Source organism: Melospiza melodia, chromosome 31, assembly GCF_035770615.1.
Source record: "Melospiza melodia melodia isolate bMelMel2 chromosome 31, bMelMel2.pri, whole genome shotgun sequence".
NCBI lineage: Eukaryota > Metazoa > Chordata > Aves > Passeriformes > Passerellidae > Melospiza > Melospiza melodia.
The window spans coordinates 1,912,994-1,978,910 of record NC_086224.1 but is presented as its reverse complement, the minus strand read 5'-3'; the positions used below and the strand labels follow the sequence as shown (position 1 = coordinate 1,978,910).

The 65,917-nt window shown below is 60.2% G+C and overlaps 7 protein-coding genes across 8 annotated transcripts in view; 5 read left to right on the top strand and 2 right to left on the bottom strand.

The window, feature by feature from the left end:
- The first annotated feature begins 12,744 nt into the window (after positions 1 to 12,744).
- Positions 12,745 to 28,949, top strand: GLI1 (GLI family zinc finger 1). The gene is made up of 11 exons (XM_063179156.1): positions 12,745 to 12,841; positions 12,949 to 13,026; positions 13,548 to 13,743; positions 15,285 to 15,435; positions 18,427 to 18,528; positions 18,607 to 18,747; positions 20,413 to 20,562; positions 21,185 to 21,349; positions 22,657 to 22,905; positions 24,747 to 25,026; positions 26,316 to 28,949. Exons 1-11 carry the CDS (start codon positions 12,745 to 12,747, stop codon positions 28,478 to 28,480), a joined length of 3,774 nt encoding a protein of 1,257 aa, XP_063035226.1. The 3' UTR covers positions 28,481 to 28,949.
- A 2,458-nt stretch (positions 28,950 to 31,407) lies between these two features.
- LOC134431180 (peripherin-like) lies at positions 31,408 to 36,106 on the bottom strand. The gene is made up of 9 exons (XM_063179167.1): positions 35,763 to 36,106; positions 34,338 to 34,398; positions 33,613 to 33,708; positions 33,377 to 33,538; positions 33,177 to 33,302; positions 32,881 to 33,101; positions 31,959 to 32,008; positions 31,778 to 31,854; positions 31,408 to 31,703 (listed from the first exon to the last, which is right to left on the bottom strand). Exons 1-9 carry the CDS (start codon positions 36,104 to 36,106, stop codon positions 31,662 to 31,664), a joined length of 1,179 nt encoding a protein of 392 aa, XP_063035237.1. The 3' UTR covers positions 31,408 to 31,661.
- A 1,560-nt stretch (positions 36,107 to 37,666) lies between these two features.
- LOC134431176 (tubulin alpha-1C chain) lies at positions 37,667 to 41,673 on the bottom strand. Its single transcript, XM_063179164.1, has 4 exons — positions 41,655 to 41,673; positions 40,064 to 40,286; positions 39,824 to 39,972; positions 37,667 to 38,689 (listed from the first exon to the last, which is right to left on the bottom strand). Exons 1-4 carry the CDS (start codon positions 41,655 to 41,657, stop codon positions 37,718 to 37,720), a joined length of 1,347 nt encoding a protein of 448 aa, XP_063035234.1. The 5' UTR covers positions 41,658 to 41,673; the 3' UTR covers positions 37,667 to 37,717.
- On the top strand, positions 41,656 to 45,626 carry LOC134431236 (nascent polypeptide-associated complex subunit alpha, muscle-specific form-like). The gene is made up of 3 exons (XM_063179221.1): positions 41,656 to 41,869; positions 44,128 to 45,272; positions 45,426 to 45,626. Exons 1-3 carry the CDS (start codon positions 41,656 to 41,658, stop codon positions 45,624 to 45,626), a joined length of 1,560 nt encoding a protein of 519 aa, XP_063035291.1.
- Positions 45,627 to 49,515: 3,889 nt separating this feature from the next.
- LOC134431175 (tubulin alpha-1A chain) lies at positions 49,516 to 53,690 on the top strand. Its single transcript, XM_063179163.1, has 4 exons — positions 49,516 to 49,618; positions 51,360 to 51,582; positions 51,669 to 51,817; positions 52,530 to 53,690. Exons 1-4 carry the CDS (start codon positions 49,616 to 49,618, stop codon positions 53,508 to 53,510), a joined length of 1,356 nt encoding a protein of 451 aa, XP_063035233.1. The 5' UTR covers positions 49,516 to 49,615; the 3' UTR covers positions 53,511 to 53,690.
- A 3,125-nt stretch (positions 53,691 to 56,815) lies between these two features.
- Positions 56,816 to 60,926, top strand: LOC134431173 (tubulin alpha-1B chain-like). Its single transcript, XM_063179159.1, has 4 exons — positions 56,816 to 56,977; positions 58,476 to 58,698; positions 58,790 to 58,938; positions 59,755 to 60,926. The coding sequence occupies exons 1-4, from the start codon at positions 56,831 to 56,833 to the stop codon at positions 60,733 to 60,735; spliced, it is 1,500 nt and encodes a 499-aa protein (XP_063035229.1). The 5' UTR covers positions 56,816 to 56,830; the 3' UTR covers positions 60,736 to 60,926.
- A 661-nt stretch (positions 60,927 to 61,587) lies between these two features.
- The window catches only part of LMBR1L (limb development membrane protein 1 like), a 4,955-nt gene continuing 625 nt past the window's right edge, over positions 61,588 to 65,917 (top strand). Inside the window, exons 1-15 of one of the 2 annotated variants that reach the window (XM_063179162.1) lie at positions 61,588 to 61,705; positions 63,083 to 63,167; positions 63,446 to 63,482; positions 63,616 to 63,755; positions 63,843 to 63,946; positions 64,019 to 64,145; positions 64,230 to 64,298; positions 64,449 to 64,513; positions 64,625 to 64,700; positions 64,799 to 64,882; positions 65,056 to 65,132; positions 65,214 to 65,291; positions 65,410 to 65,483; positions 65,588 to 65,678; positions 65,837 to 65,903. In XM_063179162.1, coding sequence (XP_063035232.1) covers positions 61,634 to 61,705; positions 63,083 to 63,167; positions 63,446 to 63,482; positions 63,616 to 63,755; positions 63,843 to 63,946; positions 64,019 to 64,145; positions 64,230 to 64,298; positions 64,449 to 64,513; positions 64,625 to 64,700; positions 64,799 to 64,882; positions 65,056 to 65,132; positions 65,214 to 65,291; positions 65,410 to 65,483; positions 65,588 to 65,678; positions 65,837 to 65,903 — 1,246 coding nt within the window. In that variant the 5' untranslated portion in view covers positions 61,588 to 61,633. Of the gene's footprint in view, positions 61,706 to 63,082; positions 63,168 to 63,445; positions 63,483 to 63,615; positions 63,756 to 63,842; positions 63,947 to 64,018; positions 64,146 to 64,229; positions 64,299 to 64,448; positions 64,514 to 64,624; positions 64,701 to 64,795; positions 64,883 to 65,055; positions 65,133 to 65,213; positions 65,292 to 65,409; positions 65,484 to 65,587; positions 65,679 to 65,836; positions 65,904 to 65,917 lie in introns of both variants that reach the window. The other variant, XM_063179160.1, reaches the window with a different exon arrangement.

Below are 65,917 nucleotides of genomic sequence, written 5' to 3'. Positions count from 1 at the left end.
GGTCTCTTTGCTCCCACCACCCCTCGATTTTGGGGGTGTCTCTGCTCCAGTTTTGGGCTCTCTCTGCTCCCTCAATTTTTCCGTTTCTCTCCTCCCACCACCCCTCCCCTCAATTTTGCATTTCTCTCCTCCCACCCACCCCCCCTCACCCCAAACCCCCTCCTCTCACCCCAAACCCCCTCTCCCGGCACTCAGCCCCACTCAGCCACGTGTGTGTTCACCGAGCCCCCTCCCCGAGCCCCCCCGAGCCCCCCAGGCCCCCCACGCCGGGGGCTGTGCCTGTTGCTGATGGATCGTGCCACACACAGCTCGGCCTGGGGGGGCTAATCCAGCGCTGCCGCCGCATTCCTGCAGCTGGGGCTGTTAACCCTGCCGGGCCCGGGGGGTTCGGGGGGAGCTCGGGGGGCTCGGGGGGCTCGGGGACCCCCCCCGGGGGTGGGAGGGGTGGGAGAGGGGGGGATGCAGCCATTGGGGGGAATGGGGGTGTTCCCGGTGGGAGAGGGAGGGGGGGGGTTGTAGGGTTGGGGGTGTTCGAGGGGGGGTCTGTCCCCTCCAGGGTGCTGTGGTGGGGGTCTGCAGTGTCATGGGGTGCTCGACTGGGGGGGTCTGTCCCCTCCAGGGTGCTGTGGTGGGGGTCTGCAGTGTCATGGGGTGCTCGACTGGGGGGGTCTGTCCCCTCCAGGGTGCTGTGGTGGGGGTCTGCCCCATTTTAGGGTGCTCGAGGGTCGGGGGTGGGGGGTCGGGTCTGTGCCATCCAGGGTATGGTGGGGGTCTGCTGGGTGCTCAAGGGGGGGGATCTGCCCCATCCTGGGGTGCTGGAGGGGGTGTCTGTCCTGTCCAGGATGTGGTGGGGGTCTGTCCCATCTTGGGGTGCTCAAGATGGGGGTCTGTCCCGTCCAGGGGTGCTCGAGGGGGGAATATGTCCCCTCCAGGGTGCTGTGATGGGGGTCTGCCCCATTTTGGGGTGCTGTGGTGGGGGTCTGCCCCATTTTGGGGTGCTCGAGGAGAGGGTCTGTGCCATCTAGGGTGTGGTGGGGGTCTGCCCCATTTAGGGTTGCCCAGGGCGGGGGTCTGCAGGGTTAGGGGGTGCTCGGGGACGGGGGGGGGGGTCTGTGCCGTCTAGGGGTGCTGTGGTGGGGATCTGCCCCATCCTGGGGTGTTCAAGGTGGGGGTCTGCCCCATTTTGGGGTGCTCGAGGAGGGGTCTGTGCCATCCAGGATGTGGTGGGCGTCTGCAGGGTTTGGGGGTGCTCAGGGGGAGGGTCTGTCCCCTCAAGAGTGCTGCGAGGGGAGGTGTCTGCCCCATTTTGGGGTGTTCGAGGGGAGGTGTCTGCCCCATTTTGGGGTGTTCGAGGGGAGGTGTCTGCCCCATTTTGGGGTGTTCGAGGGGAGGGTCTGCCCCATTTTGGGGTGCTGCGGTGGGGGTCTGCCCCATTTTGGGGTGTTCAAGGCGGCGGTCTGTGCCATCTTGGGGTGCTGGGGAGGCAATTTCAGCCTCCTCCCTTTCCGGTGTCCCCGGTCTGTCCGTGCCCATGTCCGTCTGTCCCCCCCACCCCTCGCTGTCACCACCCCACAAACCCCCCCATTCCCATCCCCTTTTTCCCCTCTCCATCCCCTCCCCTCTCCCGGGTGTCCCGAGGAGGAGGAAACCGGAGCCAGATGCCAAAATCTCGCTGCGTTTGCAGGAAATCAAAGCCGAGGAGCCGTGAGGGGAATGGGGGGGGGGCGGCCATGCCTGACCCCCCCGCGTCCCGCTCCCTATTCCGCGTCTGGAGCCGTCCCCGCTCCTCTGGCCGCGCTCCTGGGTTGTTTTTGGCAGGGAAGCAGCAGGAATGTGTTTCGGTTTGAGTTTCTTGGCAAGGAGGAGGGAGGAGAGCGAGAGGAAGATTCATTCCCCCCCTCTTTCCATCCCCGCCTGCGCCTGGCTCTCAAATTTATGCCCGAAGGCCTCGACTTGGGTGGGCCGAGGCGGTGTGAGGCCGGCGGGGGAGGCCGCGCCGCGGTGGGCGAGGCTCGGGATGGTTCCCAGCGCTTCCCGAAGGCTCCCAGAGCTTCCCAAAGGCTCCCAGAGCTTCCCAAAGGATCCCAGAGAGCTCCCAGAGAGCCCCAAAGGCTCCCAGAGAGCCCCAAAGAGATCCCAAAGCTTCCCAAAGGCTTCCAGAGAGCCGCAGCCCCATCCAGACCCCTCAAATCGGGAAGGGAGGGGGGAGCACCGAGTTTTGGGGAGCCCCCGTGGAGCCCTGTGGGTCTGAGTGGGGGTTTTGGGGTGGGTTTGGGGTGATTTTGGGCCTTCCAGAGCTTCCTGAAGGTTCCCAGAGAGCCCCAAAGGCTTCCAGAGTTTCCCAAAGGCTCTCAGAGAGCACTAAAGAGGGCCCAGAGAGCCCCAAAGAGCTCCCGGAGAGCCCCAAAGGCTCCCAGAGAGACCCAAAGAGCTTGCAGAGAGACCCAAAGAGCTCCCGGAGAGACCCAAAGAGCTCTCAGAGATCCCCAGCCCCATCCAGACCCCTCAGATCAGGGGGGCACCGTGTTTTGGGGAGGCCCCGTGGAGCCCGGTGGGTCTGAGTGGGGGTTTTGGGGGTGGGTTTGGGGCTTCCAGAGCTTCCCAAAGGCTCCCAGAGAGCCCCAAAGAGTTCCAAGAGATCCCCAGCTCCATCCAGACCCCTCGAATCGGGGGGCACCGCATTTGGGGGAGCCCCCGTGGACCCCTGTGGGTCTGAGTGGGGGTTTTGGGGGTGGGTTTGCGGTGATTTTGGGGCTTCCAGAGCTTCCCAAAGGCTCCCAGAGAGCCCCAAAGAGCTCTCAGAGAGCCCCAAAGAGCTCGCAGAGAGCCCCAAAGAGCTCTCAGAGATCCCCAGCCCCATCCAGACCCCTCAGATCAGGGGGGCACCGTGTTTTGGGGAGGCCCCGTGGAGCCCGGTGGGTCTGAGCGGGGGATTTGGGGTGGGTTTGGGGCTTCCAGCGCTTCCCAAAGGCTCCCAGAGAGCCCTGAAGAGTTCCAAGAGGTCCCCAGCTCCATCCAGACCCCTCGAATCGGGGGGGCACCGCATTTGGGGGAGCCCCCGTGGAGCCCGGTGGGTCTGAGTGGGGGTTTTGGGGGTGGTTTGGGGTGATTTTGGGGCTTCCAGAGCTTCCCAAAGGCTCCCAGAGAGCCCTAGCCCCATCCAGACCCCTCAAATCATGGGGGCAAAGCGCTTTGGGGAGCCCCCGTTGAGCCCTGTGGGTCTGAGTGGGGGTTTTGGGGGGGTTTTGGGGCTCCCAGAGAGCCCCAGACCCTCGGCTCGGGGGGGGCAACGGGTTTTAGGGAGCCCCCGTGGACCCTGTGGGGTTGGGAGGAGCATCCCGTGGGTCGGAGTGGGGGTTTTGGGGTGGTTGGGGTAGTTTTAGGGTGGTTTGGGGTGGTTTTGGGGCTCCCAGAGAGCCCCAGCCCCATCCAGACCCCTCAAATCGGGGGGGGGGCAAAGGGTTTTGGGGAGCCCCTGTGGAGCCCTGTGGGTCTGAGTGGGGGTTTTGGGGTGGTTTGAGGTGGTTTTGGGGTGGTTTGAGGTGGTTTTGGGGTGGTTTGAGGTGGTTTTGGGGTGGTTTTGGGGTGTGCTGGTGCTCTGAGGATGTGGGGCGTTGGGGAAATGCTGCCTGGCACCCACCTGGCACACTGGAGGGTGTGGGCTGGCACAGGAGATGCTGGAAGGGGTAAAAAAGGGGGGGACACAGCCCTGGGAAGGGAAGTGGTGTGAAAATCCAGGCGTGGTGTGATCTGTGCTGTACCTGGGCACACCTGAGTGGGAGCCTGGAAATGTCCCAGCCCAGTTTGGAGCACCCTGGGCTGGAAAAGGATGAGCTCTGTGCTCTCTCCTCTCCCAAGCTGCGACTTTTGTGTGCTGTGGGTGTTTTACCTGTGCCTGCAGAGCTCTGTGTGTGTTCTGTGCCTGTACCTGTCACACAGGTGTGTGAATCTCTGCTCCAGGGCTGGCACACTTGTGCTGGAAGGGGCAAAAAAGCGGGGACACAGCCCTGGGGAGGGAAGTGGTGTGAAAATCTGGGGGTGCTGTGTGCTCTGTGCTGTACCTGTGTGCTCTGGGCACACCTGTGTGGGAGCCTGGAAATGTCCCAGCCCAGTTTGGAGCACCCAGGACCGATGAAAGGTGGGACAGGATGAGCTCTGAGCTCTCTCCTGTCCCAAGCTGTGATTTTTGTGTGAGTTCTCTGTGTGTTCTCTCACCTTTACCTGTCACACAGGTGTGTGAATCTCTGCTCCAGGGCTGGCACACTTGTGCTGGAAGGGGCAAAAAAGGGGGGACACAGCCCTGGGAAGGGAAGTGGTGTGAAAATCTGACGGTTCTGAGGTGGGGACAGTGTGAGCTGTGCTGTACCTGTGTGTCCCCACGTGCAGTGACACCCTGGGCACACCTTTGGGGAAGCCTGGAAATGTCCCAGCCCAGTTTGGAGCACCCTGGGCTGGAAAATGATGAGCTCTGAGCTCTCTCCTGTCCCAAGCTGTGACTTTTGTGTGCTGTGCGTGTTTTACCTGTGCCTGCAGAGCTCTGTGTGTGTTCTGTGCCTGTACCTGTCACACAGGTGTGTGAATCTCTGCTCCAGGGCTGGCACAGGAGGTCCTGGAAAGGGCAAAAAAGGGGGGACACAGCCCTGGGGAGGGAAGTGGTGTGAAAATCTGGGGGTGCTGTGTGCTCTGTGCTGTACCTGTGTGTTCTGGGCACACCTGAGTGGGAGCCTGGAAATGTCCCAGCCCAGTTTGGAGCACCCAGGACTGGTGAAAGGTGGGACAGGATGAGCTCTGTGCTCTCTCCTCTCCCAAGCTGTGATTTTTGTGTGAGCTCTGTGTGTGTTCTCTCACCTTTACCTGTCACACAGGTGTGTGAATCTCTGCTCCAGGGCTGGCACAGGAGGTCCTGGAAGGGGCAAAAAAGGGGGGACACAGCCCTGGGAAGGGAAGTGGTGTGAAAATCTGACAGTTCTGAGGTGGGGACAGTGTGAGCTGTGCTGTACCTGTGTGTCCCCACGTGCAGTGACACCCTGGGCACACCTTTGGGGAAGCCTGGAAATGTCCCAGCCCAGTTTGGAGCACCTTGGGCTGGAAAAGGATGAGTTCTGAGCTCTCCCCTGTCCCAAGCTGTGATTTTTGTGTGAGCTCTGTGTGTGTTCTCTCACCTTTACCTGTCACACCACGTGTGTGAATCTCTGCTCCAGGGCTGATGCTCGCCAGGTGTCTCAGGTGATGCTTGTGAGGAGGAGGAGGAGGAGGTGGAAAATTTGCCCCCCTCACCTCCCAGGTGCACATTTGTTGGGTTTTGCTCTTTTCTGACCCATAAATGAGGCGACTGAGAGGTGTTTTGAAAGCTTCTATTCCATTTTCAGTCCCATGTGAAGGGTGAGGCAATGCAGGTGTTATAATTCACACCGTCACAATCAGAATCTAATTATTTCTTAATTAAAATATAATAATTATGAACTTTTAAAAAACATTATTAAATTTTTACAATTAATTATAAATTAATTATAAATTTTATATCATTATAATTATATATAAAATTTTATATGCATGTAATTATAATTAATTAATTATAAACCTTTCTTGGCTTATAATGCATTTTCAAGCATTTGAAACTTATTTCTAGTTTTATTTCTCTTTTAACAACGTTTGTCTTGTTCTGTGCCATTTCAAAGTCACGTTTTTTTTTACCTTAAAATTTGTATATAAATGCAGATTACGTGAGTTTTTCGTCAGATTTTGAGAATTTTACACCTAAACACGTGCACCTCTCTGCTGAGCTGGGTCAGTGTGGGTTTGTGTGTGCACACACACCTGAGCTGGGGGGCTGGGGTCACCCCAAAACCCCAAAAACTTTAGCGGAAGGGTTTGCAAACCTCTTTAACTCAGGTGGGAACTTTTCCCAAGGTTAATCCCCAAATTCTCCTGCCAGGCTCAATCCCAGGTGAGATTCCCCCTTCTCTCCTCCCTGGTTCCTCCTCATCCCTTTTTTCCCCTTTTCCTCCCTATTTCCACCCCAAAACCCCACAAACTTTAGGAAAAGGGTTTGCAATCCTCCTTAGCCCTGGCAGGTGAGGAAAATTGGGAACTTTCCCTGAGGTTAATCCCCAAATTCCCCTGCCAGGCTCAATCCCAGGTGAGATCCCCCTTCTCCACCCTCTGCCCCATTTCCTCCTCATCTCTTTCCCCTGTTCCCCTCATTTCCACCCCAAAACCCCACAAACTTTAGGAGAAGGGTTTGCAAACCTCCTTAACCCTGGCAGGTGAGGGAAAGTGGGAGATTTTCCCGGGTTAATCCCCAAATTCCCCTCCAAGCTCCCAGCCCATGGGATAGGTGAGAGTCCCTTTCTCTCCCTGCTGTTTCCTCATCTCTTTTTTCCCATTTTCTCCCTCATTTCCACCCCAAAACCCCACAAACTTTAGGAGAAGGGTTTGCAAACCTCTTTAACCCAGGTGGGAGCTTTTCCCAAGGTTAATCCCCAAACTCTCCTGCCAGGCTCAATCCCAGGTGAGATTCCCCCTTCTCTCCTCCCTGTTTCCTCCTCATCCCTTTTTTCCCCTTTTCCCCCTCATTTCCACCCCAAAACCCCACAGACTTTAGGAGGAGGGTTTGCAAACCTCTTTAACCCTGGCAAGTGAGGAAATCTGGGAACTTTCCCTGAGGTTAATCCCCAAATTCCCCTGCCAGGCTCAATCCCAGGTGAGATCCCCCTTCTCCACCCTCTGCCCCATTTCCTCCTCATCTCTTTCCCCTTTTCCCCTCATTTCCACCCCAAAACCCCACAAACTTTAGGAGAAGGGTTTGCAAACCTCTTTAACTCAGGTGGGAGCTTTTCCCAAGGTTAATCCCCAAACTCTCCTGCCAGGCTCAATCCCAGGTGAGATACCTTTTCTCCCTGTTTCCTCCTTATCTCTTTTTCCCCCTATTTCCCCCACCTTCCTGGGCTGGGGTCACCCCAAAACCCCACAAACTTTAGGAGGAGGGTTTGCAAACCTCTTTAACCCTGGCAGGTGAGGAAAGTTGGGAACTTTTCCCGGGTTAATCCCCAAATTCCCCTCCAAACTCCCAGCCCAGGGGACAGGTGAGATCCCCCTTCTCTCCTCCCTGTTTCCTCATCTCTTTTTTCCCATTTTCCCCCCTATTTCCACCCCAAAACCCCACAAACTTTAGGAGAAGGGTTTGCAAACCTCTTTAACCCTGGCAGGTGAGGAAAGTTGGGAACTTTTCCCGGGTTAATCCCCAAATTCCCCTCCAAGCTCCCAGCCCATGGGACAGGTGAGAGCCCCTTTCTCTCCCTGCTGTTTCCTCATCTCTTTTTTCCCATTTTCCCCCTCATTTCCACCCCAAAACCCCACAAACTTTAGGAGAAGGGTTTGTAAACCTCTTTAACCCAGGTGGGAGCTTTTCCCAAGGTTGTGGGAGCTTTTCCCAAGGTTAATCCCCAAACTCTCCTGCCAGGCTCAATCCCAGGTGAGATCCCCCTTCTCTCCTCCCTGGTTCCTCCTCATCCCTTTTTTCCCCTTTTCCTCCCTATTTCCACCCCAAAACCCCACAAACTTTAGGAAAAGGGTTTGCAATCCTCCTTAGCCCTGGCAGGTGAGGAAAATTGGGAACTTTCCCTGAGGTTAATCCCCAAATTCCCCTGCCAGGCTCAATCCCAGGTGAGATCCCCCTTCTCCACCCTCTGCCCCATTTCCTCCTCATCTCTTTCCCCTTTTCCTCTCATTTCCACCCCAAAACCCCACAAACTTTAGGAGAAGGGTTTGCAAACCTCTTTAGCCCTGGCAGGTGAGGGAAAGTGGGAGATTTTCCCGGGTTAATCCCCAAATTCCCCTCCAAGCTCCCAGCCCATGGGACAGGTGAGAGCCCCTTTCTCTCCCTGCTGTTTCCTCATCTCTTTTTTCCCATTTTCTCCCTCATTTCCACCCCCAAAACCCCACAAACTTTAGGAGAAGGGTTTGCAAACCTCTTTAACCCTGGCAGGTGAGGAAAGTTGGGAACTTTTCCCGGGTTAATCCCCAAATTCCCCTCCAAGCTCCCAGCCCATGGGACAGGTGAGAGCCCCTTTCTCTGCCCCGTTTCCTCCTCATCCCTTTTTCCCCCTTTTCCCCCCCCATTTCCCCCACCCTCCCGAGCAGCCCCCTCCCCTGTGCGTGTCCCTCTGTCCCCCCCTGTCCATTCTTCCTGCCTGACACGCTCACAAAGCCCCGGGACGAGCTTTCAAAGGGGGAGCTCATGCGGAAGAATCGCTGCCCCCCGAGCCCCTCCCGGCTCCAAAGCCGACCCGGCGCTGTTCTCAGCGGGGTGAGGGGCTCCCCCTCCCCCAGACCCCCTTGTTTGGGGCGATTCCCCGCGGTTCTAAGGGGGAAGGAGCCCCTTGTTCCCAGCGCCACCCACCCAGTGTGGTGGCATCTCCTGGGAGGTGTCCGTGTCACCCTCGGGGATTTGGAGACCAGGGGGGGTGGGAGTGGATGGGTCCAGGATGGTGGAAATGGAGTTGGGGGGCAAGAAAAGCATCAGGAGTGGGAATGGAGTGGGGGGACAGGATGGTTGAGGTGGATTTGGGGACAGAATGGTGGCCCCAGGTCACCCAGGTGACCTGCCACCCAGGTGGCTTCTACTGCAAGGTGTCCGTGTCACCCTTGGGGTTTTGGGGATCAGGGGGGTGGGAATGGATGGAGATGGAGTTGGGGGGCAGGAAAAGCATCAGGAGTGGGAATGGAGTGGGGGGACAGGATGGTTGAGGTGGATTTGGGGACAGGATGGTTGAGGTGGATTTGGGGACACAAGGGTGACCCTGGACTGGCTCATGTCCGTGTGACCCTCAGGGTTTTGGGGACCGGGGGGGTGGGAATGGATGGAGATGAAGTTGGGGGGCAGGAAAAGCATCAGGAGTGGGAATGGAGTGGGGGGACAGGATGGTTGAGGTTGATTTGAGGACAAGATGGTGACTAGGGGGACCATTTGGGGACCATTTGGGGACAGAATGGTGGCCCTGAGTGAGGGCAGGACTCCTCCAGTGGTGGCTCCTGTCCGTGTCACCCTCATGATTTTGGGGAGCAGGGGAGTGGGAACGGATGGGCTCAGGATGGTGGAAATGGATGGAAATTGAGTTGGGGGGCAGGAAAAGCACCAGGGGTGGGAATGGAGTAGGGGGGACAGGATGGTTGAGGTGGATTTGGGGACAGAATGGTGGCCCCAGGTGGTGGCTCCTCCTGCAAGGTGTCCGTGTCACCCTTGGGGATTTGGGGACCAGGGGGGTGGGAGTAGATGGGTCCAGGATGGTGGAGATGGAGTTGGGGGGCAAGAAAAGCATCAGGAGTGGGGGGACAGGATGGTTGAGGTGGATTTGGGGACAGAATGGTGGCCCCAGGTCTCCCAGGTGACCAGCCACCCAGGTGGCTTCTACTGCAAGGTGTCCGTGTCACCCTCGGGGTTTTGGGGACCGGGGGGGTGGGAATGGATGGAGATGGAGTTGGGGGGCAGGAAAAGCATCAGGAGTGGGAATGGAGTGGGGGGACAGGATGGTTGAGGTGGATTTGGGGACAGGATGGTGACCAGGGGGTTGGGGACAGAAGGGTGACCCTGGACTGGCTCATGTCCGTGTGACCCTCAGGGTTTTGGGGATCAGGGGGGTGGGAATGGACGGGCTCAGGATGGTGGAAGTGGACTGGGGGGACAGGATGGTGGCCACGGGATTGGGGACAGAATGGTGGCCCCAGGTCTCCCAGGTGACCAGCCACCCAGGTGGCTTCTACTGCAAGGTGTCCATGTCACCCTTGGGGTTTTGGGGACCTGGGGAGTGGGAATGGATGGGCTCAGGATGGAAATGGAGTTGGTGAGCAGGACAAGGATCAGGGGGGTGGGAATGGAGTGGGGGGACAGGATGGTTGAGGTGGATTTGGGGACAGGATGGTTGAGGTGGATTTGGGGACACAAGGGTGACCCTGGACTGGCTCATGTCCGTGTGACCCTCAGGGTTTTGGGGACCGGGGGGGTGGGAATGGATGGAGATGAAGTTGGGGGGCAGGAAAAGCATCAGGAGTGGGAATGGAGTGGGGGGAGAGGATGGTTGAGGTTGATTTGAGGACAAGATGGTGACTAGGGGGACCATTTGGGGACAAGATGGGGACAGAATGGTGGCCCTGAGTGAGGGCAGGACTCCTCCAGTGGTGGCTCCTGTCCGTGTCACCCTCATGATTTTGGGGAGCAGGGGAGTGGGAACGGATGGGCTCGGGATGGTGGAAATGGATGGAAATTGAGTTGGGGGCAGGAAAAGCACCAGGGGTGGGAATGGAGTAGGGGGGACAGGATGGTTGAGGTGGATTTGGGGACAGAATGGTGGCCCCAGGTGGTGGCTCCTCCTGCAAGGTGTCCATGTCACCCTTGGGGATTTGGGGACCAGGGGGGTGGGAGTAGATGGTCCAGGATGGTGGAAATGGAGTTGGGGGGCAAGAAAAGCACCAGGAGTGGGGGGACAGGATGGTTGAGGTGGATTTGGGGACACAAGGGTGGCCCTGGACTGGCTCCTGTCCATGTCACCCTCGGGGTTTTGGGGACCAGGGGGGTGGGAATGGACGGGCTCAGGATGGTGGAGATGGATGGAAATGGGGTTGGGGGACAGGATTAGGACTGTGGGTGGGGGGACAGGATGGTGGCCATGGGGTTGGGGACAGAATGGTGGCCCCAGGTGGTGGCTCCTCCTGCGAGGTGTCCCTGTCACCCTCGGGGTTTTGGGGACCAGGGGGGTAGGAATGGGCGGGCTCAGGATGGTGGAGATGGAGCTGGGGAGCAGGACAAGGACCTGGAGTGGGGGGACAGGATGGTTGAGGTGGGTTTGGGGACAGGGTGGTTGAGGTGGATTTGGGGTGGTTGAGGTGGATTTGGGGACAGGGTGGTTGAGGTGGATTTGGGGACTGGATGGTTGAGGTGGATTTGGGGTGGTTGAGGTGGATTTGGGGACAGGGTGGTTGAGGTGGGTTTGGGGACAGGGTGGTTGAGGTGGGTTTGGGGACAGGGTGGTTGAGGTGGATTTGGGGACACGAGGGTTGAGGTGGATTTGGGGACAGGAGGGTTGAGGTGGATTTGGGATGGTTGAGGTGCATTTGGGGACAGGGTGGTTGAGGTGGATTTGGGGACAGGAGGGTTGAGGTGGATTTGGGGACAGGGTGGTTGAGGTGGATTTGGGGACAGGATGGTTGAGGTGGATTTGGGGACACGAGGGTTGAGGTGGATTTGGGGACAGGGTGGTTGAGGTGGGTTTGGGGACAGGGTGGTTGAGGTGGATTTGGGGACAGGGTGGTTGAGGTGGATTTGGGGACAGCATGGTGGCCCCGGTGGGGGCGGGACCCCACACGCGGCGATCGGGCTGGGCTGGGCTCACCCCCGTGGCTGCGTGGGTGGGACAGGGCAGGGTGGGGACCCGCGGGCAGGGCAGGGCTGGGTGGGACCTGCAAATGCTGGGGAATCCCTGGAAGGGCGGAGGGAGGCAGCCAGATCTTGTCCTTGGCCTGGGAATGGTTCTGGCTGTGCCTCGCTTTTCCAGTTCATGGAATCCCAGAATTCCAGAATTTGGGCTGGAAGGAACCTTAAAGTCACGTTCTGAGCCCTCACCATAGGCAGGGACATCTTCCACTATCCCAGGTTGCTCTAAGCCCTTGGACACTTCCAGAATTCCAGGGGCGCCTTGTGCCAGGCCATCCCCACCCTCACAGGGAGGAATTTCTTCCAAATATCCCCAAATCTCGCCGATTTTTGTTTAAATCCAGGTCCCAGAAGGAACCTTAATGTCACTTGCCAACTCCTCAGCAGGCAGGGACACCCTCCACTATCCCAGGTTCCTCCAGCCTGGCCTTGGACACTTCCAGGATTCCAGGGGCACCTTGTGCCAGGGCATCCCCACCCTCATGGGGAGGAATTCATCCTCCAAATATCCCCAAATCTCGCAGATTTTTGTTTAAATCCAAGTTCCAAGGGAACCTTAAAGTTGCATTCTGACATCTCACCATAAGCAAGGACACCTTCCACTACCCCAGGTTGCTCCATGCCCCTTCCAACCTGGCCTTGGACACTTCCAGAATTCCAGGGGCACCCTGTGCCACCCTCACAGAGAGGAATTTTTTCCAAATATCCCCAAATCTCGCCGATTTCAGTTCAAATCCAGGTTCCAAAGGAGCCTTAAAGGTCTCGTTTTGACACCTTTCACTACCCCAGGTTGCTCCAAGCCCTGGCCTTGGGCACTTGCAGGACTCCAGGGACAGCCACAGCTTCTGAGGGCACCTTGTTCCAGGGCATCCCTACCCTCACAGGGAGGAATTTCTTCCAAATATCCTCAAATCTCGCCAATTTTAGTTTAAATCCAGTTCCAGAAGGAACCTTAAAGTGACATTCTGACCCCTCACCATAGACAGGGACACCTTGCACTATCCCACGTTGCTCCAAGCCCTGTCCAGCCTGGCCTTGGACACTTCCAGGATTCCAGGGGCACCCTGTGCCAGGGCATGCCCAACCTCACAGAGAGGAATTTCTTCCCAAAATCCCCAAATCTCGCCGATTTTTGTTTAAATCCATTCCCGGCCATGGGGGTCCCGCGTACTCTGGCGCCCCCTGGCGGCCGAACCCAACCTCTCCCTCTCCCCCCCCTCCAGGTCCCGGTGTCGCCCCCAGGTCCCGGTGTCACCCCCCGGGCTTTGCCACCCCCCCCGATGTCCCCCTGAGCCACCTTCTGGCCCTATCGCGACATGTTCGACCCCTCGGGACCCCCGGCCGCCGGCTACAGCGAGCACTGCTGCCTGCACGCCCCGCACGGAGCAGCCCCCGCACCCCCGGGACCACCAGGTGGGTCATGGGGGGGCTTCAGGATCCTCATGGACCCCCCCCCCCAGGTCAGGGGGGCTCCGAGGGTCTCTGTCCCACACCCAGCTCAGCTCTGTTCCCTCCTCCAGGGCTGGATTTCCCCGTGTGCCACCAGCCCGGGCACCGCGGGTATGGGCTGGCACCGGGAGCTGAACACGCCGGGGATGGTGAGTCTGGGGGTTTGGGGGGCTGTGGGCCAGGGGGGGATTCCCTAGAGGGGGTAAACATCTCTGTGTTCCAAATTCAAAGTGAACTGGCGCTCTTGCAGCCTCCTAACGCCAGGTTTGTGTCTTTGGGGTGTCTCCAGCCCCCCAGGATCACACTGAGGGCATTTCCCACCCTCTGCCCCCGGTTTTGGGGCTCCATGGGGCAGGGGGATTCCGCAGAGGGGGTTAAAAATCTCTCAGCTCTGTGTGAACTGGCACACTCGGGGCACCCCTGCATCCTCCAAACACCGAGTTTGTGTCTTTGGGGTGTCTCCAGCCCCTCTGGACCATGCTGAGTGCTGTGCCCCCTGCTCTGACCCTGGTTTTGGGGGGCTGGAGGGGCTAAACATCTCTCTTTTCCAAATCTAAAGCACATTCTGGGCACTCCTGCAGCCTCCAAACACCAGGTTTGTGTCCTTGGGGTGCCTCCAGCCCCCCAGGATCACACTGAGGGCTGTTCCCCCTGCTCTGCCCCCCTCCAGGCTCCCGTTTCTCCACGCCCCGAGGCGCAGGGAAGCTGGGCAAGAAGCGAGCCCTGTCCATCTCCCCCCTGTCCGACTCCAGCATCGACCTGCAGACCGTGATCCGCACCTCGCCCAACTCCCTGGTGGCTTTCATCAACTCCCGCTGCGCCTCCTCCGGCGGCTCCTACGGCCACCTGTCCATCAGCACCATCAGGTGGGCACTGCCCTGGCACCCCTGGCACCCCCTGGAGTGGGAATCCGCAAAATGAAAGGGTTTGGGGAAAGCTGCAAGATGCAGGCATCAGATAGAGCAGAACTGTGAGCAGAGCTAAGCAGCAGCCGTGAGATTGGTCAGCAGGAAAAGTATTTATAAACTGTAGGAAAGCAAAGGTAACTAGAATGATAGGGGAGGCATCCTCTGTTATTCTGTTTATATATATTATATGTATAGGTATAATATATATAATATTTAAATATATTATATATTATATATTATACATTATATATTATATATTATATATTATATATTATATATTATATATTATATATTATATAATATAATATATTATATATTATATATTATATATTATATATTATATATTATATGTTATATATTATATATTATATACTATATATTATATATACTATATATATTTATATTATATATTATATTTATATATTATACTTATATTTATGTATTATGAATATGTATTATATAATATATATTATATATTATATAAAGATAGATATACAATTCTATATATATTTATGTATAGATATTCTAGATATTATATATAAATATAGAATATATATAAATATATAATATAATATAATATATATTGTATATATTCTATATATTCTATATATTCTATATATTATATATATTATATATATAATATATATAATATATTATATGTATTTTATATAGATAGTTTAGTTAGATTAGATAGATGACTGATAGACAGATAAATAAATAAATATATAATTCTATATATATTTATGTATAGATATACTGGATATTATATACACAAAATATACATTACATATATAATACATAAAATATATATATTCTATATTATATATATAATATATAGATAAATATATAATTATATATATGTATAGATATTCTAGATATTATATATATTGCATATACAATATATATATTATATATTATATATATTATATATAAATATATAATTATATCTATATTTATGTATAAATATTCTATCTATATATTATCCTCTACGCATCCACCCTGTGTATTAACGCTTGTCAGAATAACTCCCTAAGCTACAGAAAAGTTTATCTAGCAAGATATCAGGAAAGTTAAAGCTTAATAATGGAGCTCTGTGCGTTGTGTTTTAAGGCTCACAAGCAGGTATTGTGTTGGAAATAAGCAGCATTGTTTTAACCAAAGGTACATTGCTCATGGTGATTGGGCAGAACTGCTGTCAATGTGCTTTTGCTTTGTGTGATTGGTCAAAAAAAGTTATAAAGTGAGTTGTAACATTAAGTTCTTTGTCTGCTGCCTGGAATGTGAGCTGCTGGCATCTTCCCATTGTCATAAGCATGGAATGAGAGGGTTGCTGGAAAATAAAACAGCTCGAGGCGCTTTCAGCAGCAGCCCCGTCCCATTCATAGTTTGTAAATCACCCCCCTTGCCCATTCACACCTTGGGGAGCAGGGTGGGGAAGGGATGATTGGGATTCCAGATCTCCGTTCTTATCTCCTGATGGTGTCACCTGCTCTCCACAGCCCGTCCCTGGGGTACCAGAGCCCACCTGGGCAGCAGAAGGGCCAAGGGCACCTGTACACGACACCCCCAGCCTGCAGCTCCCACGAGGTGCCCACACGTGGGGGGCTGCTGCAGCACCCACCTGCTCGAGGGGCACTGAAACACTGCCAGGTATGGGGGAAAATGTGAGATAAACCCTAAAACACTGCCAGGTATGGGGGAAAATGTGAGATAAACCCTAAAACACTGCCAGGTATGGGGGGAAATGTGAGATAAAACCTAAAACACTGCCAGGTATGGGGGAAAATGTTAGAGAAGCCCTAAAACACTGCCAGGTATGGGGGAAAATGTGAGAGAAACCCTAAAACACTGCCAGGTATGGGGGGAAATGTGAGAGAAGCCCTAAAACACTGCCAGGTATGGGGGAAAATGTGATAAACCCTAAAACACTGCCAGGTATGGGGGGAAATGTGAGAGAAACCCTAAACACTGCCAGGTATGGGGGGAAATGTGATAAACCCTAAAACACTGCCAGGTATGGGGGGATCTGTGAGATAAACCCTAAAACATTGCCAGGTATGGGGGAAAATGTGAGAGAAACCCTAAAACACTGCCAGGTATGGGGGAAAATGTGAGAGAAGCCCTAAAACACTGCCAGGTATGGGGGGAAATGTGAGATAAACCCTAAAACACTGCCAGTTATGGGGGAAAATGTGAGATAAACCCTAAAACACTGCCAGGTATGGGGGAAAATGTGAGATAAACCCTAAAACACTGCCAGGTATGGGGGGAAATGTGAGATAAACCCTAAAACACTGCCAGGTATGGGGGAAAATGTGATAAACCCTAAACACTGCCAGGTATAGGGGAAAATGTGAGATAAACCCTAAAACACTGCCAGGTATGGGGGAAAATGTGATATAAACCCTAAAACACTGCCAGGTATGGGGGAAAATGTGAGATAAACCCTAAAACACTGCCAGGTATGGGGGAAAATGTGATATAAACCCTAAAACACTGCCAGGTATGGGGGAAAATGTGATAAACCCTAAAACACTGCCAGGTATGGGGGATTTGTGAAATGGGGCACAGAAACACTGCCAGGTATGGGGGGAAAATGTGAGAGAATCCCTAAAACACTGCGAGGTATGGGGGAAAATGTGAGATAAACCCTAAAACACTGCCAGGTATGGGGGAAAATGTGATAAACCCTAAAACACTGCCAGGTATGGGGGATTTGTGAAATGGGGCACAGAAACACTGCCAGGTATGGGGGGAAAATGTGAGAGAAGCCCTAAAACACTGCCAGGTATGGGGGATCTGTGAGAGGGACCCCAAACACTGCCAGGTATGGGGGAAAATGTGAGATAAACCCTAAAACACTGCCAGGGATGGGGGATCTGTGGGAGAGGAACCCTAAAACACTGCCAGGTATGGGGGATCTGTGAGAGAAACCCTAAAACACTGCCAGGTATGGGGGGAAATGTGATAAACCCTAAAACACTGCCAGGGATGGGGGATTTGTGAAATGGGGCACAGAAACAGTTCCAGGTGTGGGGGAAATGTGAGAGAGGGGATCCCTGTGTGCAGGGTTCCATTTAATTTGGGATCCTTGTGAGTGGGGTTCCATGTGAAAGGGGATTGAAAGGGGATCCCTGTGAGAGGGATCCCTGTAATTTGGGGTTCCATGTAACTGGGGATCCCTGTGATTGGGGTGCCATGTAACTGGGGATCCCTGTGATTGGGGTGCCATGCAATTGAGGATCTCTGTGAGTGGGGTTCCATGGAATTGGGGTTCCATGGAATTGGGGATCTGTATGAGTGGGGTCTCATGTGAAAAGGGGATCCCTGTGAATGGGGGTCTCTGTGAGTGAGTTTCCATGTGAAAGGGTTTCCATGAAATTGGGGTTCCATGTAAGTGGGGATCTGTGAGTGGGGCTCCATGTGAAAGGGGATCCCTTTAATTGGGGTTCCATGTAATTGGGGATCCCTGTAAGAGGGGGGTCTCTGTGAGTGGGGTTCCATGGAATTGAGGATCTGGGTGAGTGGGATTCCATGTGAAAGGGGATTGAAAGGGAATCCCTGAGTGGGGATCCATGTGAATGGGGTTCCATGTATGTGGGGATCCCTGTGAGTGGGGTTCCATGTAATTGGGGATCCCTGTGAATGGGGTTCCATGTGAGTTGGGGATCTGTGAGTGGGACCCATGTGAAAAGGTGATCCCTGTGAGTGGGGCTCCATGTAATTGGGGATCCCCGTGACTAGGGTTCCATGTGATTGGGATTCCATGTGAAAAGAGGTCCCTGAGAGTAGGGTTCCATGTAATTGGGGATCCCTGTAAGTGGGGTTCCATGTAATTGGGGATCCCTGTGAGTGGGGGTCTCTGTGAGTGGGGTTCCATGGAATTGGGGTTCCATGGAATTGAGGATCCCTGTGGTTGGGGTTCCATGTGAAAGGGGATCTCTGTGAGTGGGGTTCCATGGAATTGGGGATCCCCATGAGTAGGGTTCCATGTGAGTGGGATCCCTATGATTTGGGTTCCATGTGAGTGGGATCCCTGTGATTTGGGTTCCATGTGAGAGGGATCCCTGTGATTTGGGTTCGTTCCATGTGAGTGGGATCCCTGTGATTTGGGTTCCATGTAATTTGGGATCCCTGTGATTTGGGTTCCATGTGAGTGGGATCCCTGTGATTTGGGTTCCATGTAATTTGGGATCCCTGTGATTTGGGTTCCATGTGAGTGGGATCCCTGTGATTTGGGTTCCATGTGAGTGGGATCCCTGTGATTTGGGTTCCATGTAATTTGGGATCCCTGTGATTTGGGTTCCATGTGAGTGGGATCCCTGTGATTTGGGTTCCGTGTAATTTGGGATCCCTGTGATTTGGGTTCTGTGTAATTTGGGATCCCTGTGATTTGGGTTCCATGTGAGAGGGAGCCCTGTGATTTGGGTTCCATGTGAGAGGGAGCCCTGTGATTTGGGTTCCGTGTAATTTGGGATCCCTGTGATTGTGGTTCCATGTAAGTGGGGTTCCATGTGAGTGGGATCCCTGTGATTTGGGTTCCATGTAAGTGAGCTGCACCCACGTGAGCCGTGCATCCTTGTCATTCCTGTTCCCGTGCCCATCTCCTCCTGACTCCCTCCCTCTTCCCTGCCCTGGCAGCAGCTGAAGCTGGAGTGGAGCCTGAGCAGCCCCCTGAGTGCCAAATTCCCAGAGGAGCGATCTGAGGGTGACATCTCCAGCCCAGCATCCACAGGCACCCAGGTACACCCCTGCCCATCAGATCCCCCCAAACTCCCGTGGGGTCACACCTGGGAGCGCTCACCTGCCCGTGCCCCCCAGGACCCCTTGCTGGGCATGCTGGATGTCCGGGAGGAGCTGGAGAAGGAGGATGGCAAAGCCGAGTGTGAGGCTGTGTATGAGACCAACTGCTACTGGGACGGCTGTGCCAAGGAGTTCGACACGCAGGAGCAGCTGGTGCACGTGAGTCAGGGGCTGCCAAGGTGTTGCCACCCCAAAATCTGCCCTCAGGCTGCCGGGCAGCATCCCCTGGATCAGCCTGTGATTCCTGCTCCCAGGTCCCAGCCACCCCTGGGGACTCACCATGGTGCTGGAGTTCCCTCCTGGTTCTCCTCAGTTCTCCTCAGCCACTGGTGCTTCCAGATCCCTCCTTTGCTGCAGCTTTGCTTCCTCCAACTCTCCCACATCCCCTGACCATCCTTTGGACCACTTGGACCCCTCTTGGTCCTCCCAGAGTATCCCTCAAACATCCCCTGCATTCTCTGCCTCCTCCAAACACCACCTGGCCTGTTCTCCCCCAAACTCTGGTGTCTGCACCTGCCATCCCAGTCCCTCAGTGTCCATTTCTCCCATCCCAGTCCCTCAGTGTCCCTTTCTCCCATCCCAGTCCCTCAGTGTCCCTTTCTCCCATCCCAGTCCCTCAGTGTCCTTATCTCCCATCCCAGTCTGTCCATGTCCCTTTCTCCCACGCCATTCCTCTCTCAATCCCTCAGTGTTCCTTTCTCCCATCCCAGTCTTTCCTGTATCTCTCTCTCCCATCCCAATCCCTCCATCTCCCTTTTCCCATCCCAGTCTCTCCTGTATCCCTTTTCCCCATCCCAGTCTGTCCATCCCCTTTCTCCCATCCCAGTCTCTCCTCTGTCCCTTTCTCCCTCCCCAGTCTTTCCTGTATCTCTTTCTCCTCTCCCAATCCCTCCATATCCCTTTTTCCCATCCCAATCTCTCCTGTATCCCTTTCTTCTATCCCTATCCCAGTTTCTCCTCTGTCCCTTTCTCCCACCCCATTCCTCTCCCAATCTCTCCTGTATCCCTTTTCCCATCCCAGTCTGTCCATCCCCTTTCTCCCACCCCGTTCCTCTCTAAATCCCTCCAATCCCTTTCTCCCACCCCAGTCTTTCCTGTATCTCTTTCTCCTCTCCCAATCCCCCCATCCCCTTTCTCCCATGCCAGTCTATCAATGTCCCTTTCTCCCATCCCAGTCTCTCCTGTATCCCCTTCTCCCATCTCAGTCTGCCCATGTCCCTTTCTCCCATCCCAGTTTGTGCCTGTCCCTCTCTCCCATCCCAGTCTCTCCTGTATCCCTTTCTCCTATCCCTATCCCAGTTTCTCCTCTGTCCCTTTCTCCCACCCCATTCCTCTCTCAATCCCTCCAACCCCCTTCTCCCACCGGATTCTTCCCTGTATCTTTCTCCCATCCCAGTCTGTCCATGTCCCTTTCCCATCCCAGTCTCTCCCGGATCCCTTTCTCCCATCCCAATCCCTCCAACCCCTTTCTCCCATCCCCGTTTGTGCATGTCCCTTTCTCCTATCCCAGTCTTTCCTGTATCTCTTTCTCCTCTCCCAATCCCTCCATCTCCCTTTTCCCATCCCAGTCTCTCCTGGATCCCTTTCTCCCATCCCAGTTTATCCTGTATTCCTTTCTCCTACCCCACTCTTCTCCCAATCCCTTCATCCCCTTTCTCCCATCCCAGTCTGTCCATGTCCCTTTCCCATCCCAGTCTCTCCTGGATCCCTTTCTCCCATCCCAGTCTCTCCTGTTTCCCTTTTGCCCATCCCCTTTCCCTCCTTCATCCCCCATCCCTTGTCCCCCTCCCCAGTGCCCCCAGTGACGCTGCCCTCCCTCCCCAGCACATCAACAACGAGCACATCCACGGCGAGAAGAAGGAGTTCGTGTGCCACTGGGCGGCGTGCTCGCGGGAGCAGAGGCCCTTCAAGGCTCAGTACATGCTGGTGGTGCACATGAGGCGCCACACGGGAGAGAAACCTCACAAGTGCACGGTGAGAGGCCAAAAAACTGCCCCCAAAATCCTGCCCGGGCTGGGGGAGTGAGGGGTGTCTCAGTTTGGGAAGAGAGGTGTGTGCTAAAGAAGGCAGGAGCGTTCCCTGAAATGGAAAGTGGAAACCCTCTCCCTCCAAATTATTATAAATTTGAAATTAAGGGGCTCTCAGGCAAAAAAAATATGGGAGCAGGAATAACAGTTTGTCTTGGTTTGAAAGTCAGGTGTCTGGTAAAGAGAGCAGGAGCCTCCCCTGAAATGGAAAATATAAACCCCCTCCCTCCAAATTATTAAAAATTTTTAATTAAGGGGCTTTCAGGCAAAAAATATGGGAGCTGAAGCCTGGGTGGCAGAAGGTGGGTATAGGTGTGGTGCTCATGGAATCCTGGAATGTTTTGGGCTAGAGGCACCTTAAAGTTCATCCCATCCCACCTTCCACTACCCCAGTCTGGGGACCCTCTGAGGGGCTGCCATGGGACAGAAGGAGGTGGCACAACCCCAGGGTGAAGGTGCGAGGGTGGCAGGTGTGTTGGGAGGCGAGATGTGTCACATGTGGGACGTGTCACCACGCGCTCCCAGTGCTGGTGACAGCGTGTGACACGGCCCGCCCTGCTCTGCTGCAGTTCGAGGGCTGCAACAAGGCCTATTCCCGCCTGGAGAACCTCAAGACCCACCTGCGCTCGCACACGGGGGAGAAACCCTACGTGTGTGAGCACGAGGGGTGCAACAAAGCCTTCTCCAACGCCTCCGACCGCGCCAAGCACCAGAACCGCACCCACTCCAACGAGGTACGGCCCCGCCGTGTGCTCCTGGGTCACTGCTGCCCTCTGAGAGCTCCTCACAGCCCTGGGCATCGCCCCAACTCCCTCTTTTCCTACTTTAAATGTCTCCTTAACTACCTGGAATCCCTTTATCCTGCTCACTCCTTCCTCTGCCATCTGGAGCTCACCCCAGCACCCACCGTGTGCCCTCCATGGGGACTCACCTGCTTTGATGCCACCCTCAGCTCTCTGCTGAGGTACGGCCCCAGCGTGTGCTCCTGGGTCACTGCTGCCCTCTGAGAGCCCCTCACAGCCCTGGGCATCGCCCCAACTCCCTCTTTTCCTGCTTTACATGTCTCCTTCATCACGAGCGTTCCTCCCTTTACCCCTTTTCTTCCTCTGCCATCCTGAGCCCACCATGCGCCCTCCAAGGTGGCTCAACCACTTTGATGCCAACCCCAGCTCTCTGCAGAGGTACGGCCCCAGTGTGTGCTCCTGGATCATTGCTGCCCTCTGAGAGCCCCTCACAGCTCTGGGCATTGCCCCAACTCCCTCTTTTCCTGCTTTGAACATCTCCTTCATCACCCTGGAGTCCCTTTTTCCTGCTCACTCCTTCCTCTGCCATTCGGAGCTCACCCCAGTGCCCACTGTGTGCCCTCCATGGGGACTCAACCACTTTGATGCCACCCTCAGCTCTCTGCTGAGGGTGCCAAGGGGAGTTTGTTTTTGGGGAGGGGCCTCCTTCATCACCAGCATTCCCCCTGGCATCCCTTTACCCCACTCCTGGGGAGTTCCCTCTTTCCTCTGCCATCCTGAGCTCACCAAGGTGGCTCACCCGCTTTGATGCCACCCTCAGCTCTCTCCAGAGGATGACAAGGGGAGTTTAGCTTATTTTTGGGGAGGGGGCTGCAGTTGGAGCTGTCTCCCTCCCTCCTCCATGCCTATTGAATCCCCCTGGGATCCCTTTACCCCACTCCTGGGCAGTTCTCTCCTTCCTCTGCCATCCTGAGCCCACCGTGCGCCCTCCATGGGGACTCACCCGCTTTGATGCCACCCTCAGCTCTCTGCAGGGGGTGGCAAGGGGGGTTTATTTTTGAGGAGGGGGCTGCAGTTGAAGCTGTCTCCCTCCCTCCTCCATGCCTATCAGGTCCCCCTGGCATCCCTTTACCCCACTCCTGGGCAGTTCCTCCTTCCTGAGCTCATCCCAGTGCCCACCGTGCGCCCTCCGTAGGGCTTTGATGCCACCCTCAGCTCTCTGCAGAGAGTGCCAAGGGAGGTTTATTTTTGGGTTGGGGGCTGCAGTTGGAGCTTTCTCCCCCCCCCTCTCCATGCAGAAGCCCTACGTGTGCAAGATTCCCGGCTGCACCAAGCGCTACACCGACCCCAGCTCCCTGCGCAAACACGTCAAGACCGTGCACGGCCCCGACGCCCACGTCACCAAAAAGCACCGGGGGGACGTGGGGCCGGGCCGGGCACTGCCCACCCCCGGTGCCCCCCCAGACATGAAGCAGGAGAAGGAGGCAAACGGCCCCAGCGAGGCTCGGAAGGACGATGGGAAACTCCTGGTGCCCGAGCTGGCCTTGGTGAGTGAGGAGCTGCGGGGTGATGGAGGATGGAGGGAGGGTTTGGTGGTGGGGGACAGGAAAAACCAGCCCAAAAGTGTTCCTGGGGAGGCTTAGATATTGGGATATCTAATATTAGGATATCTAATATTAGGATACTAGATACTGGATAATAGGGAAAATTTCTTTGTTGTCAGGCACTGGAATGGGCTGCCCTATGGAATCACCGTCCCTTTTCGGTGAAGTGTCCTAAAAACTCTGGGATGTGGCACTTGGGGACGTGGTTTAGTGGTGAGCATGGCAGCATTGGGTTAATAGTTGGAGTCAGTGATCTCGGAGGCTTTTCCAACCTTCATGATGATTCCAAGTGTGTCCAAGTGTGTCCTAACCCAACATGGCAGCGTGTGGTGGTGTTTGCAGGGGTGCCAGGATGAGGGAAGAGATGAGAATCTTGACTCCATGTTCCAGAAGGCTGATTTATTATTTTATGATATATATTGTAATAAAAGAAAATTATCTATTAAAACTTACTAAAGAACAGAAGAAAGCATTTCATCAGAAGGCTTGAAAGGAATAGAAATGAATGATAATAAAATCTTGTGACTGATCAGACAGTCCGAGACAGCTCACTGTGATTGGCCATTAATTAAAAACCACATGAGGCCAATCACAGATGCACCCGTTGCATTCCACAGCAGCAGATAATCAATGTTTACATTTCATTTCTGAGGCCTCTCAGCTTCTCAGGAGGAAAAATCCTAACAAAATTTTTCATTAAATGTGTCTGTGACATTAGTGTTGGGTTTAGTTGGATTCAGTGATCTCAGAGGCTTTTCAAACCTTCATGGTGATTCCAAGTGTGTCTTGGTGTTGGGATCCTCAGCTTATCAGAGTGACCCCAAGAAAAGTTCCTAAGTCTCTTTTTCCAGCCCGGCGCTTGAAGAAGGAGTCAGAGCTCTTCATTTCTCGGTCTCAAGGTTGTTTATTGCGTCTTATCTATAAAAAATTTTCTCCTGCCCTGCTGAGGTCCATCCAGCAGGACAGCTCCAGGCACTCTGCCTGCCCCCAGGGCAGTGTTATCTCTTTATACTAACAACTACGTGTACAATTTATTTACAATTACTTCCCAATACCTATCACCTATGTTAGACAGTGAGCTTCTACTCTAAACCAATCCCAAAGTGCCACCATCACAGTAGGAGATGGAGACCAAGAAGGAGAAGGAGAAGAAAGACAGGACACAACCACATTCTTCCGTCTTACCTCCTGAACCCCCATTCTAAATCCCCAAAATTCTACATTTTCACCCAGTGATTAATTCACTATCATTCTACTCAAACTCTTGTGGCTTGTAACTCCTCACACAAAGTTGGAATTGTTTCCAGCCCTTGGGGTGGTGTTAGTTTTTTGTACCAAAAACTATGTGTACAATATTTACAATAACTTCCCAATACCTATCACCTATGTTAGACAGTGAGCTTCTATTCTAAACCAACCCAAAAGTGCCAGCATCACTGCAGAAGATGGAGGCCAAGAAGAAGAAGAAGGAGAAAGGTTGGACACGCCCAGTTCCCTCCATCTTGCCTCCTGAACCCCCATACCAAAAACCCCAAAATCTACTTTTTCCACCCCGTGATAACTTCACTATGATTCTACCTAAACTGTTGTGGCTTGCTGATCTTCATCTAAGGTTGGTAACTTGCTCCATGGGTCATAATCAAACCCACAGGTGTTTTGGGCTCTGTGCCAGGGTTTCTGAGCCCCCTGGCAGGGGTCTTGGCCATCCCGGACAGCCAGAGGGATGTTCTGGGTTCCCACATCCTGGGTGTTTGACCCCCTTGCCATGCTCTGGTTCTCCCCAGAAGCCCCAGCCCAGCCCAGGCGGGCAATCCTCGTGCAGCAGCGACCACTCACCCCTGGGCAGCACCACCAACAACGACAGCGGCGTGGAGATGGCCGGGAACGCCGGCGGCAGCTACGAGGACCTGTCCACGCTGGAGGACATGGTGCCCGGGGAGCCCATGGGCACCTCGGGCCTCATGGCCCTGCACAAACTGGAGAACCTTCGCATCGACAAGCTGAAGCAGCTGAGGAAACCGGCGGCTTCCAAGGGGCTGAGCCTGCCCCCCATCCCTGGAGCCGGTGAGATTGGGGCGCCTCTCCCCCGGGGATGTGGGGCTGGCCCGTGGGAGGGCTGTGAAGATGCCTGGGTGGCAGCCAGAGGTTGCCACAGCTTGCTGGTGTTAGAATGTCTTGGCTTGGAAAGACAGGTGCCTGCTAAGGAAGGCAGGAGCCTCCCCTGAAATGGAGAATGTAAACCCTCCCCACCCCTCTGAATTGTTATAAATTTTAAATTAAGGGGCTCTCAGGCAAAAATATTGGAGCAGGAAATGACAGTTCTTTAATAGGGAAGAAAATAAAAGGATAAAATAAACAATGTAGTAACTAAAAACAACACTGACAGAGTCAGAACCCAACCTGGCACCCTGTGGGTCGGGGTGTTGGCAGCAGTCCCATTGGAATTGTGGCTCAGCCCTCCTGCAGTGTCAGGGGTGGTTCTGCTGGAGCAGGGATCCTGTAGAGAAGGATTTATTCTTCCTCTGAAGATCCAGTGGAAGAAGAGGCAGCTGCTGTTCCTCTGGGGAATCCAGTGGAGAAACCATGCTGGTGTCTCAAAAACCTCTGGATTATATCTGGGTAGGAATGTTTGAAACCTCAGATTATATCCAGGTAGGAATGTTAGAAATCTCAGATTGTATCCAGGTACGAATGTTTGAAACCTCGGATTGTATCCAGGTACGAATGTTTGAAACCTCGGATTGTATCCAGGTAGGAATGTTAGAAATCTCAGATTGTATCCAGGTAGGAATGTTTGAAATCTCAGATTGTATCCAGGTAGGAATGTTTGAAACCTCAGATTGTATCCAGGTAGGAATGTTAAAGATAATAATGAAAAACTCATGACTCTTTCCAGAGCCTCAACACAGCTCAGCCCTGGTTGGCTGATAAGTCAAAACAATTTACGTGAAACCACATAAATTTCATGGCTTATGAAATGAACCAGTGAAACAATTATTGATAATTGTTGATTAACAATGCCCAAACACATCCCAAAGCAGCAAAACACAGGAGAAGCAAATCAGAAAATTATTGTTTCCCTTTTTCTCTGAGCCTTCTCAGCTTCCCAGGAGAAGAATCGTGGGCAAAGAGAATTTTTCAGAAAACATGACCGTGACAGAGAATTTTTTAGAAAACATGACCGTGACAGAAAATTTTTCAGAAAACATGAGCATGACAGAGAATTTTTCAGAAAACATGAGTGTGACGGAAAATTTTTTAGAAAACATGCCCGTGACAGAAAATTTTTCAGAAAACATGACTGTGACAGAGAGTTTTTCAGAAAACATGACTGTGACACTTCTCTCCCGCAGGCTTGCCCGGGGAGGTGCCACCGCCGGCCTCCCACCGCCGCATCGCCGAGCTGTCGGCGGCCGAGCTGGGCCTGGCGGCGCCAGGCGAGCGCCGCAGCAGCGGCACCAGCACCGTCAGCTCGGCCTACACCGTCAGCCGCCGCTCCTCGCTGGTGTCCCCGTACCTGTGCCCGGGCGGTGACGCCGCGGCCGTGCCCGTGCCCGCTGACGGTTACGGTGCCGCCTCTCCGGATGAGCCGCGGCGCTCCGGTGATGCCGGGGGGCTGCCGGGGGTGGGCGACCTCAGCCCGGCGCAGCGTTACCGCCTCAAGGCCAAGTACGCGGCGGCCACGGGCGGCCCCCCGCCCACCCCGCTGCCCAGCGTGGAGCAGGTGGCACCAGGTGGGCACGGTGGCACGCCCGGGGGTTACCCCGCGCACGCCGGGCCTCGCTGCATCGCCAACGGCTTGGTGAGGAGGAACAGCTCCAATGAGAACCCCGGCTACCCAGGCAGCGTGCCCGCTCAGCTGGTGCCCCGACACGGCGTGCGACGGGCGAGTGACCCTGCCCGGACGGTGGGCAAGCCTCCGGCCGTGCCCAGGGTGCAGAGGTTTAAGAGTGTGGGCAATGTGAGCGTGCCAGGCGCGGGCAGGACGGTGCTGCAGCCCTTGGGTGGGTCTGAAGCCAACCTGCAGAGCCACGGCTTCTCCCCACGCCCCCCCAGCATCACTGAGAACGTCTTCATGGAGAGCTTGGGGGGCCCTGGCCCCGAATCCGGCCTGCTGGACATGGAGCAGTACCTGGGTTATCCTGAGGAAAGCTTCCCGTGCCAGGGCACCGGCGTGGAGCTCCAGGGTGGCATCTACGGCGCTCACCGGACCATGGTGGGGACACATGGGGACATGGAGGAGGCGCTGCTGCAGCAGCCTGAGTTCTCCCTCCCGCCGTGCCAGATGAACCAGCGCTTCCCCAGTTTGCCTGCTGGGAATGGGGCTGTGCCAGAGCCCTGGGATGGACCCACCCAGGGCACGCTGGGCATGAGCTCCAGGCAAGGTGTGGGTGCTCCCGCCATGTCTGGGCCGCACTGTCCCCATCAAAACATCGAGTACCCCCACCCCGGCGCCTGTGGGCAGCATCCCAAACTGGTGAGCTCATGCCAGGACCAAGAATTTTCAGGGGGGCATCGTTTTAACCGGCTCCAGATCAAATCCGAGCAGCGATACCCAGCACCGAGCCCGGCGCTGGCTCCCTGCCCCAGCACCAAGCTGGCCGGGCCCTCAGCCTCCCCCGCCGCCTTTGGGCACAGCATGGACATGGGGCACGGTGGGTACCCCCCTGTGGGACCCACGCAAGGTGGGTACATGGGCATGGCCAGCCCGGGTGCCCGCCGAGCCCAGACCCCCACCCTGCAGAGCAAAGAGGTGATGGTCAGGAACTACGTGGAGGCGCAGCAGGCGCTGATGTGGGGGGAGCAGCCGCCCCCCTGCAAGGGCAGCGTGGCTGGCGTGGGGCTGGGCAGCGAGCCCGGGCAGTGCCAGGCCGTGCCAGCCCCGCCGCCGTACCTCAGCCCCAGGCACTGCAGCTACCAACCCAAAGGGGATCACCTGCAGAGCCTGGCAGAGCCCCAGCACCTCCTGAGCCCGCCCTGCTTCAACCCCGAGATGATCCCACACCCTCCAGCTGGCCCCAAACCACCGGCTCACCAACCTGCCCTGAGCTACCCGAACAGCCTGGCACAGCCTGGGCATGCCTACGACGGGGTGGACACCGGTGCCCGGCGCCTGCCACGCTTGCCCCCGGCCCGCCCCATGCCCGAGGGAGCCGGGACCCTCCCCCTGTACTACCCAGGGCAGGGGGGCAAAGGCGGGCACAAGCTGCTGGGGCAGGGGGCAGCGAGCTGCGGGCACTACGGCCCCGAGGGGCTCAAGGGCACCTCCTGTTACTACCTGGACTCTGGGGAGCAGGTGGCCAACAGCCTGGACTCGCTGGACCTGGAGAACACGCACCTTGACTTTGCTGCCATTGTGGAGGACGTGGAGACCCCCCCGGTGCTGCCCGGACCCCCCAGCCCGGCCGGGGGGCTCCTGGTGCCCTCGCATGGGGGTGCCAACATGGCAGTGGGGGACATGAGCTCCATGCTGAGCACGCTGGCAGGGGAGAGCCACTTCCTCAACTCGCTGTCCTAACGGGGGGCACCCGCCCTCAGCTGGGGCCAGGGCTGGGGGTCCTTCTCACAGCCACGTTTGTGCCTGGGGGGGAAGCGGGGACCACCCCCCCCTTGGAGTCACCCTGGTTGAGGAGGGGTCCAGGACACAGCCCCGACCCTCCAGGTGACCTCCGGAGTGGGGAACTGGTTTGACTGGGCCCTTACTGGGGTGAGCCCCCCTCCCCTCCTCACCCACGCAGCCTTAACGCCGAAACCAAAGAGCCCCCGCCCCATGGGCTGTCCCAGCGCTCCCAGTGCCCCCCGCCCCAAATCCCAGTCTGGCAGGACTGCAAGCGCCCCCAGCCCCGCTCCAGGGGTGTTACTCCCCAAAGGTGGGGCGGGGGGGTGCCTGTACATTGTGTTCATACCTGTCTGTCTGTCTGTCCGTCCCCCTGAACCCCCTTTCTGTGCAAGCACCAGCAGTGCCACCCCCTCCCCGCATTAAACCCTTTCTCAGGGGACTGTGACTGTGTGTTTGTCACCTGTGCCAGGTGTTTGTCACCTGTGCCAGGTGTTTGTCACCCCTGCCAGGTGTTCGTCACCTGTGCCAGGTGTTTGTCACCCCTGCCGGGTGTTTGTCACCCCTGCCAGGTGTTTGTCACCTGTGCCAAGTGTTTGTCACCCCTGCCAGGTGTTTGTCACCCCTGCCAGGTGTTTGTCACCTGTGCCAGGTGTTTGTCACCTCTGCCGGGTGTTTGTCACTTCTGCCAGGTGTTTGTCACCTGTGCCAGGGGTTTGTCACCTCTGCCGGGTGTTTGTCACCCCTGCCAGGTGTTTGTCACCTCTGCCAGGTGTTTGTCACCCCTGCCAGGTGCTCCCTGATCCCGTCCTTGGTCCCCTGTGACCAAAACCGCCCCGCAGCAGCTTCGCCACCCTCGGGCAGGGATCCCGAGTTGGTGTTTGCCGTGACCCAGATTGCAATTAAGCGCTTCAAATAATGCAGACGGCTTAAAATGATGCTGTTAATGATGCAAAAAAAAAAAAAAAAAAAGGGTTAAAATAATTCAATTTTCGCGCGAAAAAAATTGGCTAACATGACGTGATTAATAATGGGGGAAAACGGTTAAAATAATGCGATTTTATATTATTTTGTTTGTGTAATTAATGGTGCAAAGATTGCATAAAGTAATGCAATTAACTGTGCCAAAATTTCATGAAATTATGCAATTTTGTATGATTTGTTGTGACACAATGATGCAAAAAAAGTACTTAAAATAATACGATTGATGATGCAAAAAATATTTTAAATGCAGCAATGCTGCATTTGCTTAAAATACGGCAATTATGTGTGCAAGATTTGTTTAAATAACACAATTGTGCATAATTTGCTTAAAATAATGCAATTAATTGTGCCAAAATTCCATTAAATTATGCAATTTTGTATAATTTTCTATAACAGAATAATGCAAAAAAGTACTTAAAATAACGCAATTGACGATGCAAAAAAATACTTAAAATGCGATGATGCAGCGTTTGCTTAAAATAAGGCAATTATGTGCGCAAATTTGTTTAAATAACGCAGTTGTGCATAACTTGCTTAAATAATTCAATCAGTGGTGCAAAAAATGCTGATAGTAATGAAATAGTGCAAAAATTTCCTTAAAATAACCAAACGAATAAGCAAATCTTTCATTAACGCAATTTTGCATAATTTCCTTGAACTCGATTAATCATGCAAAAAAAAAAAAAAAAAAAAACCTGAACGCAATTATAGAAATCAGGGTGTTTCCCCGCGCACCCAGAGCCTTGTCACGCTGTAATTAACCCGTAATTAACAGGCAATTAAGGCGGAATTAACCCGCGGCAGCGATGGGGCCGCGCCGGTGGCGCCCCCTGGTGGTGCCGGTAGGGAACGAGCGCGGCCGTGCCCGGCCCGGTCCTGCGATGCTCCGGGAGCACCGGGCGGAGATTCCGTGGGTCTGGAGCGGGTACCGGGCGTGTCCGTGGGTCCTCTGGAAGCCACGGGGTCCTGGGAAGCAGCGGGACCCGCGGGGATTCAGAGTTCAGGGGTGGAGGCTCCTTCACCGAGGTGGTGACACCAAAGGGGACAACGCTTGGATGTCACCACCAATCCCGGTGTAACCGGTGCTGGTTGCGGTGACAGGAGGGGAGGTGACACGCCCAGAGTGGCAGTCGTGGCATGGAGAGGGGCGCTGGGGACACGGATCCCCCCTCAGCCGGGCTCTGCTTCCCTTTCTGTCCCACTCCCCATGGCAGTGACACCACAGGGGACAGCGCTTGGATGTCGCCGGAGCCGCCAACTCCGGTGTAACCGGTGCTGGTTGCGGTGACAGGAGGGAAGGTGAGACCCCCAGAGTGGCAGTGACATGGAGAGGGGCCCTGGGACAGAACGGGACCCTGGGGATGCAGATCCCCCCTCAGCCGGGCGCTGTGTCCCTTTATGTCCCCATGACAGTGACACCACAGGGGACAGCGGAGCCACCAATCCCGGTGTAACCGGTGCTGGTTGCGGTGATGGGAGGGAAGGTGAGACCCCCAGAGTGGCAGTTGTGACATGGAGAGGGGCTCTGGGACAGAATGAACCCCGGGGACACAGATCCCCCCTCAGCCGAGTGCTGTGTCCTTTTCTGTCCCCATGACAGTGACACCACAGGGGACAGCGCTTGGATGTCACTGGAGCCACCAATCCCGGTGTAACCGGTGCTTGTTGCGGTGACAGGAGGGAAGGTGAGACCCCCAGAGTGGCACTCGTGGCATGGAGAGGGGGCGCTGGGGACCCAGATTTCCTTTCTGTGCCACTCCCCATGGCAGTGACATCACTTGGATGTGACCGGACCGCCAGCCCCGGGGACAGCAGCGCCAGCTGTGGTGACAGGAGGGAGAAGCCGGGACCCCCTCGGCCTCAGGGCAGCGTGGGGAACGCTCGACATCAAATACACCCGGGGGTGTGGTTGGCAGATCAATAAATAGGCAATAAATAGCGATAAACAGCGGGGGGACAAGGCACAGGGACACACCGCAAGGCACAGGGACACACCGCAAGGCACAGGGACACACCACGGCCCTGTCCCGTGGCGCTGACAGCAGGAACGGCACTTGGGGCGCTCCCAGCCCCCCCCGCTCCGCTCCTGCCCCCTCAGGACGCAGCAGGGTCGGACAAACCCCGCCGTGGGCTCGGGGCCATGGCAGCCGCTCCTCTGTCACTTCCCCGCTCGCTCCTGGTGCGACTCCGTCACCACCTGCTGCAGGAGGAGAGTTTGGGGGTCAGTCCCGAGGCAGCCTTGGGGCTCCCGGGCAGGGCACCCCCAGTTCTCACCTGCCCATCCCGGGTCTCGATGGTTTTGATGAGCACCATCCTCCGGGCCGGGCTCTCCGCAGGCGGCGGCTCCAGCACTGGGCGCAGAGGGGGCGTCAGCACCCTGTGCCCGCCCAGATGGCACAGGGACCCCCAGGAAAGACCCCCGGGCATCGTGGGGGACCCCCAGCTTGGGGCTCACCTGAGCTCCTCATGCTGAAGGAGGTGGTGGGGTGCGGTGGGACGGTGATCCTGAGGGCAGAGGAGGATGAGGAGGGGCTGGGACCCCTGGGCATTGCCAGGGAGCCTTCCACACCCTCGAGTCTGTGACCCACAGCCCGGATCAGCTGTGCCCGTGGGCTGGGGGCTGTGCCCGTGGGCTGGGGGCTGTGCCCGTGGGCTGGGGGCTGTGCCAGTGGTTTGCCAGGCTGGGGGCTGTGCCAGTGGTTTGCCGGGCTGGGAGTTGTGCCCATGGGCTGCCAGGCTGGGGGCTGTGCCCGTGGTCTGGGGGCTGTGCCCATGGGCTGGGGGCTGTGCCCGTGGTTTGCCAGGCTGGGGGCTGTGCCCATGGTTTGCCAGGCTGGGGGCTGTGCCCGTGGTCTGGGGGCTGTGCCCATGGGCTGGGGGCTGTGCCCATGGTTTGCCAGGCTGGGGGCTGTGCCCATGGTCTGGGGGCTGTGCCCGTGGGCTGGGGGCTGTGCCCGTGGTTTGCCAGGCTGGGCGCTGTGCCCGTGGGCAGCCAGGCTGGGGGCTATGCCCATGGTTTGCCAGGCTGGGGGCTGTGCCCATGGGCTGGGGGCTGTGCCCGTGGTTTGCCAGGCTAGGGGCTGTGCCCGTGGTTTGCCAGGCTGGGGGCTGTGCCCATGGGCTGGGGGCTGTGCCCGTGGGCAGCCAGGCTGGGGGCTGTGCCCATGGGCATCCAGGCTGGCACCCAGAGCCGAGCCTGAGGCAGCTCCCCCACCATCCCCTGGCCTTGCTTTTATCTCAGCTCCCATGGGAACCTCTTGTTTTCCTGTGGGAACGAGGCCTGGAGCTGCTTCCTCCCGGGAGAATCCCACAACAACCGGGATGGCTCGACACAGGGGACATCCCCCGGGGCAGTGGGGACGATCTGCTGCCCTCACCGGCTCTCCTCGCCCTCCAGCAGCTTTCTGTAGGTGGCAATCTCGATGTCCAGGGCCATCTTGACGTTCAGCAGGTCCTGGTACTCGCGCAGGTGCCGTGCCATCTCCTCCTTCATCTGCTGGATCTCCTGCTCCAGCCTCCCCACCACGTCCTGGTAGCTCCCGATCTCCTCGCCGAACTCATCCTCCATCTCCCGCATCTGCCGCTGCAGCGCCTCGTTCTGCGGGGACACCGAGGGCTGCAAAGGGCTCCAAGGGCTGGGCTCCGGGCCCCCGAACGCTCCCCGGGCTCTCACCACGCCCTTCAGCCCGTCCACCTCGCAGGTCAGGCTCTGGATCTGCCGCCGGGACTCGTTCATCTCCTGCTTGGCCAAACGCAGCGCCTCGTGGTTGCGGTTTGCTGCGTCCGAGAGATCGGCAAACTGCGCGGGCAGGGGGCGAGTCAGGGCTCTGCGAGGGCTCAGCCGCCCCTAAATCCCCCCGCAGCCCCGGGTACCTTTGATTTGTACCATTCCTCGGCTTCCTGCAGGTTTTTGACCGCGATGCTCTCGTACTGGGTGCGGATCTCCCGCAGCGCCGCCGTCAGCTCCGGTTTGCACATCTCCGCCTCGGGCAGCCCCGCCGGGCTCGGGCCGCTCACCTCCAGGTCCCGCAGCTCCTGCGGGGGCTCGGGGGCATCACAAGGACCCGATCTGTGCCCCCCCTGCCCGCCCCATCCCGCCCCGGCCCCACCTCCTCGTGCAGCTTCTTGAGGAAGCCGATCTCGTCCATCAGCAGCTCCACCTTGCGCTCCAGCTCCAGGCGGGACAGCGTGGCGTGGTCCACGTCCTGCGGGAGAGGCGGGGATGGATGAGCTTGCAGGGCAGCGTGGAGGGGGTGAAACCATCCCAGAGCCCCACCCCGGGGTGGTGGGCACAGACTCAGCCCCCCAAACTCTGATTTTGCACAGGGCTGACCCAGCATCACCCCAAAACCCGGGAGCTGAGGATGGAGGTGTGGAGGGACCAGACTTGGGCTAACAGTGTGCTCAGCTCTGGGGGTACCAGGGACACGGTGGGGGCTCAGCTCTGGGGGTCCCATCCTGCCCCTCCCCACTCAAGGACTGAGCAATAACGTGGTGGGCACAAGCTCAGCCCCCCCCCCAAACCCCAGTTGTGTCTTGGCTTGTGCAGGGCTGACCCAGCATCACCCCGAACTCCAGCTGGAGACACCCGGGAGCTGTGGAGGGACCAGACTGGGGTTATCAGGGTGCTCAGCTCCGGGGGTACCACGGACACAGCGGGTGCTCAGCTCTGGGGGTCCCATCCTGGCCCCCCAGCACTGCTCGGTGCCATTCACGCACCAGCACCTCCCACGAGCCCAGAACTGGGATTATTCCCAGTGCCCACCATTCCCAGTCCCCTCCAGCCTCGGATCACGGGTACTGCGGGGGGACACGAGCCCCTCACCCCCCTGACCTTGCGGAACAGCACCAGGCTCTTCTCGGCATCCTCGCGCTTCTGCGTCTCGTCCTCCAGCCTGGGGACAGCAAGGGATGAGAGGGAGGCGGGGCCGGGGGTGCAGACCCCTCCTCCTGTTGCGCACGGGGATGGAGCGGCCCCAGCGCTCGCAGCAATCCCGTCCCAGTGTCCCCACCCTTGTCCTGCCCCTCCCAGTGCCCCGCCCTTCCGCAGAGCCCACCTCTCCCAGTGCCTCCCAGTGCCCTCCGTGCATCCCGGGTGCCTTTCCCAGTATCCCTTCCCAGGGGTCGCCTTCCCCGGGCATTCACCAGTCCCTCCCCCGACATCCCCGGGGCTCCCCCATCCCCATCCCGCTGCATCCCCCGCTGCCCATCGTGGTGCAAAGCCTCATCCCATCACATTCCTCATGCCAGTCCGTCCCTGGCACATTCCCCAGTCTCCATCCCATAACTCAGCCTGCCACACCCCCGGTTCCCACTGCAGTTCATCCCTCATCCAAATTCATCCCCCATCCCAGTTCATCCCTCGTCCCACTCCATCCCAGTTTATCCCTCTTGCAAATTCATCCCAGTCCATCCCTCATCCCGATTCATCCCCCGTCCCAGTTCATCCCCCATACCAGTCCATCCCAGTTCATCCTTCATCCCACTCCATCCCAGTTCATCCCTCATCCAAATTCATCCCCCATCCCAGTTCATCCCTCATCCCACTCCATCCCAGTTTATCCCTCTTGCAAATTCATCCCAGTCCATCCCAGTCCATCCCTCATCCCGATTCATCCCCCGTCCCAGTTCATCCCCCATACCAGTCCATCCCAGTTCATCCCTCATCCCAGTCCATCCCAGTTCATCTCTCTTGCAAATTCATCCCCCATCCCAGTTCATCCCCCATCCCAGTTCATCCCTCATCTCACTCCATCCCAGTTCATCCCTCTTGCAAATTCATCCCAGTCCATCCCAGTCCATCCCTCATCTCGATTCATCCCCCATACCAGTCCATCCCAGTCCATCCCTCATCCTGATTCATCCCCCATACCAGTCCATCCCAGTTCATCCCAGTTCATCTCTCTTGCAAATTCATCCCCTATCCCAGTCCATCTCTCATCCCAGTTCTTGCCCCGTCCTAGTCCATCCCAGTTCCTCCCCTGGTCCCCGGCACATCCTCCCCTCCCCATCCCCTATCCCAGTAGATCCCTCATCCCAGTTTATCCCCCTCCATCCCAGTCCATCCCAGTCCATCCCAGTCCATGCCCCGGTCCCTGCACACCCTCCCCTCCCCATCCCCAATCCCGGCTCATCTCTCACCCCAGTTCCTCCCGCATCCCAGTCCATCCCCTGCTCCCCGCACATCCTCCCCATCCCTCATCCCGACCCGTCCTCTCTCCCCACCCCGCCGCCTCCCCCGGTCCCTCCGCCGTCCCACCGCTGCCTCAGCGCCGCCAGGTCGGTGGCGAGCCCGTCCCGCTCGGCCTGGAGCCGGTCCCGGTCGCGGCCGAGGCGCTGCAGCCGCTCCCGCAGCCCCCGCAGCTCCCCCTGCACCAGCCCGGTGCGGGGCCCGCCGGCGGCGGTGGCGCGGCCCAGGGCGGCTCGGAGGGTCCCGTTCTGCCGTTCCAGCGCCCGCACCCGCTCCAGGAAAGCGGCGAAACGATCGTTCAGCGCCGCCAGCTCCTCCCGCTCCGCTCCCCGCGCCGCCGCCGCCGCCGCCAGCCGCTCCGGGGCCACGGGCAGCGGCGGCGACATCCCGGGGTCGCGGGCACGGCGGCTCATGGTGGCACCGGGAGGGCGCTGGCTGCCGGTAGCGGCCGTTTATAGCGGGCAGCGGCTCCGCCCCGCCCGGGGGGACCCGGGGGTACCGGACACAGAGAGAGGGGAGGGGTCTCCCGGCCGGAGGGAGGATCGGGGGCTGCGGATGTGCCCTCAAAGGGGCGGGGAAAGGGGATGGGGGTGGTCGGGGACCCCCAAGGGATGAGGGGCGGGGGCTGCAGAATGTGGGGCTGCAGGAATTCCCATTCGGGGGGCTCGGGGATGTGGGCACTGCAGGAATTCCCCTTCAGGGGGGTTCGGGGATGTGGGACTGCAGGAATTCCCATTCGGGGGGCTCGGGGATGTGGGCACTGCAGGAATTCCCCTTCAGGGGGGTTCGGGGATGTGGGACTGCAGGAATTCCCATTCGGGGGGCTCGGGGATGTGGGCACTGCAGGAATTCCCCTTCAGGGGGGTTCGGGGATGCCCAAGAAATGAGGGGCGGGGGCTGCAGGGTGTGGGGCTGGGGGCTCGGAGACGCCATCAGGATGTGGGGCTGCAGGCATTGCCCTTCACGGGGGCTCGAGGATCCCCTCGGGATGAGGGGCAGGGGCTGCAGGAGCAGGAATCCCCTTCAGGGGGGCTCGGGGACCCCCAAAGGATGAGGGCGGGGGCTGCAGGATGTGGGGCTGCAGGAATTCCCATTCAGGGGGGCTCGGGAATCCCATCGGGATGAGGGGCAGGGGCTGCAGGAATTCCCCTTCAGGGGGACTCGGGGACCCCCAAAGGATGCAAGAGAGGGGCTGGGGGATGCGGGCAGAGGAAGCAGCAGCACCAGGAGAAAGAGGATCCGAAAGAGGATCCGAGGGTGCCCGGGAGACACAGGAACCCCCCCACGCTGGGTCAGAAGGAGAGAGACCCTTATGGGGTCCCCCCCAGGTAACATGGGGGTACAAACCCCTCAGCTGGCATGCAGAGCACCCCTTGAGCTGGGTTCCACTCTGCCTGGGGGGGTTCAGCATCCAGGGGGGTGTGCCCATCTCAGCCACCCCCCTCCCTTTGTGCCGGGGCCGCCGTGACTCGGCGCTGCGGGCGCTGCCATGCGCGGGGCAGCGCCGGACAGCGAGCCCTGAACCCCCCCCGAACCCCCCCTTTCCAGGCAGCCAGGGCGGCACTTACGGGAAGGAGTCGCTGCCCTGCCCAGAGGCTCCTCCAGGGGAGGGTCCCCCCCCAGCCCAGGACCCCTCCCCGCTCTGCAGAGCCGCACCGAGAGCGGCTCCGTGCCAGCAGCAGCGTGACACCACGTCCAGCCCGTCTGCAGCAGGCTCTGGGCAGCACTGGGGGCTCTCAGGGGGCACTTGGAGGCCTCCAGGAGCAGCAGAACGCTGAGGAGGACATGAGCCCCCCACCAGTGCCAGCTCATAGCACAAGGACCCCAACCCCACAGAGCCCCCCAGGCTCTCTCCCCTGTGCCAGCTGGCAGCAGGACCTGGCAGCCGACCCAGCTGAGGCCCCCCCCTCCCCTGGGATGTCCCCCCAGGTCACCACAAGGCGGATTGTCCCAGCACAATGAAGAGGCAGCACTGGGGAGAGGCATTTTAATGAACAGCACCACGGTGTCGAGACAAGGCGCTTCTATTCCTCTCCTTCGTCGTCGCCCTCCATGCTGTCGGCTCCCACCTCCTCGTAATCCTTCTCCAGGGCTGCCATATCCTCACGGGCCTCCGAGAACTCGCCCTCCTCCATGCCCTCCCCCACGTACCAGTGCACAAAGGCCCTCTTGGCGTACATCAGGTCAAACTTGTGGTCCAGGCGGGCCCAGGCCTCGGCGATGGCCGTGGTGTTGCTCAGCATGCACACAGCCCTCTGCACCTTGGCCAGGTCGCCGCCGGGCACCACCGTGGGCGGCTGGTAGTTGATGCCCACCTTGAAACCAGTGGGGCACCAGTCCACGAACTGGATGGTGCGCTTGGTCTTGATGGTGGCGATGGCGGCGTTGACATCCTTGGGCACCACGTCCCCGCGGTACAGCAGGCAGCACGCCATGTACTTGCCGTGCCGAGGGTCACACTTGACCATCTGGTTGGCCGGCTCAAAGCAGGCGTTGGTGATCTCAGCCACCGTCAGCTGCTCGTGATAAGCCTTCTCAGCAGAGATAACCGGGGCGTAGGTGGCCAGAGGGAAGTGGATGCGGGGGTAGGGCACCAGGTTGGTCTGGAATTCCGTCAGGTCGACGTTCAGGGCTCCGTCAAAGCGCAGAGAGGCCGTGATGGAGGACACGATCTGGCTGATGAGGCGGTTCAGGTTGGTGTAGGTGGGGCGCTCGATGTCCAGGTTGCGGCGGCAGATGTCGTAGATGGCCTCGTTGTCCACCATGAAGGCGCAGTCGGAGTGCTCCAGGGTGGTGTGGGTGGTCAGGATGGAGTTGTAGGGCTCCACCACGGCCGTGGACACCTGCGGGGCTGGGTAGATGGAGAACTCCAGCTTGGACTTCTTGCCGTAGTCAACGGAGAGGCGCTCCATGAGCAGGGAGGTGAAGCCAGAGCCGGTGCCACCGCCAAAGCTGTGGAACACCAGGAAGCCCTGCAGCCCTGTGCACTGGTCAGCCTGAGAGGTTGGGAAGGGGAAAACAAGACCAAACTGTCAGGAATTCTGAACTTCAGCTGCTACTGAGTTCCCCTGGAAGGAAAGTTTTCCTCCCAGGATCTCAGGACCTTTCCAGCAGGTCCAGGCGAAGGAACCCCGTCCTGCAGGGAGATTTGGGGACACTCTGCAGAGACAAGGAGGGCCATGTGTGTTCCAGGCAACAGAAGCTGCTCCTCTCTTTGGCCTCATAAGGACATTCTTAGGGTGTCCCAGCACCACGGCGTGGTGGACAGGGCGTCCCTGACCTTCCATGTAGGACACTGACTCATGGTGGAACCCCCCAGCTTTTGGGAGACACCCCAGCAGGTTCTGGAAGTCAACCACGGCTTCACCCCCCTCTCTTTTTATCTAAGAGGGTGCAGCAGGAGCAGGCTGTGATCCCACAAGAGCCCAGGGGCAGCCAGCTCAGCCTTTGATGTGCCAGGAGCTCCCCGAGCGGAGCCGCTGGCGCAGCAGGTCCGGCCGCCCCGGCGCCAGCCCCAGCGTGGGAACCAGGGGTTCAAAGAGCCTGGGCAGCCACACCAGTCAAACCAGTGCTGCACCAGCACCCAAAGCATCTCACCTGCCCCCCTGCCCTGGCCATGGGGCTCCCCACCCTCCTCCTCCTCTTGGCAAGGCTAGGATAGGTCCAGCATTTCCTTCCTGGGACAACCCCACCCTCTGTCCCAAAGTGCTGAGAAGAACCGGCCCAGGGACACCTGGAGCTTCCCTTTGTCCCCACATCCACCATAGGGATAGACCAAGCTCATCCTGTGCTGGTGGGGTTGCAGAGCCTTGAAAAAAGGGATTCATGTCAAGGGGAAGGCAAGGGGCTGATCCTGATCACTGAGAGCATCCAGACCCCATAGGGAGCCACGATGTGCTGCAGGCTGACACAACAAATCCATCCAGATCCTGGAGGCACAACAGGTCCCACCAGGAAGGTATGAAGTCTCTCCTGTCACAACCCAGGCCTGATCCCTCCTGGCACAACTCTCTGCCCTAAAGTGCTGATGGGGCTGAGAAGGACCTGCCCAGGCACACGCGGAGCTTCCCTTTGTCCCCACATCCCCCGCAGGGACAAACCCACCCCACGAGCCCCCCCAGCGCCCCTACCAGCTTGCGGATGCGGTCGAGCACCAGGTCGATGATCTCCTTGCCGATGGTGTAGTGCCCGCGGGCGTAGTTGTTGGCCGCATCCTCCTTGCCCGTGATCAGCTGCTCGGGGTGGAAGAGCTGCCGGTACGTGCCCGTGCGCACCTCGTCTGCGGGGACAGCCCCGGGCCCCGTTAGCAGCCGGCGCCCGCCGCCAGCGCCCGCCCCGCCCCGCCCGCCGGCCGCCCCCCGCGCGCTCACCGATCACCGTGGGCTCCAGGTCCACGAACACGGCCCGGGGCACGTGCTTGCCGGCGCCCGTCTCGCTGAAGAAGGTGTTGAACGAGTCGTCCCCCCCGCCGATGGTCTTGTCGCTGGGCATCTGCCCGTCGGGCTGGATGCCGTGCTCCAGGCAGTACAGCTCCCAGCACGCATTGCCGATCTGCACGCCCGCTTGGCCCACGTGGATGGAGATGCACTCGCGCTGCGGGGGCACACGGCACTGGGTCACCCCTCTTGTCCCCCCTCAAGGCTGGATGGAGGCAGGTCCTGCCCCAGGTGCTCCCGTTGTGCTCAGCTTCGGGGGTGCCATCCTGCTGCCCCTTCCCCAGGAGCTGAGACCCTGCACCAGTTGGTGCCCTTCACCCTGCACACCCCACAGAGCCGCCAATTGGGGTTCCTCAGGGTTAATGCTGCTCCCCACTACTCCCAATCCCCAACGAGACAGGGACACTGAACCCCCCTGTGCAGGGACAGGGACACCCCCACACCCCAGGGAACATCTCAGCGTGCTCAGCTCCGAGGGTCCCATCGTGCCCAAACCCACTGAGGGACTGAGCAATAACGAGGTGGGCACAAGCTCAGCCCCCCAAACCCTGGTTTGTGCAGGGCTGACCCAGCATCACCCCAAACTCCAGCTGGAGACACCCAGGAGCTGTGGAGGGACCAGACTGGGGTTATCAGTGTGCTCAGCCCTGGGGTACCACAAATACAGAGGATGCTCAGCCCTGGGGGTCCCATCCTGACCCCCCTGCACTGCTCGGTGCCATTCACGCACCAGCACCTCCCACGAGCCCAGAACTGGGATTATTCCCAGTGCCCACCATTCCCAGTCCCCACCACCCAGGGATGCCTCAGTGACAGTGACACTTCAGCCCCTTCCCCAGCGGGCTGCTCATCACTTCGCGGGGGTTTTGAACCCCACGGAACGTGGAGCCGCTCCCTTCTCCAGCAGCCCTTGCACAACCCCGGCCTGTCCCGGTTCCTGAGCTCCCAGCTCCACCCGGGCCAGAGCAAACTCCGCTGACCGCGAGGACTTTCCCCGTGCCAGCCGATCCCAGTTGCGCCCGGGCCACGCTGGAATCTGCCCCCCCCCCCCCCCCCACGCCGTGACTCACACCCACGCGTGTCCCGGCCAGCACAGCCAGGACAGGGTAGCACAGGGGGTGCCCCCAAACCCCCTCTCGGCCTGTTCCTCTCCTGTGCGGATAAGTTGAGTCCCCAGTGGGAGCCCAAGACTCGCAGTGCCACTCGGCGTGTCCCCACGCATTTAGCAGGGAATTGGGGTGAGTGGAACCTCCCCCCCCCCACCGGGGGCAGCGACCCCCGGTTTTGGGGGACAAACGCACCCCCAGCACGAGCCCGAGCTCGGCAGCCCCACGAGGCGTCCGGAACACGCGCGGGGCTCCCAACGCCTCCAGAGCTCGGCCCCACGTCCTGCAAGGGGACATGGGGGGGCCCGGCACGCCCCCACCCCTCAGCCCCCCTCACTGCTCAGGGGGGGGTCCCGCATTCCCGGGGGTCTCACCCCGCACGGAGCCCCCCCAGGAGCCCCGAACACCCCAACCCTCACCATGGCCGCTCGCTGCCCGAACCGTTACGGAGCCGTCGAGGAGGGAGGCGGGGGTTGCCCCGTAGGGCCCCCGAGTTTAACCCCGGGGGGCGTGGCCAGTGAGGGGGCGGGGACAGGGGGAGGAGCCAATGGGAGTTCGCCCCGCCCCTCCGAGCACGCGGCGCTCTGGACCCGCCCCCTCCGCCCCGCCTCGATTCTAATTGGCCGGTTCGAATGTGGGTGGTGACGTCAGCGGAGCGGAATGCGGCGGGTGGGAGTTGCTGAGGGGGCGTGGCCTGCTGTGGAAGGGGGCGTGGCTAAGGGCGGGGAGGAGGGTTGGGGGTCCCGAGGGTTGGGGGGGGGCTGGGCGGGTAGATAGAGGGGAATTGGGGGGGTCAGAGGGGTCGGAAGGCGTTAGGGGCGGCGGAATATTGGGGCGGGGGCTTTACGAGGGCTTTAGAGGCGGGGCCTTAAGGGGGTGCCTTAGGGGCGGGGGGCTTTAGGGGCAGCTTTAGCGGCGGGGGTCTTTAGGGGATGCCTTAGGGGCGGGGGGCTTTAGGCGGTGCTTTAGGGTCGGGGGACTTTATGGGGTGCTTTAGGGGCGGGGGGCTTTAGGGGGACTTTAGGGGCGGGGGGCTTTATGGGGTGCTTTAGGGGCGGGGGGCTTTGCGGTATTGGGGCGGGGGGCTTTAGGGGGACTTTAGGGGCGGGGGGCTTTGCGGTATTGGGGCGGGGGGCTTTAGGGGGACTTTAGGGGGGGGCCTTAGGGGCGGGGGGCTTTAGGGGTGCTTTAGGGTCGGGGGGCTTTAGGGGCAGGGGGCTTTACGAGGGCTTTAGAGGCGGCTTTAGGGGGTGCTTTAGGGTCAGGGGGCTTTAGGCGGTGCTTTAGGGGAGGGGGCTTTGCGGTATTGGGGCGGTGGGCTCAGACGGCGGCACGATGGGTCCCTGAACCCCCCCCGGAGCGCCCCAGCCGCGCTGGGTTGGAGATCTCGGGGGTCCCAAATCCCTCTCCGCGCCCCCCGTCCCCATCGCGGTGCCGTTCCCGTGGGAAGCCCCGCGGGCTCCCGTCGCGCCGGCTCCTGTGCCCGCCGCCGCCGCCGCCCTGCCCCGTGCCAGCCCCGGGGCTGCTCCCGGGGGAAGCCACGCGGGGCAGGTCCGGTGGGGCAGGACGGACGGGGCCGGGGGAACATCTCACACCCACCCCCGGGGTGCAGAGCCCTGTCCCGCCCTGCCTCCCCCGCTCCGGGGTGGTTTGGAGCGGGTTAGGAGTGGCCACAGAGGGGTTTGGGACAGCATAGGGACACTGGGGTTGGCACCGAGACGGAATTACAGAGCCCACGCTGCCCGGTGTCCTGCCAAACCCTGGGCGCTCCTCACAGCCTGGGCACCCTCAGTGTCCCCCCCGAGTCACTCCCAGTGTCCCCTCACAGCCTGAGCACCCTCAGTGTCCCCCCCGAGTCACTCCCAGTGTCCCCTCACAGCCTGAGCACCCTCAGTGTCCCCCCCGAGTCACTCCCAGTGTCCCCTCCCAGCCTCAGTGTCCCCCCAGTCACTCCCAGTGCCCCTCCCAGTCTGGGCACTTCAGTGTCCCCCCCACTCACTGAGCACTCCCAGTGTCCCCTCCGGTCACTCCCAGTGTCCCCTCCCAGCCTCAATGTCCCCCCCCAGTCACTCCCAGTGTCCCCTCCCAGCCTCAATGTCCCCCCCCCCAGTCACTCCCAGTGCCCCCCAAGTCACTCCCAGTGTCCCCTCCCACCCTCAGTGTCTCCCCCCCAGTCACTCCCAGTGTCCCCTCACAGCCTGGGCACCCTCAGTGTCCTGTCCCCCCCACGCACTGAGCACTCTCAGTGTCCCCCCAGTCACTCCCAGTGTCCCCTCCCAGCCTCAATGTCCCCCCCCCAGTCACTCCCAGTGTCCCCCCAGTCACTCCCCGTGTCCCCTTCCGGCCTCAATGTCCCCCCCCAGTCACTCCCAGTGTCCCCTCCCAGCCTCAATGTCCCCCCCCAGTCACTCCCAGTGCCCCTCCCAGCTTCAATGTCCCCCCCCAGTCACTCCCAGTGTCCCCCTTCCCCCCTCCAGTCATTCCCAGTGCCCCCCAAGTCACTCCCGGTGTCCCCTCCCACCCTCAGTGTCTCCCCCCCAGTCACTCCCAGTGTCCCCTCCCAGCCTGGGCACCTCAGTGTCCCTCCCCTCCCCGAGCCCCCGGTGTGCCCCCGCTCCCTGGGCACATCCCCGCAGCTGGCACACCCCCAGAACCGGGGTGCCCATTGTGTCCCCCCACTCGTGATCCTCCGGAGCCCTCCGAGCCGCCACCACGCCGGTCCCGGAGCCCTGCTGGGGGTCAGGGGGTGCTTTGGGGGGGACCCTTCCCAGAGCGGGGTCTGTCCCGGCTCACCCCCACCCCTCCGCCGCCCCGCTCCTTTCTTCGCGGCTTTGCCGCATTGCGGAACCGCCCCGCACGCAGGCGGTGCCGCAGCCCCCTCCCCACGGGCAGCGCGCCCGCAGCCCCCCGCACCCCACGGCTGTTCCACTGCACCCCACGGCTGCTCCCCCGCACCCCACGGCTGTTCCACTGCACCCTACGGCTGCTCCCTGCACCCCACGGCTGCTCCACTGCACCCCACGGCTGCTCCCCCGCACCCCACGGCTGCTCCCCCGCACCCCACGGCTGTTCCACTGCACCCCACGGCTGCTCCACTGCACCCCACGGCTGCTCCCTGCACCCCACGGCTGCTCCCCCGCACCCCACGGCTGCTCTCTGCACCCCACGGCTGTTCCACTGCACCCTACGGCTGCTCCCCCGCACCCCACGGCTGTTCCATTGCACCCCACGGCTGTTCCACTGCACCCCACGGCTGCTCCCTGCACCCCACAACTGCTCCATCGCACCCCACAGCTGCTCCCCTGCACCCCACGGCTGTTCCACTGCACCCCACGGCCGCTCCCCTGCACCCCACGGCTGTTCCACTGCACCCCACGGCTGCTCCACTGCACCCCATGCCTGATCCCCCGCACCCCACGGCCGCTCCCCTGCACCCCACGGCTGTTCCACTGCACCCCACGGCTGCTCCTGCACCCCACGGCCGCTCCCCTGCACCCCACGGCCGCTCCCCCGCACCCCACGGCTGTTCCACTGCACCCCACAACTGCTCCCCTGCACCCCACAACTGCTCCCCTGCACCCCACGGCTGCTCCCTGCACCCCACAACTGCTCCCCCGCACCCCACGGCTGCTCCTGCACCCCACAACTGCTCCACTGCACCCCACGGCTGCTCCACTGCACCCCACGGCTGCTCCCCTGCACCCCACAACTGCTCCCTGCACCCCACAACTGCTCCCCGCACCCCACGGCTGCTCCCCCGCACCCCATGCCTCATCCCCTGCACCCCACGGCTGCTCCCCCGCACCCCACGGCTGTTCCACTGCACCCCACGGCTGCTCCACTGCACCCCATGCCTGATCCCCCGCACCCCACGGCCGCTCCCCTGCACCCCACGGCTGCTCCCTGCACCCCACGGCCGCTGCCCCGCACCCCACGGCCGCTCCCCTGCACCCCACGGCTGTTCCACTGCACCCCACGGCTGCTCCTGCACCCCACGGCCGCTGCCCCGCACCCCACGGCTGCTCCTGCACCCCACGGCTGCTCCCTGCACCCCTCAGATGCTCCCCCTGCCCCTGGCAGTGCCCACCCCCGTCGGAACCGATTGTCCCTTTTGTTGTGGCTCCGGGAGGGGGCACCGGGACACGCAGGCTGCGAGAACATCGGTGCCACCTCCCTGCTTCCTCCCACAGGCGATGAATGCCCTGCTGCCCCCCGAGACCGCGGCTGGAGGGGCTTTCCCCGTGCCCTCCGGGTGGGGCAGGGCTGGGTGCCACCCCTCCGAGGGTTTCCAGCCCCTCTGTGCCACCCTGGGCCAGCCGGGGGGCAGAGGGACCCCTCCACCACAGCACCCCCCCTCCTCCCCGAACTGCGCTGTCTCTCCGTGTGAATGAATCTGTCACATCGATGGACGGACGGACAGACAGAGCTGGGTTCTGCGGGGAAAACGGGCTAAAAATAGCAGCAGGCTGTGTCTGGGTTGTCAGCCCCGAGCCACACAGCTCCTGATGGGGCTGAGACCCTTCGGTCCCCGGGGACAGCCGTGTCCCGGCCGTGTCCCGGCCGTGGGGGGTTCGAGGTCACCGATTTGGGATCCTCGGGAAGGGCCCGGACTGGGGGAGGGTGGGAATCTCAGCCGTGCCACGGGCAGGAGTCCAGCAGTGGGAAATCAGCCCACGCACGGTGAGATGCCAGCTCTGGGAGGCCCCGAGTCCCAGTGGGGACAGCCATGGGGACACTGTGCACACAGGGGTGACCCCGGGGGGGGGTTCAGGGTCCGTCCCACCCAGTGGCACCACGGGGGTGGCCATGGAAGGGGGAGGACAGCAACCGTCACCAGGAGCCACCACGTTGCTACCAACAGTCAACAGAGCACGGAGAATGGAAGCACAGGAGGGGGGGGGATGGGAGCTGTGCCAGACCCCCCCCCCATGCTGGCACTCAGCAGGGCTGGGTACTGGGGGGGGCACAGGGATGCTGACACCAATGGCAGGGTGGGCACTGAGGGACCCCAGGGCCTGGAGACCCCCACTTGGCAAGGCAGAGTGGTGGGGGTCCTGAGGATGGTGCCCCATCCTCAAGGTCAGGAATTGGGGGTCCCAAAGATGGTGCCCCATGTTCAGGGTCAGGCCCTGGGAGTCCCAAAGATGGTGCCCCACCCTCAGGGTCAAGCTCTGGGGGTCCCAAAGATGGTGCCCCATCCTCAGGGTCAAGCTCTGGGGGTCCCAAGGATGGTGCCCCACTCTCAGGGTCAGGCACTGGGGGTCCCAAGATTGTGCCCCACCCTCAGGGTCAGGAACTTGGGGTCCCAAAGATGGTGGGGTGAGGCACTGGGCGTTCCAAAGATGGTGCCCCATCCTCAAGGTCAGGAACTGGGGGTTCCAAAGATGGTGCCCCACCCTCAGGGTCAAGCTCTGGGGGTCCCAAGATTGTGCCCCACCCTCAGGGTCAGGAACTGGGGGTCCCAAAGATGGTGGGGTGTGGCACTGCGGGTTCCAAAGATGGTGCCCCACCCTCAGGGTCGGGCACTGGGAGTCCCAAGGACAGTGGGGTGAGGCAGTGGGGGTCCCAAAGACAGTACCCCACTCTTAGGATTGGGTTCTGGGGCTCCCAAAGATGGTGGGGTCAGGCACTGGGGGTCCCAAGGATGGTTCCCCATGCTCTGGGTCAGGCCCTGGAGGTCCCAAGGATGGTGCCCCATGCTCAGGGTGAGGCACTGGGGGTCCCAAGGTTGTGCCCCACCCTTAGGATCAGGCTCTGGGGGTCCCAAGGACAGTGGGGGTTCCAAGGATGGTTCCCCACCCTTAGGATCAGGCTCTGGGGGTCCCAAGGACAGTGGGGGTTCCAAGGATGATTCCCCACCCTTAGGATCAGGCTCTGGGGGTCCCAAGGATGGTTCCCCACCCTTAGGATCAGGCTCTGGGGGTCCCAAGGACAGTGGGGGTTCCAAGGATGGTTCCCCACCCTTAGGATCAGGCTCTGGGGGTCCCAAGGATGGTTCCCCACCCTTAGGATCAGGCTCTGAGGGTTCCAAGGATGGTTCCCCACCCTTAGGATCAGGCTCTGGGGGTCCCAAGGATGGTTCCCCACCCTTAGGATCAGGCTCTGGGGGTCCCAAGGATGGTTCCCCACCCTTAGGATGAGGCTCTGGGGGTCCCAAGGACAGTGGGGGTCCCAGGAATGGTTTCCTCACCATGGTGATAAGGCCAGGGAGTGAGTGGTGAGAGTGATGAGAACCCGGCCTTGTCTCCTGCCTGCAACCCCCCGCCCACCAGGCCCTAGGATGGATGTTGGGGAAGGGGGATGCGAAGGGGGGGTCCCCACCCTGTCTCCTAGCAACCGGTCTCCTAGCAACAGCACCGGTTGCCTGGCAGCAATCGGTGCAGGACGTGTGGCCGTCCATACCCAAGGAGATGGGGGGGGCTGGGGGGCACCAGGGGGGCACCGGGGGGGGCTGCAGCACCCGGTGCCGCTCACCCTGCACCCCACATCACCCACAGGGCTGAGCCACCCCTGCCCCGTGAGGCACCTCCCGCCCTCAGCCCGGGGCAATGGGGTGGGTGGGGCTGTTGGAGAGTGGTCCCCGAGGCAGGGGGGTGCTGTGAGCCCCCCAAAACCCCCGTTTGGGGACACAATGGGGACACCCTGACAGGCCCCACGCTGGTGTTGAGCGCTTGGGACTGGAAGAGAACAAAGGCAGGAGGCATTTCCCATGCAGGGACGGAGCTACAGCGGGGTCAGGGCTGGGGGCTGAGCTGCTTTGGGGGTCAGGGTGCCCCGAAACAGCCCCAAAGCAGCCATTTGCAATGGGGACCAGCCTGGTGGCAGGCAAATCTCCTGGTTTTTGTCTGCTCAGCAAAGCCGGGGCCACCTGCTCCTTTGTTCTGGTGGGCGATGCCCAAATCCCATCCCGTCTTTGTTCGTTTGCAGCTCTGCAGCCCCAGCAGAACCCCAAAACAGGGCGCCCCAGGGGCATGGGGCTGGCACTGGGGACACTGGGATGGCACTGGGGACACTGGGCTGGCCCTGGGGACACGGGGATGGCGGTGGGGACAACAGGGACATGGGAACTTTGGATCTGCCCAGAAATCTGCATAATGTGGGAAACACCAGGGAAAAAAAAAAAACAACAGGGATTTCTCAGCCCGGGGGGCACCCTGGCAGCTCCACCTGCAGCAGCTGGGCATGTGGGGATGGTGTGGGGATGGGACCATGCATGGGGTGTGGGGTCACCTCCCTGCAGGGACCGAGCCCCCCATGGGGAACAGACCCCCCCAGCCTCTGTGGCTTTGCAAGAACAAACTGGGGAGGGGGGAAAACGCCCCCCCAGGAGTGGGAAACCGCGGGACTGTGGGGCTGGTGGCTCGGGGGGGCTGCAGCAGATGGAAGGGTGGCCGAGGGACGCGTGTCCCAGCGTCCCAGCTGTGTCCCCAGCACCAGCTGCCGCACAGCAGCTGCTGCTCTTCCCGAGCCCCCCAGCCCTAAACTGCCCTGGGGGCTTTTGTCGCCTGTGTCCTCCCGCTGTCCCTCACCCCCTCCCGGCCCCGCTCGTCCCCAGCTGCCCGGGGGATGGCTCTTTGTCCCCCGGCTGGGCCCCGCGGCGCTGGTTCCCACTGCCCGAGCAGACAAAGAGGCGCTGGGAGGGCTGGGCACGGCGCGGGGCCATGGCAGGGACGCGGCTGAGAACCAGGGCACTGTGGCACGGCCAGGGATGGGGACAGTGCCCCTGGGCATGGGCACGGGGATGGGGACAGCGGCACTGAGGATGGGGACCGGGGCGTGGCTGGCTGGGAATGGGGGCCAGAGCGTGACAAGGGTTGGGAACAACGGGGACGGGGAGCGGGGTGTGGCCGGGGATAACCGGGAGCTCGGCGGAGGGCTGCATCCCCGGGGATGGGGACCAGGGCGTGGTTCTACCCCGTGTACCGGGAGCCCCGGGACCAAGAGACCCATTCCGGGCAGTGGGAGAGAACGGGAAAAACGGGGGGGAAAGGAGCCGTGGGGGGATGGGGGACCGTGGGATGGGGACCCGAGCGTGACCGCCGGCTCAGCCAAGCCCGGGCACCGGGGCGTGGCAGGGACGGTGCCAAGGACACAGCCGGGGCCCCTCCGGCGGCGGGGCCGGGCCGCGGCCGCCGCAGCCCCCGGGCCCCCCCTCCCTCCCGCACCGCCCGGCCTTTGTCTGCGGCTGCGGGGGGGCATTACCTCATTGCGGGCCGCCAATGGGCGCCGCTGCCGCCCGCGCCGCCGCCCCCCCGGCCCCGCCGCCCGCCCCGCCCCGCCGCCGCTATAAAGCCCCGCAGCGAGCCCCGCGCTCCGCCGCGCCTCTTACATCGACCGCCTCAGCGTCGGGCTGTGAGACCGCCCCGGACCGACCGCCGCCATGGTGAGGGGTGCGGGGGGGGTCGGGATTTTTGTCTCTAATCCCACCGTCCCTGTTCTCTTGTCCCCCCCATTCCCGCTGGCCCCGTGGTTTTCCTTTCCCCGGTGCCAATCCCCACCCTCCCATCGTAGTCTCCGGTTTTCATCCCCCACCCCGGCCCCCGTCTCGTCGTTTTCTCTGATTCCCAACCCCCTCCGGATCTCCATTCCCGAGGGCTTTTCGTCCGCCCTTCCCGGGATGAGCCCTCGGCGCCGGGACTCCCCCCGCACCGGGCGTGGCTCCCGTTACACCGAGTAAAATGTGTCGCCCGCTCGGGACCCAGCCCCGAGTGTAGCTCCGGTTAAACGGGCCTGGAAGGGTCTTCCTGCCTCCCCCGGGACCCCCGAACCCGTAGCGGGCGTGGCTCCCGTTAAACCGGGCAGGATGAGACCTCCGGGACTTAGGACTAAGCTTCCATAGGGCGTGGCTCCCGTTAAACCGGGCAGGATGGGACCCCCGGGACTCGGCACGGAGCTTCCATAGGGCGTGGCTCCCGTTAAACCGGGCAGGATGAGACCCCCGGGACTCGGCACCGAGCTTCCATAGGGCGTGGCTCCCGTTAAACCGGGCAGGATGAATCCCTGGCGCTGATCCACGGTACCGCGCCGGGCGTGGTTCTCATTAAACCGGCCAAGATGAGACCCCCGGGACCGAGTCCTGAGCCTGCACCGGGCGTGGCTCCCGTTAAACCGGGCAGGGTGAAACCCCGAGACGCGGTCAAACCCGACAGGATGGCTGCCGGTACCGAGCCCGGAGCAGACGTGGCTCCCGTTAAACCGGGCAGGATGGGTCCCCGGAGCTAAGCCTGTACTGGGCGTGGCACCGCATGAAAGGGGCAGAATCGGGACTCCATCTTTCGGTACCGAGCCACTGTCCGTCCCTGGGCGTGGCTCCCGTTAAACCGGGCAGGACGGACCCTCTTCCCCCCCCCCCCAAGCCTCGGTGCTGAGCCCTCAGCCTGCGCTGGGCGTGGCCCCGATATAAAGAGGGAAAAATTGTCCCTGGTGAGGGGTGGGCAGGGCGGAATGTGTCCCCCCAGTGCTGAGCACCCCATCCCGCACCAGAAATCGAAGCACGGCAGGATGGGACCCCCCAGTCCCGCACTGGGCGTGGCATTGCTTCGATGGGGATCCGGGTGGGCAGGAGGAGCCCACGGTGCTGAGCCACGCTGGGGCTTTGCTGGGTCTCATCTGGGCAGGTTCTGAGCCACCCTGGGGCTTTGCTGGGTCTCATCGGGGCAGGTTCTAAGCCACCCTGGGTCTCATCTGGGCAGGTTCTGAGCCACCCTGGGGCTTTGCTGGGTCTCATCTGGGCAGGTTCTAAGCCACCCTGGGTCTCATCTGGGCAGGTTCTGAGCCACGCTGGGGCTTTGCTGGGTCCCATCAGGGCAGGGTGGGGCAGGATGGCAACCCCGGGGCTCCTGTCTCACCCTGGGCGCAGCCCCAGTCCCTCCGGGCAGGATGAGCCACAAGTGCTGAGCTCGCCATCCCCCACAGGCGGGGTGCCAGCAGCGATGGGCACAGGACAGGATGGCACGCCTGCACTGGGGGCACCCCCAGACCCACAACAATGGGTGTGTCCGGGCAGGATCTGACCCCATCCAGCCACGGGAAGGGACCCCTCCCAGCTCAGTGACAGCGCTGGGCTGGTGCCACAGCTGGGGAGGGGGACAGGAGGGGTGACCCAGTGCCGTGTGCCCCCGCAGCGCGAGTGCATCTCCATCCACGTGGGCCAAGCGGGCGTGCAGATCGGCAATGCGTGCTGGGAGCTGTACTGCCTGGAGCACGGCATCCAGCCCGACGGGCAGATGCCCAGCGACAAGACCATCGGCGGGGGGGACGACTCGTTCAACACCTTCTTCAGCGAGACGGGCGCCGGCAAGCACGTGCCCCGCGCCGTGTTCGTGGACCTGGAGCCCACGGTGATCGGTGAGCGCGCGGGGGGCGGCCGGCGGGCGGGGCGGGCGCTGGCGGCGGGCGCCGGCTGCTAACGGGGCCCGGGGCTGTCCCCGCAGACGAGGTGCGCACGGGCACGTACCGGCAGCTCTTCCACCCCGAGCAGCTGATCACGGGCAAGGAGGATGCGGCCAACAACTACGCCCGCGGGCACTACACCATCGGCAAGGAGATCATCGACCTGGTGCTCGACCGCATCCGCAAGCTGGTAGGGGCGCTGGGGGATGCAGGTGGCGGGCGAGGAGGACAAAGCCTCCGTTCTGTCTCGCTCTCCCTTGCAGACTCGCTGGGTTGGGTTTAGATTTAATTTATTAATTAATGTTAATCCTGTTGTGCAGTGGCTGCCATTGGCCGGCAGCTGGAGCGGCTCCACAGCGCCGCAGCCCCCGGGCGCTGCCGGTGCTGAGCTTGGCAATTCCCTCTTTGTTCCCACTTGGCTCCTGACGTGGCCGAGTCCAGCTGCGTGTGCTGGGGACGGGCAGCCCCAAACCGGTCCCTTCCAGAGTCATGTGGCCGTGACAGTTCACGGCCAAACTGGTCTCCATTCTGCTGCTGAGCCAGTGGCAATTCTGCCCTTTGAGGTGCCCCTGGGCACTGCCTCACCCCAGAGGCCAAGCAGCTTTACTGGGTGATTCACTGTGAGTCAGTGTGACCCTGTCCCCATCCTGCTGACTCTGGCTCTACTGCTGGAAAGCCCCCAAAGGTCCTGGTGAGGCCACGGAGAGGAAGGAGTAAACATGGCCCTCTTTGTCTCTACAGAGTGTCCCCAAATCCCTGCAGGACAGGGTCCCTTTCCGTGGACCTGGTGGGAAGGTCCTGAGATCCTGGGAGGAAAATTTTCCTTGCAGGGGAACTCAGTAGCAGCTGAAGTTCAGAATTCCTGACAGTTTGGTCTTGTTTTCCCCTTCCCAACCTCTCAGGCTGACCAGTGCACAGGGCTGCAGGGCTTCCTGGTGTTCCACAGCTTTGGCGGTGGCACCGGCTCTGGCTTCACCTCCCTGCTCATGGAGCGCCTCTCTGTCGACTACGGCAAGAAGTCCAAGCTGGAGTTCTCCATCTACCCAGCCCCGCAGGTGTCCACGGCCGTGGTGGAGCCCTACAACTCCATCCTGACCACCCACACCACCCTGGAGCACTCCGACTGTGCCTTCATGGTGGACAACGAGGCCATCTACGACATCTGCCGCCGCAACCTGGACATCGAGCGCCCCACCTACACCAACCTCAACAGGCTGATAGGCCAGATCGTGTCCTCCATCACGGCCTCTCTGCGCTTTGACGGAGCCCTGAACGTCGACCTGACGGAATTCCAGACCAACCTGGTGCCCTACCCCCGCATCCACTTCCCTCTGGCCACCTACGCCCCGGTTATCTCTGCTGAGAAGGCTTATCACGAGCAGCTCTCGGTGGCTGAGATCACCAACGCCTGCTTTGAGCCGGCCAACCAGATGGTCAAGTGTGACCCTCGGCACGGCAAGTACATGGCGTGCTGCCTGCTGTACCGCGGGGACGTGGTGCCCAAGGATGTCAACGCCGCCATCGCCACCATCAAGACCAAGCGCACCATCCAGTTTGTGGACTGGTGCCCCACTGGTTTCAAGGTGGGCATCAACTACCAGCCGCCCACGGTGGTGCCCGGCGGCGACCTGGCCAAGGTGCAGAGGGCTGTGTGCATGCTGAGCAACACCACGGCCATCGCCGAGGCCTGGGCCCGCCTGGACCACAAGTTTGACCTGATGTACGCCAAGAGGGCCTTTGTGCACTGGTACGTGGGGGAGGGCATGGAGGAGGGCGAGTTCTCGGAGGCCCGTGAGGATATGGCAGCCCTGGAGAAGGATTACGAGGAGGTGGGGGTGGATTCTGTGGAAGGGGAGGGAGAGGAGGAAGGGGAGGAATACTAAAGTCACGAGGGTGCTGCTGGAACAGGGAACATAAATTAGTTGAAGGCCCCGCGGGGTCTGTAGCAGTGTGTGTGCCGCGCTCTGTCCTGTCAATGGTCTGTGCTTCAATGGAAAAAAAAGTCTGTGATGGACCCACCCGTCCTCTCCTGTGGGTCTGAATAAAAAGCATTCCCTGTCTTACCCTGCCTCTGGTGTCTTCACTCCCTGTGGCAATGTGTCCCTGCCTGGCTTTGACGCTGTCCCCACCTGCACATGACACGGCCCTGCAGTCCCTGTCCCCACTCAGGGTCTCCACCCTGTCCCTGAGCGTGTGCTGGGGGTTTTGGGGTGCTGAGTCCTCCCAAACCCATGCTCCTTCCTCATCCTGGTGGGCTCGGTGTTGTGCCCCCACCCCAAGTGCTGGGGAAGTGGAGAGGGTTGGATATTTCAGTACCAGGAATCAAGTGAGCACATTGTGGGTTTTAACTCCTCAGGGTGGGCTGGAGATGCCTGAAGGCCCCCGTTTAACAGAAATCTTTGGTATCTCTGCTACCTCCTCATCCTGGGCAGGGGAGGGGCTGCATTACCCTGGGGATGGGGAGGGGAAGCTCTGCCCACCACGGGTGGGTGAGAGTGCTGGGGATGAGGGTTCTTTTATCCAGCCAATGTGTCCTCAAGTTCTTCTGGCTCTTTGAGGGATGAGGAATTGGCCCTGTTGGTCCCAGCCACAGAGGGGGAGGGGAAAATGTCATTTCAGCCTCCTGGAATGAGGGGAGCCTTTTCACCCTCCCTCTCTTTTTACCTCTTGAATGGGGGGGAGCCTCTTCACCCTCCCTTTCCTCTCCTTTCACTCTGACCCTCACGGCTCCACGCAGGGATAAATAATGAAGGGGAAGCTGAATGCAGAGTGAAACTTGAGAGGGTGATGCAGCTGGGGAGGACCCCTGGGACCCTCATTTGTGTTCTGGGACCCTCATTTGTGTCCTGCACCCCTCCCTCTTCTGCACTCTGAGCTCAGGCTAAGCCTTGATGAGCAGCACCAGGGCCAAGCTCCTCAAGTCCAGCAGCTCCCAGGAATTTTTTGTTGTCAAACCAATTCCCTGATTCTAAGGAACAGCCTTGGGAAGTAATTTTTTTTTTCTGAAGGACAACCCAAGTGCGACAACATGTTTGTTATGGAGCTTTCAGAGGAAGATACAAATTGTAGCCTGGACAGAAAATTAGGATTACTAAAAAGCCAATATTTACAGTGTTAAAACCAGTGTTAAAATAGTGAGACCCCCCCCCCCCCACCCTGGGTTCAGCAGGAGAACTCTCAGGGATGGTGAACTCACAAGTTTGGGATTCTTGGAGGGTGAGCAGAGCTTGGGCTGATCCCCCAGAACTGGGGCTCGACCCTTGGCCTGTTGAGAAGACACAAAGGCACTGATGTCAATACTGAACTCAAGGTGGATTTTTTACAGGTATTTACATCTGCACATGCTCTTCAGGTATGTGTGTGTGCAAGGGTGAATATTTACAGCAAATGTCCCAGGAACGTGGATCTCGGATTCCTTCTTAAGTGCTTTAGATTCATAAAAAAAATAGGCCTGTAACAGTGTTACTGTTGTGCCTACAGTAAATTTTATATGAATCTGTTGGTAAATGATTTAAATTAAGCTCTGGATTAAGTGCTCTTAAACCTTTAGGCTTAAACTGTTGGTAAAGCCCAGGGCTCAGTTTGACAATGGGGCAGGGGGTCCATTCTGCCCCTTCTGACTCAGTGGGAAGATCTCGATTATTATTCCATTTGAGCATTATTTTCCTATCTCCAGCCTCCCTTTAATTAATTTTTTGGCCAAATCTAGTTTTGCACAGATCGGTTTTAAATTTCAGCCCCATTTTCCTCTGTCGTCTTCCACTTCTGAGTCACAGAGGGAAGTCACCGGTGAATTTTGTGCACTTTCACTTTAACACTAAACCTGCTTTTGCTCGGTTTTTCAGCCACCCAAAACACTTCCTAACACCATTCCAGAGCTGACGTGATGCACGGGGAATTCAGCGGGGGGGTGGATGTGTGTGTGTGTGTGTAACAAACCCCCCCTCCACAGCACACCCATTCCGCAAACAGAACCGGCACCAGCACTTCCAGCACCAAATCCCACCCGGGACCCCCAAACTGACACCGGGGTGGGAGCAGCTCGAAGGGGGGGGTGGGGGGCAGCCGGTTCTTTGCCGGTGGGACCGGAGCGGCCATGCGGACACGCGGGCAGCGAGGCAAATGGCGGGGAAGCCACGTCAGCGCTGCAATGCAGCTGCGGCGGATGCTGCAACCGAGCCAGCGCCGGTTGTTGGGCTCGGCTGCCCCGGTGACCCCCGGGGTGGGGTGGGGAGGGGATGCGGAGCCCCCTTTTCTCCTCCCCCCCCCCCCCTCCAACCCAGCAGCGTGTGCTGCCGAAGTGGCCGCTGGGTTTTCCGCAAAGCTCTTGGCAAAACAGGAAGGGGATTATTGGGTGCAAATAGCTGCGCGGATTAAGTGGGGGCTGGGGATGCTTCCCCCCCCCCATCCCATCCCATTCCATCCCATCCCATCCCCCCGGTGCTCTCCGTGGCACGGAGCTGCCCCATGCTGGGGGGCACGGTGGGACGCCCCCTGTGTTATGGCGCTCACGGTGGTGAGAAAAACCCCACCCTGAAAAACGGGGTCCATCCTCCCCCTCACCCCAAAATGTGCGAACCCCGCGGGGGGGAGCCCGGACCCCCCCATGGCGGTGGGACCCAGGGGTACAGCTGGGCCGGGGGGGTGCTGAGTGGGGGGGGGCTGCTCAGGCTGCAGATGGTCTGGGAGGGACCCCCGGGGTGCAAATAATCCTGGGGGGGCGGGGGGGGGGGGGAGAGCGGTGCAGATGGGGCAGGGATAGGAGTGGGGAGGGGGGGGGGGTCGGCAAGGAGAAGCCGATTAACAACGCGGGGACGGCGGGGAACGACACCGGGCGCGGCAGCACGTGCGGCCGCCGCTCCCCCCCCCACCCCCGCTCCATGTCGCAGTTTTCCTCCGCAGCGGAGCCGCACCGGGCGGGAGGGGCGGCGGAAGAGGGGGGGGGGGGGGGGGGGGACGGGCGGGAACGGCTGTGCCCCCCCATTCTACGCCCCAAACGCGTTATAGGGGGGACAGAGCACCATAGGCGGGTCAGATCCCCCCGTACCCCGCTCTCCAAGCTGTGGGGGGTGAAGGGCGCTGCACCCCACGGCGGGAGGGTCCCCGTTTCTACCCCCCCCCAAAAAGCCCCGCAGCGCGGAGGGCGGAGGAGGCGGAGCGCGCCACTCGTCTCAGCCAATCAGCGATGCGATGGCGTTGATGGATGGGTTTTGCCGCCAATAGGAGCGCGGGGCGGGGGCGCTCGGCCCGCCCCCCGGGCCGGTATATATGGGGGCGCCCGGGGGCGGCGGTAGCTGGTACTTGCGTCGATTCCTTGCTTGTCGGGACGAGTAACCGAGCCGCAGCCATGGTGAGGGGAAGGGGCTGCAAAATCCCGGGGGATGGGCCCGGGGCATGGAGGGGGAGAGGAGGAGCGCGGATGGGTCTGGGGGCGCGGGGGATTGGGGGAAATGGGTGCGGAGGGGAGGTGAGGAGAGGAGGAGGAAGGAGTGGCGGGGGGGGGGGGGGGGAGATTTCGGGGGCAGGGGAATGAAATAAAGCGGAGGGGTAAAAGGGTGGGGGGCACCATGTCGGGAAGTTGGGAGGGGATGGGGGGTACGGATGGGGACGTGGGTGGGTAGAGGAGGGGATGGGGGTGTTGAGCAGGGATGGAGGATGAGGTCCTTGATGGAGGGAGTATCTCCTGGGGGGCGAGGGTGGGGGGGGGGGTCACGGCGCTCTTGCGGTGGCCGCACGTGGCCTCCGGTAGCCCACCGCTGGGGGCGGGGTCAGCCCGACCGTTACCGTTCCCGCGCGCGGGAAGGCGCGCGGCGAGGGCACAGCCCCGCCCCTCGCCCTGGGCACAGCCCCGCCCCCCCCCATACCCACCCTTCCCCCCTCAATCCATCCTAGACCCACCCCCCCACACAACCTCACTCTGCCCCGAAACACAAAATTCCATTTTTCCCCCCCTACCCGAGCCGGTGATCCCCATCCCCCTCCATGGCTCATGGGGGTCACCCTCCGCTCCAGACCCCCCCAAACCACGGGCTCCCCCCGACCCGGGCGGGAGGAACGCGGGGAGCAGGTGGGGAATGTGCAGGGAGCGGCCGGGAATGTGCGCGACCCTCCGGGGGTGACGCCACCGGCCCATCCCCGCCGATCCGGGTCAGCTGCTGCAGCGCTCAGCTTCCTCTTCCTCCTCCTCCTCCTCCCGACCTCGCCCTGCCCAGGCTGCCCGGCTGGAAAATGTCCTCCCAGGGCGCCATTTGGGAGCAGATGGTGGCAGCTGCGGGGTGGTGGCATCCCCACAGGTGGCTGCGGTCTGTTCCCAAGCACGGATGTCACCCTACAGATCGCTCCTCGGATCTTGGGTGGCCCCAGCAGAGCTCAGCCACTCATTGGGGTGGCACTAGGGCACAAGTGGGGTTTGGGGGTGCTGAGCTTGAGGCCCTGTGAGATCTTTTCAGCCCACCGAAGGCAGGGTCGTAGCTGCCTGGAGGGGCAGGACAGGAGCATCGGAGCTGAGCACGCTGAGATGTTCCCTGGGATGTGGGGGTGTCCCTGTCCCTGCACAGGGGGGGTTCAGTGTCCCTGTCTCATTGGGGATTGGGAGTAGTGGGGAGCAGCATTAACCCTGAGGAACCCCAATTGGCGGCTCTGTGGGGTGTGCAGGGTGAAGGGCACCAACTGGTGCAGGGTCTCAGCTCCTGGGGAAGGGGCAGCAGGATGGCACCCCCAAAGCTGAGCACAACGGGAGCACCTGGGGCAGGACCTGCCTCCATCCAGCCTTGAGGAGGGACCCTTCCCAGCCCGGTGGGTGCTGAGGGGGGACAGGAGGGGTGACCCAGTGCCGTGTGCCCCCGCAGCGCGAGTGCATCTCCATCCACGTGGGCCAAGCGGGCGTGCAGATCGGCAATGCGTGCTGGGAGCTGTACTGCCTGGAGCACGGCATCCAGCCCGACGGGCAGATGCCCAGCGACAAGACCATCGGCGGGGGGGACGACTCGTTCAACACCTTCTTCAGCGAGACGGGCGCCGGCAAGCACGTGCCCCGGGCCGTGTTCGTGGACCTGGAGCCCACGGTGATCGGTGAGCGCGCGGGGGGCGGCCGGCGGGCGGGGCGGGGCGGGCGCTGGCGGCGGGCGCCGGCTGCTAACGGGGCCCGGGGCTGTCCCCGCAGACGAGGTGCGCACGGGCACGTACCGGCAGCTCTTCCACCCCGAGCAGCTGATCACGGGCAAGGAGGATGCGGCCAACAACTACGCCCGCGGGCACTACACCATCGGCAAGGAGATCATCGACCTGGTGCTCGACCGCATCCGCAAGCTGGTAGGGGCGCTGGGGGGGGCTCGTGGCGTGGGTTTGTCCCCGCGGGGGATGTGGGGACAAAGGGAAGCTCCGCGTGTGCCTGGGCAGGTCCTTCTCAGCCCATCAGCGCTTTAGGGCAGAGAGTTGTGCCAGGAGGGATCAGGCCTGGGTTGTGACAGGAGAGACTTCATACCTTCCTGGTGGGACCTGTTGTGCCTCCAGGATCTGGATGGATTTGTTGTGTCAGCCTGCAGCACATCGTGGCTCCCTATGGGGTCTGGATGCTCTCAGTGATCAGGATCAGCCCCTTGCCTTCCCCTTGACATGAATCCCTTTTTTCAAGGCTCTGCAACCCCACCAGCACAGGATGTTCACCTTGAGCTTGGCATGTTCCAGGGGTGTGATGGGGCTTGTGGGATTCTGTGTCATTTCAATCCCTGGAAAAACCTTATTTTACCCCTTTTTAAGGTCATGTGAGGTTTCTCCTTGATCTGGATGCTGATCCTGCTTGACCAACTGCTTATGAGCAGCTGTGCTGAGTATTTAACTCTTGCTGGGGCAGCTCTTGTGGATTGCCCCTTCCCCCAAGCAGATTGCCTGGGTCATAGGAGGCAGCAGCTGAAGGGAGGGGGCAGGAAGGGGTCCCTTCCCCTGAGGGCAGGTCATGCTGGATCACAGGGTGCTGTGGCTGGAAGTGGAATGGACAGCGGTGCCCCAAAATTCTGAAATCCTTGTGGGAAATAATGTGTCTTCCTGGGCAAGTCAGCAACTTCAGTAACAGCTGAAGTTCAGAATTCCTGACAGTTTGGTCTTGTTTTCTCCTTCCCAACCTCTCAGGCTGACCAGTGCACAGGGCTGCAGGGCTTCCTGGTGTTCCACAGCTTTGGCGGTGGCACCGGCTCTGGCTTCACCTCCCTGCTCATGGAGCGCCTCTCTGTCGACTACGGCAAGAAGTCCAAGCTGGAGTTCTCCATCTACCCAGCCCCGCAGGTGTCCACGGCCGTGGTGGAGCCCTACAACTCCATCCTGACCACCCACACCACCCTGGAGCACTCCGACTGCGCCTTCATGGTGGACAACGAGGCCATCTACGACATCTGCCGCCGCAACCTGGACATCGAGCGCCCCACCTACACCAACCTGAACCGCCTCATCAGCCAGATCGTGTCCTCCATCACGGCCTCTCTGCGCTTTGACGGAGCCCTGAACGTCGACCTGACAGAATTCCAGACCAACCTGGTGCCCTACCCCCGCATCCACTTCCCTCTGGCCACCTATGCCCCGGTTATCTCTGCTGAGAAGGCTTATCACGAGCAGCTCTCGGTGGCTGAGATCACCAACGCCTGCTTTGAGCCGGCCAACCAGATGGTCAAGTGTGACCCTCGGCACGGCAAGTACATGGCGTGCTGCCTGCTGTACCGCGGGGACGTGGTGCCCAAGGATGTCAACGCCGCCATCGCCACCATCAAAACCAAGCGTAGCATCCAGTTTGTGGACTGGTGCCCCACTGGTTTCAAGGTGGGCATCAACTACCAGCCACCCACGGTGGTGCCCGGCGGTGACCTGGCCAAGGTGCAGAGGGCTGTGTGCATGCTGAGCAACACCACGGCCATCGCCGAGGCCTGGGCCCGCCTGGACCACAAGTTTGACCTGATGTACGCCAAGAGGGCCTTTGTGCACTGGTACGTGGGGGAGGGCATGGAGGAGGGCGAGTTCTCGGAGGCCCGTGAGGATATGGCAGCCCTGGAGAAGGATTATGAGGAGGTGGGGGTGGATTCTGTGGAAGGGGAGGGAGAGGAGGAAGGGGAGGAATACTAAACTGGGTTCCTTCTGTCGCTGTCGCATGTCCACGAAATGTCTGCTTCAAACACTTGAGCTTCCTTGTGCACTGCGTGGGGTTTGGCTCTGTGGGCTCGGCCAGGGATGTGCTGCCCTCTCGGATGTGATCATGCAGATTTTCCATGTGTCTGTGATTTTACCGTGTCTGTGAATAAAAGGCTTTAAGAGAAGCTACGCTGTGTCGGATACAAACCCTCTGTGTCAGTGCCCGCTCTCACCCTGGCCGGCTGGCCCCGTCCCATGGGAACAGACTGTCTCTATTGTCTGTGCCCAGTCGGGCAGCTGGCATGGTACCGCTGTTACCCGAGCTGCCCAGCAGGGCTGGGGGGGGTGATGCCCTCACATCGCTGCGTTCCACAGGGTGGGGCCTCACCCTGAGTGCTGCTGCGTTCCTTCATGTGCTGCCTATGAGCGGGGCCGTGCCCTGCCGGGTGCCCCCCGCGCTCGGCAGCTCAGCCCTGCCCCCCTCCGTGATTAACACACCCGGGATTATCCCCGGCCCGGGATTAACTCCATCCCTGCTCCTAATTCCGGTGGCTGCACTGGGGCCGCCAGCCCGTGGGAGCGGCGGCGGGCGGGCTCCGCCAATCAGCGCGCGGCGCGCCGCACTTCAGCCAATGAGCTCCGCCTCATTCAAGCCTCTTAGCCAATAGGCGGCAGGGGGCGGGGCCTGCCTGGCCGTTCATCCCGTGAGGGAGCGGATACTTTGTAGCGCGTAGGGGGCGGGGCCACGGGAGGGGCGGGGCCTCAACGGCGGCGCTGGGCTGGACCCGGCGGGCTCCGAGCGGCGTTACCGGAACGGTACCGGAGCGGCGTGGCGGTACCGGCCTTGCCGTCCTGCCCTGCCTCTGCCCGGCCCTGCCATGCTGGCCGCAGAATGGCCCCTGTGGAGCAGGACGCGCTGGCCGTGCGGGAGCAGCTCTTCCACGAGAGGGTCCGCGAGTGCATCGTGAGTGCCTGGGGGCGGCGGGGAAAGGGATCGGTGTGGCGGGGAGAGATGGGAAGGGTGGCTTGGAGCTCGCAGCTCTCCATGGGACCGTCCGGATCGCGCGGCTGTGGCAGGGCTCCACACCCCGCGCTTATCGGGGCCAGAGCCGCCGCGGCCGCGTGTGCCCAACAGATATCGGGGTGCCAGGGCTGGACCCTCCTGAGCTCCTGCCGCGACCCCTCTGCCGGTTCCAGCAGTCCCAGCCGCTCTCCCCTCGTGCTGGGAGGCTGTGGTGGTGTCAGAGCCGGCCCAGCCCCGTGCCAGGCTCCTGGCTCTGTCCTTGTCCCCAGGCCAGCAGGACCCTCAGGAGCCCCTAAACCTCGGACACAGCTGGGTTTGCTCCTCTGCTCAGGGATGGGGGTGACCTGGATGTCCCGGTCCTGGCATCTCCCAGGGGCCTTGGGGGTGCTGTGGACACGGCAACCAAGGGGGCTGTGACCAGCAGTGCCAGCGCTACCTTGGCACAGCCACATTTGGTGCCTACAGGGCAGAGCTGGTGGCCCTGGAGCCCCCAGACCTCCATCTTGGGGTGCTACATCTCAGCCAGGAGCTCCTGGTTTGGCAGACAAAACTTACTCAGCCCAACTTCACTGAGTAGAGGAGGAGTTGGGGGTCCCCCCAGCAGGCAGAGCATCGGTTTGTGGGGTACAGGCCATGGCAGGAGGGAATCTGTGGCCTGAGACCCTTCACTGGGTGGGAGCAGGAGCACAAGGACCCGCTGGGTGCTGCCCTTCTGGGAGTGCAGAGCTGGACCAGCTTTGGGGGCTCCCTGTACCCCACTGGCACATCCTGGGCACCCTCAGGTGGGCTCAGAGCACCCCTAGGCAGGCAGGAGGGAGGTGCCCCTGCTGCTTCCCGCTGCACCTGTGCCAAGGTGGAGGATTCAGGCGACCTTTCCTCATCCTGCCGCGTTCCCAGAGGGATGAAAGGTCGCCGTGTTCCCCGAACATCGCCTGCGCTGGCCTGACCTCGGCGTTCCAGCGGGGGCAGCAGGGACACCGCAGATGTCCTTGGCTCCTGACTCAAGGCTGCCCTCGTGGCTCTGCCAGCAAGGCCAGGGCTGTGGGATCCAGCAGATCAGGGATGTCCCACGGGGGTCACAGATTTGCCAGCACGGGCTGATCTTGGGTGGGTTTTCAGCTCCCCCACCCCGGTCTGGGTGCTGTGCCAGGTTGTGGGCACCCGTGTGTGAGCCCTGGGTGCAGTGCCCATTGAACAGAGAGGTCTGAGCGCACCAGTGGGGTGGAACCAGGAGTGGAAAAACAAATAGGGTGGAGCTGACAAGCCCCAGGGCTGGCAGCATCCCCTCAGGGCATGCCCACACTCCTGTGCCCACAGATCTGTGCCCTGCTCTTTGCCAGCCTCTACATCCTCTGCCACTTCGTCATAACCCACTTTAAGAAGCACACGGATTTCACAGCAGGTAAGGGAGTGGGAGCTGCCAGAGCCAGGCAGCCCTCAAGACAAATTCATCCTTTGAGGGTTCTTCCTCTTCCTCATTGCTTTCGGCCTCCCCCAGCACCCCCAGTCCCACCATGAATGTGACACCAATTGCTGCCCTAGGTGGGAGCAAAGCCAGAATTCCCTGGGAGGATTTCTGCAGCATTTGGAGAGGGGAGAACTTGGGCAGGGACAGGCAGTGATGCTTTGGGCAGCCCTGCCTCTCCCCCAGCCCTTTGGTTTGGGATTTTGTCCCCACAGTTCACGATGACGAGGACGCCGCTGTCAACAGGATTGCGTGAGTTCCTGTTTGTCCCCTTCCTCATCCTCTTCCTCAGCCAGGACACCATGTCCTGTGTGCTGGGGGGTAAAACTGGGATTGTGACAGCCAGAGGGACCCTGACCCAGAGTGATTCTTGTCCCCGTGGCAGCTTGGGGCTCTGTACCTTCACCCTGGCTGTGGCACTGGGTGCTGTCCTGCTCCTGCCCTTCTCCATCATCAGCAACGAGGTGCTGCTCTCCTTCCCCCAGAATTACTACATCCAGTGGCTGAACGGCTCCCTCATCCATGGTGGGTGACCCTGGGGTGTCCCCAAAATCTTTGAGGTTAGCATTGCCCTGCTTGGGAGCTCACCCCACGCTGTCCCCCCTCTTCCAGGCCTCTGGAATTTGGTTTTCCTCTTCTCCAACATGTCCCTGGTCTTCCTCATGCCCTTTGCCTACTTCTTCACCGAGTCAGAGGGGTTTGCAGGGTCCAAGAAGGTGGGTGATCCTGCACTTGTCCCCCTCCCTGTCCCCACCTTTTGTGACTCTCTGCTAACCCAGCTCCTGCAGGGCATCATGGCCAGGGTGTACGAGACCTCGGTGGTGCTGCTGCTGCTGACCCTGCTGGTGCTGGGCATGGTCTGGGTGGCATCTGCCATCGTGGGCAACGACGCTGCCAGTCGCCAGTCACTCTACGGTGGGTGAGCTGGGCTCTAGACCCTGGCACTGAGTGGAACAAGGGGTTTCTGGTGCCACTGGCCTGATCCTGCTGTCTCTGCAGATCTCTGGGAATATTACCTGCCCTACCTCTACTCCTGCATCTCGCTTTTCGGTGTCCTGCTGCTGCTGTGTAAGTTGTGTCCTCACGAGGCTCTGCTCCATCCAAATGGGGTCTGGAGGGGGTCATGGCTCGTGGCTGAAGTCTCCAGGATCCTTCTGAGGGTGTGAGGAGGGGTAGGATGATGGGACACCTCCTGTTCAGCCTCTCCTCCCACCACAGTGTGCACCCCCTTTGGCCTCTCCACCATGTTCACCGTCACTGGGAAGCTGCTGGTGAAACCCCGGGTAAGGCGTCACCCCACAATCCCCCTGCCCCAGATTTGGGGGTGACTGTCCCCAGGGCTGCCATCCACACAGCCCAGCAGCCACTCACAGGCTCCTCACCCACCCTTGCAGCTCCTGGAGGACCTGGATGAGCAGCTGAGCTGCACGAGGTTTGAGGAAGCCGCTGTGTCCCACAGGATCCGCTCTGGTGGGTGCTGCTGCTTGGCAAAGGGGGGCACGGGGTGCATTGGGGGATCCTCTACCCCACCTCATCCCTCCTGAGCCCCTTGGGTCTCTCCCCAGCAGGCAAAGCTTCCTGCTGGCTGAATCTGGACATGGAGATGCTGCGGGAGCAATTCTTCGCCATCCGGAGCAAGAGGAGGAAGTTGGGTGAGGAGCCTGGGCAGGGGAAGGGGACACTGGGTGCCCTCCAGCCTGGCACTGGGAGAACTGGGCACTGGAAATCCATGGAGGGAGATGGGCTGGGGGCTGGCACCCCCCATCCTGCCCCCTCAATCTGCTGCCCTGTGCCCCCCTCTCACCTGGGCACCTCCTCCCCACAGAGCTGCGGCACCGAGCATCGCCCTGGCAGAGGAACCTGGGCTACCCCCTGGCCATGCTGGGCCTGCTGGCACTCACAGTGAGTTCAGGGCTCTCAGGGGAGCTGGGGGTGCTGTCCCCATCCTCAGCACCACCATCACTCCCTCCCTGCTCCTGCCAGGGCATCTCTGTGCTCATTGTCTGCTTCCACGTCCTGGAGCTGCTGCTGGACGATGCTGCCATGCCAAGGGGCATCCAGGTACCCACCGACAAGGAGCATCCCCCTACCCACCTGGGGGCATGGCACAGCTCAGGGTGGTGTGCCTGGCAGCTCTGGGGACCATTCCTCCCCAACCTGCTCCCTCCTCTTCCTGCAGGATGCGTCCCTGGGCCAGGTTTCCTTCTCCATCTTTGGTTCCTTTGGAGCTGCGCTGCAGGTCGTGCTCATTTTGTATCCTTCAGGCGGGCACTTGTGTCCCCAGCCATGTCCCCTGTGTCCCCAACATTATTCCCAGTGCCAGCCCATGCTGTTTTCCTCCTTAACACTCTTTGCAGCTACCTAATGCTCTCCTCTGTCGTGGGCTTCTACAGCTCCCCCCTGTTCACTCGGCTGCTGCCAGAGAGGCAGGGCACCCCCCTCACCAAGGTGGGAGCAGCAGGGTGCGGCTGGGGGGCTCCTGTGGGGGTGCAAGACCCTTTCCCTACTCTGTGTGTCCCTCCCACACGGGAGGACAGTGCCAGGACCCCTCTGTGGTTCCCTGGCATCTGGAAAGTTCCTTCCCCAAACCTCCTCCTTCTCCCCAGATCATTGGGAACTGTGTCTCCTTGCTGGTGCTCAGCTCAGCCCTGCCTGTCTTCTCCAGGACACTGGGTGAGCTCCCAGAG

Bases quoted from the DNA above. Each gene is read 5' to 3' on its own strand.
- GLI1 (XM_063179156.1), top strand. From the start codon at position 12,745: ATGTTCGACCCCTCGGGACCCCCGGCCGCCGGCTACAGCGAGCACTGC. The intron at 12,842-12,948 runs GTGGGTCATGGG...TCCCTCCTCCAG, and splicing joins CGCACCCCCGGGACCACCAG to GGCTGGATTTCCCCGTGTGC. The intron at 20,563-21,184 runs GTGAGAGGCCAA...GCTCTGCTGCAG, and splicing joins AGAAACCTCACAAGTGCACG to TTCGAGGGCTGCAACAAGGC.
- LOC134431180 (XM_063179167.1), bottom strand. From the start codon at position 36,106: ATGAGCCGCCGTGCCCGCGACCCCGGGATGTCGCCGCCGCTGCCCGTG. The intron at 34,399-35,762 runs GTGGGACGGCGG...TGCTGTCCCCAG, and splicing joins CTGGCGGCGCTGAGGCAGCG to GCTGGAGGACGAGACGCAGA. The intron at 33,539-33,612 runs GTGGGGCCGGGG...GAGCCCCCGCAG, and splicing joins TCAAGAAGCTGCACGAGGAG to GAGCTGCGGGACCTGGAGGT.
- LOC134431236 (XM_063179221.1), top strand. From the start codon at position 41,656: ATGGCCGCTCGCTGCCCGAACCGTTACGGAGCCGTCGAGGAGGGAGGC. The intron at 41,870-44,127 runs GTGGGTGGTGAC...CCCCACGGGCAG, and splicing joins TCTAATTGGCCGGTTCGAAT to CGCGCCCGCAGCCCCCCGCA. The intron at 45,273-45,425 runs GCTGCTCCCTGC...TTCCTCCCACAG, and splicing joins GGCTGCTCCTGCACCCCACG to GCGATGAATGCCCTGCTGCC.
- LOC134431176 (XM_063179164.1), bottom strand. The intron at 39,973-40,063 runs GTGAGCGCGCGG...CTGTCCCCGCAG, and splicing joins CCTGGAGCCCACGGTGATCG to ACGAGGTGCGCACGGGCACG. The intron at 38,690-39,823 runs GTAGGGGCGCTG...CCAACCTCTCAG, and splicing joins TCGACCGCATCCGCAAGCTG to GCTGACCAGTGCACAGGGCT.
- LOC134431175 (XM_063179163.1), top strand. The intron at 51,583-51,668 runs GTGAGCGCGCGG...CTGTCCCCGCAG, and splicing joins CCTGGAGCCCACGGTGATCG to ACGAGGTGCGCACGGGCACG. The intron at 51,818-52,529 runs GTAGGGGCGCTG...CCAACCTCTCAG, and splicing joins TCGACCGCATCCGCAAGCTG to GCTGACCAGTGCACAGGGCT.
- LOC134431173 (XM_063179159.1), top strand. From the start codon at position 56,831: ATGGGTTTTGCCGCCAATAGGAGCGCGGGGCGGGGGCGCTCGGCCCGC. The intron at 56,978-58,475 runs GTGAGGGGAAGG...GTGCCCCCGCAG, and splicing joins GTAACCGAGCCGCAGCCATG to CGCGAGTGCATCTCCATCCA. The intron at 58,699-58,789 runs GTGAGCGCGCGG...CTGTCCCCGCAG, and splicing joins CCTGGAGCCCACGGTGATCG to ACGAGGTGCGCACGGGCACG.